The sequence below is a fragment of the Zalophus californianus genome, chromosome 1 (genome assembly GCF_009762305.2).
Source record: "Zalophus californianus isolate mZalCal1 chromosome 1, mZalCal1.pri.v2, whole genome shotgun sequence".
NCBI classification, from domain to species: domain Eukaryota; kingdom Metazoa; phylum Chordata; class Mammalia; order Carnivora; family Otariidae; genus Zalophus; species Zalophus californianus.
Window position 1 is genome coordinate 8,791,936 of NC_045595.1, and position 71,730 is coordinate 8,863,665.

General features: G+C 42.2%; 2 protein-coding genes across 5 annotated transcripts; one reads left to right on the plus strand and one right to left on the minus strand.

Moving 5' to 3' along the window:
- Positions 1-3,271: 3,271 nt before the first annotated feature.
- On the minus strand, positions 3,272-19,318 carry LOC113918202 (zinc finger protein 709-like). Of its 2 annotated transcripts, none has more exons than XM_027586457.2 (4): positions 18,472-19,318; positions 7,341-7,467; positions 7,086-7,158; positions 3,272-6,479 (listed from the first exon to the last, which is right to left on the minus strand). In XM_027586457.2, the coding sequence occupies exons 1-4, from the start codon at positions 18,472-18,474 to the stop codon at positions 4,907-4,909; spliced, it is 1,776 nt and encodes a 591-aa protein (XP_027442258.1). In that variant the 5' UTR covers positions 18,475-19,318; the 3' UTR covers positions 3,272-4,906. The 2 variants fall into 2 exon arrangements, with proteins under 2 accessions (XP_027442258.1, XP_027442257.1); XM_027586456.2 differs by having other exon boundaries at positions 3,272-6,482.
- Positions 19,319-24,789: 5,471 nt separating this feature from the next.
- On the plus strand, positions 24,790-59,460 carry LOC113917657 (zinc finger protein 791-like). 3 transcript variants are annotated; one of them, XM_027585555.2, is made up of 5 exons: positions 24,790-25,346; positions 27,589-27,633; positions 56,207-56,333; positions 56,516-56,576; positions 56,969-59,460. In XM_027585555.2, the coding sequence occupies exons 2-5, from the start codon at positions 27,616-27,618 to the stop codon at positions 58,620-58,622; spliced, it is 1,860 nt and encodes a 619-aa protein (XP_027441356.1). In that variant the 5' UTR covers positions 24,790-25,346; positions 27,589-27,615; the 3' UTR covers positions 58,623-59,460. The 3 variants fall into 3 exon arrangements, with proteins under 3 accessions (XP_027441356.1, XP_027441358.1, XP_035578765.1); XM_027585557.1 differs by lacking the exon at positions 24,790-25,346 and having other exon boundaries at positions 56,153-56,333; XM_035722872.1 differs by lacking the exons at positions 24,790-25,346; positions 27,589-27,633 and adding an exon at positions 38,739-39,072.
- The last annotated feature ends 12,270 nt before the right edge of the window (positions 59,461-71,730 follow it).

Sequence of the window (71,730 nt, forward strand, 5' to 3'; positions counted from 1 at the left end):
AGGTGCTCCTATATGCCATGGGGGTATGTGAATGGCTTATTTGAATAATTCCATGGACAAACATGGTAATGATACCCATTATGCTACTAAGACTAAAATACTAGTTTGTAAAAGTATACACCATACCATATTGGATGATTTTATACTATATACAACATTATAATACAGTACACAAATACTTCCTTTTAATGTACATGAAAAAAAGCAACAACAAAATACTAGTAAACTGATTCCAGCAATATATAAAATGACCTAAACATCATGACTACTTGGGATTCAAACCATGGAAGCAATGTTGGTTTTACAACTGAAAATGAATTAATGCAACGAACCATTAATAGAATAAATGTCAAGAACTACAGAATCATCTCGACTAACACAAACAAGCATCTGACAGAGTTCAACCTACCTTCACAAGGAAAACACTCAATAGACTGTGATAAACTACCTCAAAAAGCTACGTCAGCATGAAATAGGTAATCAATGAAAAACCCAGAGCTAACAAATACTTGATAGTGAAAAAATAAGTTTTCTAAGATCAGAAAAAAGACAAAAAAGTTTGCTTTCACCAGTTCATTTCAATGTGGTAATTGAGGTGTTACAAGGGCAATTAGGCAAGAATAAAAAAATGAAAGCATTCCAGGTTCCAGAGTACATGCATACCTTCCCAGGCTGACGTATGGAATCACAGACTGTCGTGGCACATTTGTGTGGACACACACAGACACCCAAATTCACGGACCCCGAGAGATAATGGCCCAGAGACACCCAGCCCAGGCCCTCTGCACTCCTCTGAAGCTTTCTCTCCCTCCTTTGGACTAAGCATCACCTGATACATTACATATCTTACTTGTATGTCTTGTTTCTGGTCTCCTAGAAGGTCAGCCTCAAGGGGACAAGGATATTTGCTTCCTATCATTCACTGAAGCACCTACTAAGAGCCTGTTACACTGGAGATCGACCCTTATTGACTAACTGGCCTCAAAGACACTCACACACCCCAACCTCATCACAGGAACCATGTCTGCTTGGCTTGATCGTAGCAGAGTGAATTGTTCTCATCTCCTTCCCATGTGACAGAGAGGTGTTACCTGGCCCCCAAACAAACCCCCAAAGGAGGATCCATGTGCCCCTCGTGATGGCCCAGTGACTTCACACTTCCTGAGCAGAAACCATACAAGGCCATCTCTAAAAGAACACAACTCAGGAGCCTCAGGAGGTGAGTTGGGGCCCATGACAGCTGGAGCCACCATGTGCCAGCCCCTCATGCTGCTATAATTGCATCCAGAAACACATCCCTCATGACATTACATGTCCTCATTTTGCCTTTTTTTTTTTAAGATTCATTTATTTATGTAAGGGTGGGAGGGGCAGAGGGAGAGAGAATCTCAAGCGGATTCCCTGCTGAGCACAGAGCCCCACGCCAGTCATGATCCTATGAGATCATGCCCTGAGCTGAAACCAAGAGTCAGACGCTTAACCAACTAAGCCCACCCAGGTGTCCCGCATTTTGCTTTTCTATGGAGGATTCACTGAGGGGAGCACAGATAGGTATCTCCTCCCTCAGCTGCCATGTCCTCTGCTGAGTTTTCCTCAGTATGGTATCCATGCCTGCCTGAGGTTTCACCTGTGTGCAGACCTCACTCTGGTCAGCCATGTGGGCCTGTCCTCACCGAAGCCATGATGTCTATCCTACTTAACATCTGCTGGTGGGGAGCGTGGCAGCCTCAGGACCTAGACCCCAGGTCTCACAGCCACAGAGAGGTCACTTTGTGAACTCAGGAAAGCACTGGATGCTGTTGCAAGACCACGTCAAGACGTTCCACAATGCATTTCTGCCTCTTCAAGCATCAGGTGGTGTGGCCTCTGACAAAGGAGGGCACCACCTCCTGCGCCTGGGCGCTTTTGGGAAGAAGGGAAACCCCCATGTTCTGCCACTTTTTTAACGTTGGACCCCATTGCATTCTGGGGGCTATGTTTAAAAAGGGAAACTCAGGGCTATGGAGGGTCTGTCAGGGACCTCCATTTCCCACAGACCACCAGCCAGAACTCTGTAGAGTGAGTCCTATTCCAGAAAAGGGTAGGCCTGGGCCTTGGGGGGGGTTGGTTCCAAACTCACTCTGGAGGGAGGCTCTGAGGTGAGGGAAGCTGGGCTTAGTCAGCATATGGGCAGCTGAAACCTCAAGGTGGCCTGTGCCACAGAACTCAGGGAGGGAGGTTTAGGGACAGCAGGGCACCTGATGTCCTCCTGGGACTAGAACAAAGCAGGGTTTTCTTTTTTGACATCACTGGAGGTTTTGAGACTATTGTGAAACTGTGCTTGTTGGTGCATAGCTGATGTTTATGGGGCAGCAGGGATTATTATGCTTGAGGGGCCTGTGCCTCCTGACCTGTGTTCTGGGTTCTTCCACAGCTTCACTTCACAGTCACCTGGGATTGTAACCAAGAACATTTCCAGAGTAGTATAGGTGTTGCATTAAACTTAAACTTGGCCGGGCACCTGGGTGGCTCAGTCGGTTAAAATCCAACTCTTGATTTTGGCTCGGGTCATAGTCTCAGGGTTGTGAGATCCAGCCCAAAGTGGTGCTCTCTTCTGGGCATGGAGCCTGCTTAAGAGTCTCTCTCTACCTCTGTCCCTCCCACCGACCCTTATATATGACTTCAACTTGTTTCTCAGCAACCTGGCACAGAGAAGACAAGAAGGTAAGAGATGGGAAACTTAACATCTGGAACTGGCCTCAAGACCGGCTCTCGGAGGACTTGATGCTGATAACCAAAGCTTTGATTAGGATAAACCCAGGCAGCTCCCACCAGCATCTCTGTTAGATGCACCTTTGTTTCAGGAAACAGCATTCTCAAGATACGATCTCAGAATCCTGTTAAAGGTGGCACCAAGAGAGCCTTATCACCTACCAGTTATATGTATGACATGAGGGTAAGTGTAGGCCTGTAGGGTGTTTTCTAACTTTAGGCTGGGTTCCAAGACAGGTCTATAGTGGCCTATGTCCTTCTTCCCCACTTCTTAGACTACTTCCTAAGAAGGACCCCATGCTGGAGGATGTTATTGCACACAAGAAATCAGAGTTAGGGTTTTAAAATTTTCCTAGCATGCGAAAACATTTTTACTATTTTTTATTAATTGCTTTTAGTAAATATACACATATAATTTAAGAGTAGTTATGTATTTTCTTTTCTTTTAAGATTTTATTTATTTGACAGAGAGCAAGAGCAGGAACACAAGCAGGGGGAGAAGGAGAGGGAGAAACAGGCTTCCCGCCAAGCAGGGAGCCTGATGTGGGGCTCGATCCCAGGACCCTGGGATCATGACCTGAGCGGAAGGCAGACGCTTAACAACTGAGCCACCCAGGCGCCCCATGCATTTTCACAAATGTATAATTATAACACTCTCAAGATAGAGAACACTCCATCATCCCAAAAGAACACAGCCAATAGTGGTATTAACAGAAAAATATGTTTACTATACAAATTAGACTTTATATGAATAAAATCCAGAAAAGGGGAGTAGCACTTCAGAGAACATTGTCAACCATAACAATCTACATCTGTGGATACCTGAGGGCTTGCAGGAAAATTTAAACCCATGGTGGATCTTTGATGTAGAACTCTGGAGACAAGTGTGAAGCCTACTGCTCAGATCAAATGGAAATGAAGCAGTTGGTGGTGATTTTCAGATTATTCTTGATTGCCAGGGGAAAAAATGAGGAAAACAGGCTGGGAGCACGTGTCTGTGAAGGTGTATGCTTCTACCTACCTCTCTACAGGTGGCTGAGAAATGTGCCTAATCCTATTTCACTTCTGTATCACAAGTTTCATATAAATTAGGCCTTGGTGAATTCTAACATGAAACCATAAATGCAACAGATTCTAGGAACAGTAGTTCTCATTACTGACTTCGACATTAACAACACCAAGGAGGGTCATCTCCAACTCTAGATTTATTGTTCTATCTCACACAGGCCTCTGTTCTTAATGTAACTCTATACTCCAAATCCCAGCCATAACCAATGACAAAGAACAAAGGACAAAAGAAGAAAATAATAATTCACATGAGAATATACTGTATGATGAACTTTGCATACTCACAACTATATGGCAACTATTTAGGAAAACAGAATAGGGCTCTTCAGGCCAATGAGAAGGGAACTTTCTGATAATAAAGAAATGCAAAATATAGCTAAAGCATATTGAGTACTTGCCCCACAGGAGGACACCAGGGAAAGGAAAATATGAAACTATTACTTTTCAACAGTCCTTATAGAATTTTAAATACAAAAATTAAACTTACTTGCATATTAGAAATACACTTCAATCACCCATGGATCCAACAGACTTCAAAATAAGAATACAAAAATATTACTAAGGAAAAATTTACTTTCTAAACTTAGGAACTCTCACTTTAAAAGTACCTACATAATTATCTCACTTCAATATCTGCTTGCAAAAGTAAGTGGAAGTCCACGGTACAGAGAATTACTTTAAGAATGAATACGTGATAAAGACCATATAACATTTATTACATTTCTTTAATGTTGTGGATTTTCAGAAGCATTCTACATGAATTCATGTTCACAAAGCTTACCCATATTACTTATTTCTTTCCCATATAATTTTCACACTACCTTGAAAATATCTGTAAAATTATAGAGTTTTTATTTTTTAGTTCTATAGTATGAATTCAGTGAATAATCTAACCTGGTTTTTCCACGATGTGGGACAAATGGAAGATTACCTACATTGTTTACGACCAATGGAATTCTCTCCACTGACTTTTTTGGTAAGTTCTGAAGAAAACAGGCTTTCCTACATTCCGTACATTTCTGCAATTTCTCTCCAGCATGCATGAAAGACTATACAACAAATGACAGCTTTCTTACATTCCTTATTTTCACAGACTTTCTTTCACATGAGTTCTTTCATGATTTCGTAAAGAATTAACAAGACTGAAGGCTTTGCAACAAGTTTTACATTGATAAGGTTTCTCTCCAGTGTGAGTTCTTTCATGCGTTCGTAACGAACTGGGAGAAATAAATGCTTTCTTACATTTCTTACATTTATAAGGTCCATCTCCAGTGTGGATTACCATGTGTGATCGAACACCTGAGCGAAAAATGAAGCCTTTCCCACATTCCTTACATTCATAAGGCTTTTCTCCAGTGTGAGTTCTTTCATGTTTTTGAACATAATAGTGACTGCTGAAGGCCTTACCACATAGTTTACATTCATAGCGTTTGTCATCAGTATGAGATCTCTCATGTTTGCGTAAGTTACTTGAATATCTGAAGACTTTACCACATTTTGTACATTCATAGGGTTTTTCTGCACTATGTGTCTTTTCGTGTATTCTAAAGGACTGGGGACAACTGAAAGCTTTTCCACATTGCTTACATTCATATGGTTTGACTCCGGTGTGAGTTCTTTCATGAATTCGAAAGTAATTGGGACAACTGAAAGCTTTCCCACATTCCTTACACTTATAAGGTTTCTCCCCAGTATGAGTTCTTTCATGATTTCGAAGGGAACTGGGATAACGGAAAGCTTTACCACATTCCTTACATGCATGAGGCTTCCTTGCAGTATGAATTCTTCTGTGTTTTCCAAGGGACCTAAGAGAACTGAAAGCTTTACCACATTCCTTACATTCATAGGGCTTTACTCCACTGTGTGTCATTTCATGACTACGACAGTTTTTGGGACACCTGAAGGCTTTCCCACACTCTTTACATTTATAAAGTCCATCTCCACTTTGCTTGATCATGTATCTTCGAAATTTGGTAAGAGAATGCAAGGCTTTCCCACCTTCCTTACATTCATAGGGTTTCTCCCCATTATGACTTCTCTCATGTTTACGTAAATTACTTGAATAACTGAAGGTTTTACCACATTTTGTACATTCCTTAGGCTTTTTGGCACTGTGTATCCTTTCGTGTATTCGAAAGGACCTGAGACAACTGAAAGTTTTACCGCATTGCTTACATTCACTAGGTTTCTCTCCAATATGAGTCCTTTCGTGTTTACGTAAGTTGCTTGAATAACTAAAGGTTTTACTACATTTTGTACACTTGTAGGGCTTTTCCCCACTGTGTGCCCTTTCATGAATTTGAAAGTAATTGTGACAAATGAAAGCTTTCCCACAGTGTTTACATTCATAGGGCCTCTGTCCAGTGTGTGTCCTTTCATGCATTCGAATGGATTGGCGATGCTTGAAGGATTTCCCACATTCCTTACATTTATAAGGCTTCTCTTCACATTCCTGATATTCATATGGTTTGTGGCCAGTGTGAGATCTCATGTGCTTGTTAAAGGATGAATGATACATGAAGACTTGTCCACATAAAGTACATTTACGTAGTTTTATTCCAGTAGGACTTTTCTTCTTCTGATTATGATATGGAATCTGGCTGAAGATTTCTTCATACTGACTACATTCTTTACTTTTACAGAGTCTTTCTACCATTTGACTGCTGTAAAAAATGGGAAGCATATTAATAGCTTTATTATTAATGATCTTATATTTATTAATTATGACAGTGACTTTTTTACCATCTTCAAGGAAATTTAGGTTTTCTGCATATTTTGATTGAAAATGAACATACTGACAGCTTTGCAACAGGGCTCCATCTTAGCTATTATCAAAATAGTAATATTCATAAATGCTATTTCTACATGCAGTTTCCAGATATAGTTTTTCAGAAACTGTACATCTCAGTCACATGTGAGAAAAAATTTTTGGTGAAAATATCCTAAGGATCAATGAATTTAAAGCTGGGCTGATTTATTTGCTTGTTTTTTTTTTTTAAGATTTTTTAAAAATTTATTTGACAGAGACAGTGACAGTGAGAGAGGGAACACAAGCAGGGGGAGTGGGAGAGGGAGAAGCAGGCATCCCGCCGAGCAGGGAGCCCGACATGGGGCTCGATCCCAGGATCCTGGGATCATGACCCGAGCTGAAGGCAGACGCCTAATGACTGAGCCACCCAGGTGCCCCTATATGCTTGTTTTTAAAATTTCGTGACATCTCTAGATTCTCTAATGAAACCTTGTTTTCTTATGTGAATGCTACTCACCTTAGATCTGTCCCATGATTTTCATTCTGATCTTCCCTGTCATGGATTTCCCATTTTTCTTCTGAAATACACACTAGGAAAAAGCAGTATAAATTATAAAAATTTATAGAAAAATTGTTAGAATTCTAGGTTCATGAGTTGTGACCATGGCAGGTTTATTAATGAAAATATTCCCTTTCCATTTTTTTCTCTTGAAATAGCAAGTTACACTGGATCTCTAATTGATTTAGTAAGTAAGAATGTCGTCATCCCTACCTATTGAGGCCAGGTTCCTGAAGGTTTCCTGCATCACATCTCTGTAGAGTTTCTTCTGGGATGGATCCAGGAGAGCCCACTCCTCCATGGTGAACTTTACAGTCACATCCTCAAAGGCCACTGAGTCCTAAATAATCCCATATATGTACATAGGATGGGTGAGATGGACCACTGAAGATCTATACTCAATTTTTAAGTAGTTCACATACGATTTCCAGAGCTTAAGTAACCTAGGTGGACAAAGGTATTTCTTTCCTTCCTGTTCCAAAGGTGGGGCATTGTAAGGATGATAGGGTTTTCTCACTCCTGACACCAAATATGTGGTATTTGTTCCAAAGCCACTTCTCCAATTCTGTGTCACCAAAAAGGTGTCCAACAGTTCAATTCTAACATAAGCTACCCAGAATTTAAGTCAGATTCATAGTTTAAGAAGTCAGTCCCAACACTGCCCCTATTTGTGATACCATCTACAAATGGGGAGCCAAGTTTACTATTTCGACAGCCAACTACCAATTCAGATTCCCTCCACACTCTGTCTTGTTTGTTAATTTACTGAAATGATTTTGAGAAACTTAGCAAAATGCTGTATTTACCATTACCAGTTTACTGTAAAGCATACAACGCAGGAACAGAGAAAAGTTGCAATGCATAGGACAAGTTAAGTTAGTGGTATGGGTAAGGGTAATAGAGAAGGGGGTGTGCAGAGCTCCTACCTCACTATGGACACACCAACCTCCCAGCACCTGGATGGATTCACCAATGCACAAACTGTCAGAATCCTGTCTTTAAGAATTCTGATGGAGGTTTCATTACATGGACACAATTTATTAAATCATTGGCCATTGGTGATTAACTCAGTTTCCAGCCCCTGTCCTATACCCAGAAGCTGGGAGCTGCAGCTCAACATTCTAAACATTTAATCAAAGCTTGCTATTTCAGGGGGCACCTGGGTGGCTCAGTTGGTTAAGCGTCTGCGTTTGGCTCAGGTCATGATCCCAGGGTCCTGGGATCTAGCCCCACTCAGGCTCCCTGCTCAGTGGGGAGTCTGCTTCTCCCTCTCCCTCTGCGCCTCCCCCTGCTCCTCCTCTCTCTCTCTCCCTCTCAAATAAATAAATAAATAAATAAATCTTAAAAAAAAAACAAAAAAACTTGCTATTTCAGGTATCCAAAACCCCATCATAAAAGCTACCTAGTAAGTGGCCAAGAGTTGCCTCATTAAACAAAACACACTCTTTCACCATTAACACTCAAGTAATCTCAAGAATTCAAAAGGATTTTGCTAGGAACTGAGGACACTTACCATATATCTTTCTCATCATATCACAGTAGGTCAAGCCCAGGGACAAGGGCCCACTAAAAGATTGAGAGCAAATCACTGAGGTAAGAGAATACCTCCCCACTGACCCCACGTACCTCTACATCAACTGGGATGTTATTTAATATAAGTGCACTATTCTGAAAAAACTACATGCTTTCTGGTAACCTTAGGATGAAGGCAAGAATGTCCCCTTTTACTACACTTAGATGACATTATACTGGAATTCTTAGCTAATGCATTCAGACAAGGGGAATAAAAGGTAAATAATGAAAAATCAAAGGTATACATTTGGGGAAGCAAGAAATAAAACTGTCTTTGGGGGCGCCTGGGTGGCTCAGTCATTAAGCATCTGCCTTCAGCTCAGGTCATGATCCCAGGATCCTGGGATCGAGCCCTGCATCAGGATCCCTGCTTAGCAGGAAGCCTGCTTCTCCCTCTCCCACTCCCCCTGCTTGCGTTCCTGCTCTCAGTGTGTCCGTCTTTGTCAAATAAATAAATTCTTTAAAAAAAAATAAAAAAATAAAACTGTCTTTGTATCATGACAAGACTGTCAATTGAGAAAATGTCAAAAAAATCCCAAATAACAAAGAAAACCCCATGAACCAAGAGGTAAAAAAAAAAAAAAGATAAAAAGCTAGGGGAGCCTGGGTGGCTCAGTTGGCTGAGTGTCCATCCAACTCTTGGTTTCGGCTCAGGTTGTGATCACAGGGTCATGGGATCAGGCCCGTGGGGCTCCACTCTCAGCAGGGAGCCTGCTTTTCTCCCTCTACCCCTTCTCTCCCCTTGCTTGCACTCTCTCTCTCTCTAAAATAAATAAATCTTTCTAAAAAATAAATTTAAAAAGTTAAGGGGCACCTGGGTGGCTCAGTCAGTTAGGTGTCCGGCTTCAGCTCGGGTCATGATCCCAGGGTCCTGGGATCAAGCCCCACATCAGGTCCCCCGCTCAGCAGGAAGTCAGCTTCTCCTTTTCCCTCTGCCCTTCCCCCTACTTGTGCTCTCTCATGTGTGCATTCTCTCTCTCAAATAAATAATAAAATATTTTCTAAAAAAAGTTAATATTGGGGTGCCTGGCTGGCTCAGTTAGTAGAGTGTGCAACACTTGATCTTAGGGTAGTGAGTTCAAGCCCCACATTGGGCATGGGGCCTACTTCAAAAAGTTAAAAATAAATATGTAAAAAGTTGGGGCGCCTGGGTGGCTCAGTTGGTTAAATGTCTGCCTTTGGCTCAGGTCATGATCCCAGGGTCCTGGGATGAAGCCCCGCATCAGGCTCCTTGCTCACTGGAGAGCCTGCTTCTCCCTCTCCCTCTGCCTGCCGCTCCCCCTGTGCTCTCTCTCTCTCTCTGTCAAATGGATAAATAAAATCTTTAAAAAAAAATATATATATATATATAAAGTTAATACTGAAAAGGCAATTGCTTTCCTACAGATCTACACAAATATAGTGAACTCATCTTTGACAAAGAACCAAAGGTAACTCAATGGAAACAGTCTTTTCAACAAATAATGTCAAAAAGCTGGACATTCACATGCAAAAAAAGTTTTAAATCTACAGACTTTACACCCTTCACAAAAATTAACTCAAATTTGATCACAGATCTTAGTGTAGACTGTATAATTTCAACACTCCTAAAAGATAAAATAGGAGAAAATCCTTGTGATATGGTATTTGATGATTAATTTCTTTAAAAAACGAAAAAAGTTTTCATTACAATGAAAAACTACTCAGTGAAACAGAAGTGAACAGAATGAAAACACAAGCCATAGTCTGGCAGAAAATCTTTTGAAATCACTTATCTGATAAAGGACTGGTATTGAACACAAGCAAAATACTCTTAAAATGCAACAAAAAGAAACAATCCAAATAAAGATGGGAAAATATCTGAAAGCATACCTCATCAGTGATATAGACAGTAAATAAGCACATGAAAACAATTTCAAAATCATATCTCATTAGGAAATTGCACATAAAAAGAACAATGAGATGTCACCAGTTGCTTATTAGAATGGCTAAACGTCATGAGAACATCAAACCTTCATTGCTGGTGGAAACGGAAAATGGTATACCTACTTTGGAAGAAAGGCAGTTTCTTAACACTAAGGCTACATTTACCACACTATGCAATTATGTGTTTCAAATGTACACAAATGAATTTTAAACTTATGTTCATAAAAATCCTACATGTGAATGTTTATAGGAGCTTTATGCACACTTGTCATGACTTACATGGAACCAAGATAGTTTCAATAGGCAAAATGATAAAAAAAAAAAATCACTGGTATATCCACTGGATGAAATATTCTACAGTGATGAAAGAAATGAGGTTATCAAGGGAAAAGACATGAGAACATTTTAAAATCATATTCTTTTTTTTAAAAGATTTTAGTTATTTAATTGACAGAGAGAGAGAGAGAGACAGCGTGAAAAGGAACACAAGCAGGGGGAGTGGGAGAGGGAGAAGCAGGCTTCCAGCCGAGCAGGGAGTCCAATGCGGGGCTCAATCCCAGGACCCCGGGATCATGACCTGAGCCGAAGGCAGTCGCTTAACCAACTGAGCCACCCAGGTGCCCCTTTAAAATCACATTCTAGGGCGCCTGGATGGCTCAGTCGGTTAAGCGACTGCCTTCGGCTCAGGTCATGATCCTGGAGTCCCGGGATCGAGTCCCACATCGGACTCCCTGCTCAGCAGGGAGTCTGCTTCTCCCTCTGATCCTCTTCCCTCTCGTGCTCTCTATCTCTCATTCTCTCTCTCTAAGTAAATAAAATCTTTAAAAAAAAATTTATAAAAAATAAAATAAAATAAAATCATATTCTAAGTGAAAGAAGACAATATAACAAGTCTACACACTATGATTCCAAGCATAGGGCATTTCCCAGAAAAGAGAAAATTAAAAAGTATCAAAAGATCTTTGGTTACCTGGGCTTTGGGTGGGAGGGAGGGGTGAATGACTAGGTAGAGAACAGGAGATTTGTATTCCATAGGATACAAAAATGATGGAGACAAGTCATTTCACATTAGCTGAGGACCTGAGATTATATAACAGAGTCAACCTTAATGTATGCATGACTTTCATGCATCAAAGTTGGTTCAACAAATGTAACAAATGTATTACAATACAAGATATAAAATACAGAACTGTGTCCAGGTAGAGGGGTTATGTGGGAAGTCTCTATACTTTCTGATTAAGTTTCCTGTAAACCTAACTGCTCTTAAAAAAAAAGTCTACTAGGAAAAGAAAAAGACAGACGCATTAATATTCACACCTGATAACTGACCCATGACAGGCATAGACCATCTTTCAATGTATTCCAACTTATTTCAGTAAGCCATTATGGTGCTTTATGACTTCTGCACCCTGAGACTTGGAAGAGAGGAGAAACTTCCATTGAATGCCTTGTTAGAGTGTCCAGCACACTGTATTTTGAGAAGTGAGTTTGAAATGAGTGCCTTTGTTACTATCAGTACCATCCGGACTCAGACATCGATTATATGTGTCCTGGCAAGGCCTTGTATTCTGGCCTTAATATATATACAGACAAGTGTTACTGTGATTTATATTGGGGGTAATGGAGACACAGGATTCCGTTCTTTCCACCCCAGTGTGGCAACTCAGAGAATCACTCAAGACTAGTAAACAGGTGAAGATGGTGTCAATTGTCACCTCGTCTAAGATGACCAATTGATGTATGGTAAGTTGTGATGACCCTCTGGTCTGATCCTAATTCAGACATAAGAAGCAGCAGTTCTGCCTAAACTCCATTATGTACGAATGTGGTGATGTCATATCTAAAGTCTATGAACTCCCATTGCTTTTCACTCAGGTACTCCTATGGAGCTCCCCAGAGAACCCAGGGGGCTGGGAAAAGGGGGACTTCCTCCAGCACCATGGCATCTTACAAGAGACTGAGGAGAGAGTGGGCCATGCCCTCCTGTATGTGGCTATCCCAAAGTTCCAAGGTTTGCCCCATGTCTCAAGCTGGTCAAAGAGCAGCCTTCTTCAAGGCCATCATGGGTAACTCCAGGAGGCAAGAAAAGAGGTCAATGAAGCATCCAAGTGAAGAAGTCTGTGGGCACTACCAGTGCCAGTTGAAGGCAGTTTCAAGAATCTCCAGCCTTTTAAGGTATGGATACCATTTGTAATTAACAGCATAAATGGGTTCAAGTAAAATTTGTAAACAAGTATGTTACCTCTGGAACATAGCAGATGTTGTGGGTGCTGATAGAGAGAACAGCTTTTTCCTCATAATGTTAGAGAGGGAGTGGGTGTCAGATGATCAATTTCCAGTAAAATAACAAGGTTGACCAGGCGTCACATTTTATGCATGACAATGCCCTATCCACATTTTGCTAGCTCCTTTTCTCAACGTTTGCTTCTCTAGTATGTCCTCAGAGGAAGAGATCATTAATGTAATGTGGCATCTGTGTTCTCGGAGAAACCAGGATGCAGTTCAGATCTTTGCGTTCAGTGACTCTGTGGGAGGGCAAAACTGCTGAAGATCCATGAGGATAACCCAGGATAGGTGTATTGTGTCCCTTCAAGATGAAGGCCACTGCAGCTGTAAGGCTGTTGAGATAAGCATCGAACAGAATAGACCCCACCCAATCTGTGACCGCAGGATATTTACCCAGTTGTTGATTGGTTGAGTCAATAATTTCCATAAAGTTGGGGACTGGGTATAGAGGTCCATTGGGTGTGACCACAGTTACAGTTACACAGTCATAATCCACTGTAATCCACAGTTGTAATCCACTGTGAGGTGTCATTCATTTGTTCAAGGTAAAGAATAAGTCAAATTTGGCTGTTCGAAGGAGAAGCACTGGGAATAATCAACCCTTCACTAAACAGGTTTTGTATATGGCTTCAATCCTTCAAGGGCCTATGCAGTTTACATTGGGCCATATGAACCACTCTACTTAGAGGGTACAGTCCAAGAGGTCTTATTTTGTGAAGACAATTTGTAAGTGGCAAGGGCCTTATTTAATTTTAATTTATGAATCATTGGTTCAGAGCCTCCTAGATCACTATGGGTTATTTTAGGACAGTGCTGTGACCATGGAGAATTTCAGGACCATAGTTCTGACGGTCAAGAAGAAACAGCTGTGCTGTTTGCCCCCTATATCCTATTCAGTGACCCGTGAGACCATCAGGGGTACCGTGCTTAAATGTAGTGGGATCCTAGGTATAACTATAATTTGAGACCTAGTATTGACTAATTGTTTAATGGTTTCTGAGTTAACGAATTACATCAGATAGCAAAATTAATCCAGAACTTATGATCTATAGGCTGAAAGCTGAGCAATGCATTCTTATCTGTTGTATAAATTCTTTTTGTTGTATAAGTTCTTTTTGTACATTTTGGATTTCCAATTCGGTTAAATTGTGGTCCTTTGTTTCAGTATTTTATCTATTAGTTCCATCCTTGAGTATCCCTCTTTTCTCTGTCCCTGGATATACTTTGGGAGGGGGGTGCCTCTCTACCCTGGTATTTATAAAGGGTTTCCTCCTAAGAGTCTCAAATCAGTGCCATCAGGGTTAGGAGCCTTCCCCGTGATAACTGGTTGTTTTAATGGGTTTAAGGACAAGGAGCTTAAGTCAGCTTTGAACTAATCCCTTTGTTGTGCCACAGGGAGCCATGGATGTTGGCCCCAAAAATCCACAGAGTCAGGATACTTCTTGCGAAAGAGGCAGGGGCAGGAGCAGCAGAGATACTCAAAGGTCCCATTCAACTATCTGGTGTTTAGAGTGTGGACTCAGCCCACCACTTATGGGCTGCCTTTCACTCTCTCTTTCTTCTTTCTCTTTTCAAATGTCTGCTCTCCCAGGAGTGACCTTTGAATGAGGCCAACTGTTTCCACAGGGTGTACAGGGGCCAACCCAGCCTCTGTCGCAGCTTCACTCTAACACAGGGAGAGAAACCAGCAAAGACACGGATGCAAGACTACTTTAAGGAGGGCCCCAATCCACCAGTCCTGCTCCCGAAAGCCTAGAAATTCTCACAACTGCCAACTTTGGTTGGCTCCATCTAAAACTGAGGCTTGCTAGGTCACCAATGCAACACAGGACAGCACAGGGCACAGCACGAGCTCCCAGCCCCCAGCAGTCCATGCCACCATCAGGCAGCGGAGCAGGTGAGCAACTTAAAGCGAGAGAAAATAGATCCATGGAAGGGTGGTCGCATGTGTACATGCTACTCATAACTACTGTTATGGCCACCTGCTGAGAATTGGTTCAGAAGTCAAGGGGGATGGCTCTGTAGCCCCCAACGACACACACAGTCACCTAGACAGTAGGAAAAGGTTTAGGACTCATATAACAGAGGTCTCAGAGCAAGGCTGCCTCTCAGGCAGTTCTGAAATGGCTTCAAAAGAATGAAGAGACTGGCTGGGTAAGGAGTTCATTGGGGTTAGGGAGTGGGGCAGGGGCAAGAGTTCTGCACACAGGCAGGGGCTTTTCTGGTTGGAATCTCCTGCCTGCTCTAGAGGAGAGACCACCCAGGCTTTCTCATCGGCTTATCTAGCTGGGAACACAAGGGGTGGGGGGCAGGGGGGAGGCGAGGCTTTATCTGTCAGCACTCAAACATCCAAAAATGCAAAGTCTGACTGCTCGTTACAAGGACAAACATCAGCAAGAATAATATGCACTCACAATTGCTTGTTGGAATAGGAGGCTCAAGAAATTATCAAAACTGTGTAATTGGTGGTGGCTGGGCTTAACAGTGCTGGAAGGAACTAGGATATGTTCACGGTGATTTTCTTAAGTTACACTCCCTATCTTACAAATTTATTTTAAAAATATATATAAATTTGGGGTGCCTGGGTGGCTCAGTCAGTTAAGTGTCCAACTCTTGGTTTTGGCTCAGGTTTGATCTCAGGGTCCTGGGATCTAAGCACGCATCAGGCTCTGCGCTCAGCGTGGAGTCTGCTTGTCTCTTTCCCTCTGCTCCTTCCCTCTCTCTCTCTCTGGAATAAATAAAATCTTTAAAATATATATATATGTACATATATATATATACACACACACATATATACACACACATATATATACAAATTTATGTACATTAAAGTAATTAACAATCTTGATTTCATTTTAACTTTGTACACAGGAAACCATTTTAAGATATAATTCCTTTAAACACTATCTGGTGTTTACCACACCAAAAGTGTAAACCATTTGTATGATTTATGAAAATTTTCAAATGTCTAACTAGCAGGACATGGGGCATCACATTTTTTCCTCCCCTATAACACACGCAGGGTATTTTCCAGGAATAAGTAGCCTATTACCTACATTAGGTGTTTGAGTTTAGCTCCTTACATGTACTGGATTTTCATATATTTACATAAGCTTTGGGCAGTTTTCCTCATATCACTTAAAACAGGAATTCAATTGCTTTAGCCTGTTGAATGTCAGCATTCTCTAGGGGCATGGACATGCACTAATTGATCCAAAAATAAAAAATGACCTTAAGAAAACTTAATTGAGTGCCTCTCACGTCTTGAGGTTCTCCTGCCTAAAGAGAACACAACTACTTAGTTCCACAATTTTCTTGCTTTCCTCCCATTGTATCTCTCAATCAACTCAAAATTTCAGAGCCCAAGTACTAAAAGAAACTAGAAGGGTGCCTGGGTGGCTCAGTTGGTTAAGCGACTGCCTTCGGCTCAGGTCATGATCCTGGAGTCCCGGGATTGAGTCCCGCATCGGGCTCCCTCCTCAGCAGGGAGTCTGCCTCTCCCTCTGACCTTCTTCCCTCTCATGCTCTCTCTCTACCATTCTCTCTCTCTCTCTCAATAAATAAATAAAAATCTTAAAAAAAAAAATAAAAGAAACTAGAGCCAAAGGGCTCAGTAACAGAACCCAAAATAAAGAAATATTAGAAGCAGCACGTATGAGCAGCCTGCTTCCCACAGGACAGAAGGAAAGCCACATTCAGAAAGTTCCACATTCGCAGGCACCTGGGTGGCTCAGTTGGTTGAATGACTGCCTTCAGCTCAGGTCATGATCCCGGAGTCCTGGGATCGAGTCCCGCATCGGGCTCCTGGCTCAGCGGGGAGCCTGCGTCTCCCTCTGACCCTCTCCCCTCTCATGCTGTTTCTCTCTCTCTCAAATAAATAAAATCTTTTTTAAAAAAAAGAAAGTTCCACATTCTAGGGGCATCTGGCTGGCTCAGTGGGTAGAGCATGTGACTCCCGATCTTGGGGTCATGAGCTCAAGCCCTACCTTCTAGACACTCCTGGTGGAGATAGAAGCCTTGGAGTGGGTCAGTACATGGAAAGAATGATACGGACACCTGAGCAGCCAGAGGAATGAGCACACACCTGTAGGGGAGCCTATCCAGGAAGAAAAACTGGGCATTATATACTTCCCCTTGAAGGCTCAAAGGGGCCAGAGTTTAGAGACACATCCTGAGGCCTCTGCCTGCCACTGACATCGCTTTGCACCACCAGTGATACCTTAAATGACATAAACCCAATGTTTGAACAATCCAGCAAACCACTCAAACCCAGTGTTTATGTGAAAAGGAAGGAAAAAAATTGTAAGGCACTTTACTGGCTCAACAAGAAACCTCACAAGTATGGACTGCATTCACAAAAATAAATAAACAATAAGGTGTTAATTATTGACAGGAGAACAAACTGTCTTATAAACTACTAATCATAGTTGAACACTACGGGGTCTGCAAGTCTAAGCCTTGGAAATCCATCTGAACTCATCCCCAATTAACGAACAGACCTCAGAATATCAGTAACACACTCAAGGGAGGAAAAAAGTAAAAAATAATACCTGCAGGGTAATACTAGAATTTTTTTTTTTCCTGAACTCACCCCTTTCTTGACTCTTTGGAAATATTTTACTGTTTTTCACGATGTGTGGATTAAATAAATTTTTATTCATTGAAAAATTTGGACTAAAGTTAATTGAATAAATCGTTTAAAGGTGACAAACTGAGGCAGGGGCAGTGCTGACAGGAGAGATCACCCAGAAGTTTCCAAAGATGCACCTCCACCCAAAGGATTTCCCATAGGATGTCTGTGCCCAGGAAAGATCCTGGGAGGAGGGGCACAAGGATTTCATACAACGTTGTTCCAGAGGATTATTCGCTACTTTTCTCTTCCGTAAAATATCCAGGAACAAAAACTAAACCCGTTTAAAAACACCATCCATTGACAGCGGGAAAAAAAAAAGATAAATAATTGAAATACTGGGTCTTTCTGAAATGCACCATGAAGGACGAATAGTTCCTAGTGACGCTGTGAACTCTACGGAGATGGGAAGTGGGCCAGGAGGGATCTGGAAATTTACGCAACGACTGCCAGTCCTAGGGAGAGCTGGGCGCGGGGTGGACGGGGGCGAGGGTGCCGCGACAGGATCGTGGATTTCACTTAATTTCCCACAATTTTGGAAAACTCAGGAGAAAATGGGTCCCCTCGCACGAGAAAGGAGGGAATGGAGACCCCGCAGACCATGGCACCTCCCGCGCACGAACTCCAGAGAGCCAGTCACGATCGTCCCCTGTCACCGGGGGTCACCGCACAATCTGGGGAGACGCGGAGCTGCGGGCGCAGAGCTGTCCACGGACTCGAGGGCCGAAGCTGCCGCGCGCAGGGACGGGACAGGACGCCGGGGTCCCGGCTGCCGGCCCAGCCCCCACGCCGCGCGCCGGAGGGGACTGAGGTCGGAGCGGCGCCACCGACGGACTCGAGTCACAGACTCCGAGTTGTCCGCGGGGAGGCCAGCTCGCGCCACGGCCATCTCCGGCCGGTTCCAACCAGCACTCCGCCTCCCTCTCTGGGAGGCCGGGCCTGCACACTCACCATTTCTAGCTTTCCTGGGTCTCCCGACGTTCTACCTACGATTTCGGGGAAGGGACAGGTCTAAGCAAGACAGAATCCCCGGCAGAGCGAGGTGGAAGTTTCAAGCGCAGGGAAGCTGCGATCCCAACAATGGCGAGAGCCAGAAGCCTCCTGCTGAGTGCCTGCGGAGCGTCGCCCCACCCACCTGCCCTGACGTCTCCCCTGATTGGACAGGTTGCGAGACCCACCCTCCCTCCCTCGGGAGTGACAGCTGGCCAGAGGCGAGGTGTCTGTGGAACACCAATTTATTAAACTCGTTCTCTCCAGGGATTTTTACATTGGAGGGTAATGCTGAGGGGCCACTCGTGGAACTGCGACCCTTCTTTACAAATACAGACCTTTAAGAGTCACCTGGTTCCATTTTGATCTTTGACTATTGACAGCGTTGGGTGTCCTATTGCCTTCCAAGCATTTGGCTGTGGTGGAAAGTTGGAACCCCAGTCCCAGCTGGGTGCAGGGATTTTTCTAAAACTAACCACAAGTTGTAAAATGTATTGACTAAATTCCCAGGTATACGTTTTACACTGAAAGGAAATTTATTTCAGATCACTGTTTGAATGTATCCTTAGAGAACCGTGCTAGATAAAAGGTTATAAAACCTGTAATTTGATTACTGTTCGGAATGATATAACCAGAAACAAGAAAAGGTTATATAAATATGGGATGTTCTTGGAAAGTATTAATGTGCTTAAGAGATTGGATTGTAAAGCTTTTTTTAAATTTTATTTTATTATGTTATGTTAATCACCATACATCATTAGTTTTTGATGTAGTGTTCCATGATTGTTTGCGTATAACACCCAGTGCTCCACGCAGAATGTGCCCTCTTTAATACCCATCACCCGGCTAACCCATCCCCCCCACCCCCCTTGGATTGCAAAACTCTTAATGCATTTTCCACTTATTTGAACAATTTTGGAGGGAGCATTTTTTTAAATCATTTTACTTTGTTATTTTTTTCATCATGATAAATGTACTCTTTTATCCCCATCCCCTATTTCCCCAATGCCCTTACCCATCTTCCCTCTGGTAACCATCAATTTGTTCTTAATACTGAAGAGTTTGTTTCTTGGTTTGTCTTTCTCTCTTTTTTTCCTTTGCTTGTTTGTTTTGTTTATTAAATTCCACATATAAATGAAATAATATGGTATTTGTCTTTCTCTGACTGACTTATTTCACTTGGCATCATATTCTCTAGCTTCATCTATGTTGTTGCAAATGGCAAGATTTCATTCCTTTTTATGGCTGAGTAATAGTCCATTATATATATACCACTTCGTCTTTATCAATTCGTTTATTGATGGACACTTGGACTTCTTCCAGAGTTTCACTATTGTAAATAATGCCATTTAAACATAGAGGTGCATGTACTCCTTTGAATTAGTGTTTTTGTATTTTTGGGTAAATACCCAGTAGTGTGATTCCTGCATTGTAGGGTAGTTCTCTTTTTAATTTTTGAGGAACTCCATACTGTTTTCCAGAGTGTGTGCAAGTGATGAGGGGGGCAGAAGAAAAGGGAAAGAGAGAATCCCAAGCAGACTCTGTGCTGAGTGTAGAGCCTGACATGGGGCTCGATCGCATGACCCTGAGACCATGACCTGAGCTGTAATCAAGAGGTAGATGCTCAATGAACTGAGCCACCCAGGTGTCCCTCTATATTCTCGATACAAGTACTTTTCAGTTATATTATTTGCAAAATTTTCTTTCATTCTGTGGGTTGTGTGTTCATTCTCTTAAACTTTTTACTTTTAAGGGTGGTAATATACACATTCTATAAAATCTTATCCATTTTTAAGTATAGAGTTCAGTAGTGTGAACACACTGTGAAACTAGTCTCCAGAACTGTTTTCATCTTGCAAAACTGAAACTCTATACATATTAAACAACAAATCCCTATTGCCCTGTGCCCCTAACCCCTGAGAACCACCATTCTTCTCTCTGTCTCTATGAATTTGATTACTCTAGGCACCTCAAAAAATGGAATCATACAGTTTTTGTCCTTTTTTGACTGGCTTGTTTCACTTAGCATAATGTCCTCAAGGTTCACCCATGGTGTAGCATGTATCAGAATTTCATTTCTTTTTTTTTTAAAGATTTTTATTTATTTATTCATGAGAGACAGAGAGAGAGAGAGGCAGAGGGAGAAGCAGGCTCCCAAGGAGCAGGGAGCCCAATGCGGGACTCAATCCCAGGACTCTGGGATCATGACCTGAGCCGAAGGCAGATGCTTAACCATCTGAGCTACCCAGGTGCCCAGAATTTCATTTCTTTTTAAAGCTGAGTAATATTTTGCTGTATGCGTATACCATATTTTGTTTATCCATTCATCTTTGATGGACACCAGGTTGCTTCCACCTTATGGCTACTGTAAATAATGCTCTTGCAAACACAAGTGAACAAATATCTATTTGAGTCCATATTTTGAGTTCTTCTGGGTATATACTCAGAAGTGGAATTGCTGGATCACATAACACTCTGTAAATTAAAAAACAAACAAACAAACACCTGCCATACTATTTTCCACAACGGCAGCATGAGGTTACATTCCTACCAGAAGTGTATAAGTAGAAACAAGTGAGAATGGGGAGAATACTTCACACTCATTTTGTGAACCCACAAACCTGATCCAGCAATACATAAAATTCTACACCATGACTAAGTAGGATACATTCCAGGGATGAAAGCTTGGGTTAATAACTCAAAGTCCATTAATGTGATAATGAAGGATATTGATAGAGTAAAAAACAAAATAGCAAGATCTCAGTAACCTCAGAGAAAATAAGTGACAAAATGCAATATGCTTTTATGATTAAAGCACTCAGCATACTAGGAATAAAAGGAAATTAACTAACCTCATTAAGACCATCTATGGAAAACCCAAACTAATATTATTTTTAGTTGTGAAAGACTGGATGTATTCCCCTGAAGTAAGGAACAAAGCAAAGATATCTGCTCTTGCCATTTATATTCCAGATGTACTGGATATTTTAGCTAAAACTATTATGCAGGGAAAAGAAACAAATGCATTAAGGTTGGTTAGGATGGAAAACTATACCTACTCCCCACTGAGGTATCTTGTTTCTAGAAAACTCTAAAAAATCCACTAACAACAACAACAAAAAAACCTCTTAAAGCTGATAATTGAGGGGTGCCTGGCTGGCTGAGTTGGTAGAGCATGGGACTTTTGATCTTGGGGTTATAAATTCAAGCCCCATATTGGGTGTAGAGATTACTTAAAAATAAAATCTTTTTTTTTAAAGATTTTATTTATTTATTTGAGAGAGAGAATGAGAGACAGAGAGCATGAGAGGGAGGAGGGTGAGAAGGAGAAGCAGACTCTCTGCTGAGCAGGGAGCCCGATGTGGGACTCGATCCCGGGACTCCAGGATCATGACCTGAGCCGAAGGCAGTCGCTTAACCAACTGAGCCACCCAGGCGCCCAAAAATAAAATCTTTTTAAAAAAACCCTGATAATCGAGTTCAGCAAATTGGTTGGATCCAAGATCAATATATAAAATAAAAAAAAAATTTTTTTTTTGAGAGAGAGAGAGCAGAGGGGAGGGGCAGAGGGAGAGAGAATCCCATTCAGGCTCCATGCCCAGTGCAGAGCCCGACTCGGGGCTTAATCCAAGGACCCTGAGATCATGACCTGAGTGGAAATCAAGAGTCAGACGCTTAACTGACTGAGCCACCCAGGCGCCCCTCAATTGTATTTTTATATACTTGTAAGGAATAGTCTGGGAGCACCTAGGTGGCTCAGTCAGTTGAGCGTCTGCCTTCAGCTTAGGTCATGATCCCAGGGTCCTGGGATCGAGCCCGCGTCAGCTCCCTCCTGCTCATTGGGGAGCCTGCTTCTCCCTCTTCCTCTGACACTCCCCCTGCTTGTGCTCTCTCTCTTGCTCTCTCTTTCTCTCAAATAAAATCTTTTTTAAAAAGGGAACAGTCTGATAATGAAATTAAGAAATGCATTTACAATGAAATCAAAAGGAATAAAATACTTAGGGATAATTTAGCAAAAGATGTACAAAATACTCAGAAAATTATAAAACGTGAGCGAAAGAAATTAATAAATGTGTAAATAAATGGGAAAATGGATCAAAAGACTTAACATTGTTGAAGTGGCACCAGCCCCTAAATGATCTAGAGATTCAACACAGTATCTATCATGATCTTAGCTTACTTCCTCTTATACAAACTGTCAAAATGTTTTTTTAAATTATATGGAATTGCAAGGGAACCAGAATATCCAAAGCACTCTTGAAAAAGAAAAACAAAGTGGTAGGACTAACATTTCCTGATTTCACAACTTTGCAATATGCAGTAGTAATCAAAAGAGTGTGGTACTGGGGCACCTGGGTGGCACAGTCAGTTAAACGTTTGCCTTCAGCTCAGGTCATGATCCCGGGATCCTTGGATTAAGCCCCACATCAGGCTCTCTCCTGGGTGGGGAACCTGCTTCTCCCTCTCCCTCTGCCTGCTGTTCTCCCTGCTTGTGCACTCTCTGTCAAATAAGTAAATAAAATCTTTTAAAAGAGAGAGAGAGAAAGAGTGGTATTACTGGTAGATTAAGATTTGAAAAATAGGGGCACCTGGGTGGCTTAGTTGGTTAAGCTTCTGCCTTTGGCTCAGTTCCTGATCTCAGGGTCCTGGGATCAAGCCCCACATCAGCCTCCCTGCTCAGTGGGGCTTCTCTCTCTCCTCTGCCTCTCCACCCCCCCCCCATGTTCTCTCTCAAATAAATTAATAAAATCTTTTTTAAAAAAAGATTTGAGAAGTAAACCCATACATCTATAGTCAACTGATTTTTGAGGGGAAAAAAAGCCAAGAATAGGGCAAGAATATTCTTTTCAGGGGTGCCTGGTGGCTCAGTCAACTTAGCATCTGACTCTTGATTTTGGCTCACGTCATGATCTCAGGGTTATGAGATCGGCCTCATGTTGGGCTCCATGCTGGGCATGGAGCCTGATTAAGATTCTCTCTCTCCTCCCTCTGCCCCTCCTCCCTGCCTCTCCCGCTCTAAAACAGAACAAAAAAGAATATTCTCTTCATAAATTTGGCTAGGTCAACTGGATAGCTATATGCAAAGGAAAGAGGTTTTATCCTTATGGGACACCACATACAATAATTTAACAGAAAGGATAAAGACCTAAACGTAAGAGTAAATTATAACACACTTACATAAAACATAGGAAACAATTCTTGACTTGTATTGGCAAAGAATTGGTAGCTTAGACACCAAGAGCAAGAATGGGAAAGAAATAGGCTTCATCATCATCAAATTAATGATTTTTGTTCTTAAAGGACACTATCAGGAAAATGAAAATACTCTTTGGAACGCTTGTTGCACTATTGCTGAGAATATAAAATTATGTTGATGGTATGAAAAACAACATAACAATTCCCCAAAAACTACAGACCGAGTTATCCTCTAAGCTAGCAATTCTCTCTTAGGAATTGAAAGCAGTGATTCGAACAGCCTTACTTGGGTCATTGACCACAGGGGTCTATGCCCCACTGAGTTGCTTGGGACCACCATTATATTTTAAACAACACAAACCAAGTGTTTGAACAAAATCACTCAAACTCAGTGTTTATGTGGAAAGGAGGAAAGAAACTGTAATGCACATTTACTAGTTCAACCAGAAAACCCCAAATATCTATTCCTCTTGGGGAAAGAAAGATACCAGTTAATTATTTTTCATGGCAAGACATTGTTTTGCAGATATTAGTCCTGCTTGAATACTTCCACTCTGCAGGTCTAATCAGATTTGAAATCACCCAGAATTAAAGAATAGGCCTCAGAAACTTACAACACACTCTCAGGACAAGGAAAAGTGAAATCGAAATCCTTAACAAATGGAGTGTAATATTAGAATATTTCATTTTTTTTCTGAAATTCACCACTTTCTTACCTCTTTGGAAATATCTCATACTTTCTTTCAAGCTCTACTAATTAAATAAATTTTATCCCTATTGGAAAAGGAGAAATAAATTAGTACATCTTTTCAAAGTGACAAACCCAGGGTGGGCAGTGCGAACAGGACAGATCACCCAGAAAAGTTTCAAAGAGGAAACTCCACCAAAAGACTTCCCATAGGATGTTTGTGCCCAGGAAATACACTTAAGGAGGAGTCACATGGATTTCATACAGGATATTGAATGTTGTCCTGTGCAATTGAAACATTGAGTCTGTTCGAAATACACCATGGAGGACAAATAGTTGATAATATCGATCAGAGAAGAAAGTGACATTTGGTAACGCAGAAGTGATCTCAAAATTTAGGCATTTATTCCAGTTCTGACATTGATTTCCCAGCCGTCATGCCAACCCCAGAACACCCTCTAGTTCCTGTCTGGCCTGGCATGGTCTGGGCAGGCGCCCCTCTTGCTCTGAACAAGGGCGTCGCTCCACTGGAACGGACTCTGGGACTCCCTGCGCACACCCGTGTCCCCACGTTTAGAGGGAGCTGCAGGAAGACGCCACTGTCCCTCTAGGGCCTGGACCAAGTTTTGTCCAAAAGTAAAAGTCCAAGGAAGGAACTGGTTCCCGACCACCCGCAGAGACGGTGCGCCTCAGCGATCTGACCTCCCGCCCTGTTGTCACTCAGGAGCAGAGGGGCGGGTCCTTGCGAGCTTTCCAATCAGGGGCGCAGCAGGGGCAGGTGGGTGTGGCGACGCTCCGCAGCCGCGTGGACGCTTGCGGTCCTGCTCGCGGCCAAGTCTCACCTGCGCTTAACGGTCCCAGGTGGCTCTGCTGCCGCGTCGATCGCGCGGTGACCTGCACCGGCTGCGGGAGCCGTAGGGACGACGCCGGCGGACCGAGAAGCCGGGAAATGGTGAGCGTGCGGGGCCGGGTGTGCCAGGACGGGGCGGAGGGGCTGGCAACGGGCCGCGGCGAGACCCGACCTCCCGCGGGAGCCCCGGAGTCTGCGGAGCCGAGTCCCCGGTGACGCCGCTCGGACCTCAGTCCCCTCCGGCGCGCGGCGTGCGGGCTGGGCGGGCAGCCGGGACCCCGGCGTCCTGTCCCGTCCCTGCGCGCGGCCGCGTCTCCCCCGATCGTGCGGTGACCACGGGGAGGGTTGTCGGGGGACAGTCCTGACTCGTCCGGGGTTCGTGCGAGAGAGGTGCTGTGGTCCGGGGGCCTCAATCCCTCCTTTCTCCCGGGGGGCATCCGTTTTCTCCTGAGTGTTCCCGATGTTTGGGCAGCAGAGGGTCAAATCCACGACCGTGTCCCTCCCTCAGCCTTTCCTTTCCTTGGACTGGCAATAAATGCTTGTTTCCAAATCCCGCCCCGCCTCCCCGGACGCCAACTTCCTGTCTTCAGTTCATAGCATCGGTACCAACTGTTTGTCCTCCGCGGTGTAATTCAAACAGACGCAGTATTTTAATTGTTTATCGTTTTCACACTGTCAATGGATAGCTCCTTTTAAACGTTTACATTTTTTGTCCGGATATTTTACATGAGAGGCAAGCAGAGAATAACCACCTGGAACTACGTTTTTATGAAATCCTGTGCCTCTCCTCCCAGGATCTTTTCCTGGGCGCAGACATCCAATGGGAAGTCCTTTTGGGGAGGTTCCTCTTTTGAAAGTTTCCTGGGTGATCTGTCCTGCCAACACTGCCCATGCCTAGGTTTGTCACCTTGATAAAATTTATTCACTTTTAGTTTCCAGCTTTCAGGTAAATGTAAAATGTATTTCATCGATAGATTGAGAAAGACAGTATTAAGTATTTCCAAAGAAGGAAGAGAAAGGTGAATTTCAGAAAAAAAAAAACTAATAATATCACATCGCATGTGTTAAAATTTCTTGTTTCTCATTTTTCTTACCCTGAGAAGATGTAGTAATAGTCTGAGGTCTGTTCTTTTTGTGAGTGAGTGTGTGTGTGTGCGAGGGGGAAGGGGAGCAATTTCCAATATAATCCCAGCAATTATAGTATTCGGTGATTGATTATAAGACAATTTCTTGCCATGGAAATAATTATTTACTATCATTGTTTCTGAAAGTAATAAATACTTGTGGATTTTCTTGTTGAACTAGAAAAAGGCCTTAACAATTTTCTTCCATCTTTTCTACATAAACATTTGGTTTGTGTGATTTTCCTAGATTCTTCATATACTGTGTTTGTGTCATTAAAAATATAAATATAGTCCAAAGGTATGTGACTGGGAGCAGAAGGCTATGATTAGTGACCCAAGTTAGACTCCCCACCCCCTTCCTCATTGAGCCTGCAATGGGAAATACCTTCAAGACCCTGGCTGGTTCTTCCTGAGGAGCCTTTGCAGGTGTCCTACCTGCTTATACCCACCACTAAGGAGCCTTTATATGAAGAGAAGCTACAGAGCCTGGAAAGCTGGGGATGCATGTGCACAAAGGGGTAGGGAGGTTACCCCTTCCAAGGTAACTGTGGTACCTGGTGCCTGTGTCTAGACATAGTTTGGAGCTTTGCATCCCCGTTCAGGTGCACTCAGTGTAATTTGTTTGTATTGAGAAAGTCTGTGGAAGTCAGGAGTTCTGTATCTGGGTTCAGGTTCATGAATTTGGGAGTTCATTTAGGTAACAACCTAAAACTGAATCCAGCTGAGGGTTTCTTCACTTGTGAGAATGGAAGGCTTAGGGAGAGAGGGGTTCCATTATGCCCCAGGGAGGGGAGGGCGTACAGGGCTCCCAGGGTTCAGTCCTGTGGCTGCTGAGGTGTCCCTTTCTCCCCCCCGCCAAACTGCCACTTTCCCAGGGATCTACCAACACCAGGGCTTTGGTCTCCACTGGGAGAGTCTAGAGTGTGTTTAACTCTCTGAATGTGGCCTTCCTGATGTCCTATGAGAAGCAGGCTGCTCATCCGTGCTGAATCCAATATTTATGTTTCTTTTCTCTGGATTCCTTTATGGATTGAGTATTGCAGCCCTTTGATTCTTGTTTCCCTTAGTACTTTGTTATTTATTTACTTACTTAAGGGGGGGGGAGGTGCAGAGGGAGAGAGACTCCCAAGCAGGCTCTTGGGAATCATCTCTGATTGAGAGAGATGATGGCAGTAAGGCAAGAAAACTATGGAACTAAAAAGAATTTTTGTTCCTTTTAGGGAAAAGAACTTCAAGATTTGAGATGAATGTGCTTAAGTTTTCAGGTACATGTTTTCATTTTTACATCAGTGCTTGTATGTGCATGTCTCTAGAGGACTCTGACATTTAAAAGGGTAAAGAAAGTGAATTCTTTTTTTTTAAGATTTTATTTATTTGTTTGACACAGAGAGAGAGATAGCGAGAGAGGGAACACAAGCAGGGGGTCTGTGAGCAGGAGAAGCAGGCTTCCCGCTCAACAGGGCACCTGATACGGGGCTTGGTCCCAGGACCCTGGGATCATGACCTGAGCCGAAGGCAGGTGCCTAACAACTGAGCCACCCAGGCACCCCAAGAAAGTGAATTCCTATTTTAATTGACATGAGGAAAGCTACTCGTAGCTTACTAAGTCTTTGAAAATCCAGTACATTTAAGGAATTAAGCTCAAACCCCTGTTGCATTAGAAGATGCTACTGATTTCTGAAAATAGCCCCAGGCTGAACTAGGGGAAGGACAAATTATGACACCACATGTCCTTCTAGTTAGAAAAAGATTTGAAAATATACACTTTCTATGGTTTTCATTTTTGTAACTGTTAGTGTTTAAAGGAATTAATTCTGGGACACCTGGCTGGCTCGATCGGTGGAGCACGGGACTCTTGATCTCAAGGTTGTGGGTCCGAGCCCCCACACTGGGTGTAGAAATTACTTAGAAATAAAATCTTAAAAAAAAGAAAAAGGAATTAAATCCGAGAATGGTTTCCTATGTACAAAAGTTAAAATTAAATAAAGATTGCTAAATAGTAAAATGTGGTGTATACAAACTTCTGTTTATTTGAAGTAAATCAAATCCATGAGATAAAGTCTAACTTAAGAAAACTCACTGCCCAGACATCCCGCTCACTTCCAGTGCTAAAATTCCAGCCATCTTCAAATACACAGTGTTGATAATTTCGTAAGCTTTGTGCCAACACTTAGTGTTTCTTTATATAGAAACCAAACCATTTCAAATGCATATTTTTCTTACCCATGTGTGTCCTTGTAATGAACAACCAGACTCCACATCTTTTGATGTTTGCTGACAGCTTACTCCTCACCCCTCCCTCTTTCCCTTATCTCCACACTTGGACAAACAGACAAGAAAGTCTGGAGACTCCCTTATATGGCACTGGCTTCAGATTCCAAGCACACAAGCCCCTGTGTGCAGAATTCTTGCCCTGGCCCCACCCCCGACAAAGATTCTTTGCTTGACCAAACTTGAGTCAGGCTCCTGAACCTTCTCGTTAAGTCTGTCGGGGTAGCTCCTTGCTAAATCCAGTTTTAGCAAGAACCCTGCTAAGTTAGTTGAACCAGAATCATCCCCATTCCCACCCCCTCCATATCTGATTACCCTTGATATATGACCAAGTTCCTCCCCCCATCATCCCCCAGATGAATGGGATCACCCTAGCCTATCTTCAGTAAGAATCCTGTTAGGTCATTTTAGCCAGAACCCGCATACCCCTGATTTTTCTCTTAGTAATTTTCCGTCCACTGACCTCCACCCTGTTCTCTGGCCATAAACTCCCACTTGCCCATGCTATATTCTGAGTTGAGCCCCAACTCATTTCTCACCCATTGTGAGATCCCATTGCCATTGTCTCTATACCTGGTACAGTGGTTCTGAATAAAATCTGCTCTACTATCTTTGACAAGTGTCATTGCATATTTTTTCTTTAACCCCCAGGCACAGTGAAAACCCATGCTGGGCTCCTTTCCTTGCTTTCTGAAGCCATTTTAGAGCTATTTGAGAGGCTGACTTCTCCTCCTCTGGATCTCCTTTTCCTATCCTCTTGGTGTGGGTGTAGGGGTGGGGGGGGGCGGGGCATCGGTCTTAACACAGAAACCACAAATCTGCAGGTGGCCATTAACACTTGGCTGTGAACAGCATTTCCAGACGAAGCCACTGCGCATGGGTCTGTCTTCTCTTACTCTGACTCGCTCACCTGCTCTGCCTGACAGTGGCGTGCACTATCGGCCGCTTAGTCCTCGGGAGCTCATGTTGTGTGCTGTGCTGCCCTGTTTTGGTGACCCTACCAAGCCTAAGTTCTAGAATCAACTGGCCAGAAGTGGTAGTTCTAGGATTCCTAGGCCTTTCAGAGCAGGAGTATGGGATTGGGGCCCTCCTTACAGTGGTCCTGGGTTGATGTGTTTGCAGGGATTTATCTGTGTGTTAGAATGAAACTAAGATAAAGGCTGGGACTATACAAGAGGAGGGCATATCAAGGGGTCACCCCTGAAACAGCTGTCATTTAAAAAGAGAGGAGAAAGACAGTCATTAGAATGCAGGCTGAGTCCCGACCCCAAATACCAAAGGACTCATCAGGATCCTTAAATACCTCTGCGGCTGCTGCCCTGCCTCCACCGCAGCGATGATTCTGACCTTCAGGGTTCTAGAGGCCAACACACAAGGCCTCCCTGTGGCACAGCAAAGGTATTTGTTTAAACTGACGTCATTCCAGGATCTTCAAATCCTATAAAGCAACCTGTTGTCACAGGGGAGTCTCCTGTTCCCGATGGCATGGATTTGAGGCGCTCTGGAGGAAAAAATATATAAATATCAAGGTAGAGAGGACACTTCCTTCCCTGAAGTTCATCCAGTGACCAAAAAAAGAAAAAAAAAATAGGGAAGGACAGGAGGGAAAGAAGAAAAGAGAAAAACACTGAAAGAAAGGTTCACAACTTCACCCAATTGGAAATCCAAAATATACTAAAGGAATCTACACAACAAAAAAAAGATTACAGGGCACTGTTTAGACCTTTTAAAAAATAGGGGCGCCTGGGTGGCTCAGTCGGGTAAATCTTTACCTTCGGCTCAGGTCATGATCCCAAGGTCCTGAGGTCGAGCCCTGCTTCTCCCTCTCCCTCTGCCTACTGCTCCCCTTGATTGTGCTCTCTCTCAAATGAATAAAATCTTTTTTAAAAAATAAAATAAAATAAACCCGTTAAAAGACAAAGGGTTTGGGGGCTTCTACAACAGAGATTCTGAATTTTGCCATCAGCTTCAATGCACTAATTCAGAAACCTTCATGCAAGTAATACTAGGGTTCAAATTATAATTATTTTGGGATTCCAGAAAATTTCAGCAAGTTACCCCTGATAACATAGGGAGTTAATGAATGTAAAATAGGGGACAAGTAGGTATGTCTCACCTTAATGCTCTCCTCAGTTCCTTGCTGGGTGCCATCATTCTGCAAGAAGTCACTTTTCTGCATTCAGTATGTTAGCTGTGCATTTGTCATATATGGCTTTTATTGTATTGAGGTACATTCTTTCTATACCTAATTTGTTTCATTTCATTATTAAAGGATGTTGAATTTTGTCAAATGCCTCTTCTGCATCTGTTGAAATGATCATATGACTTTTATCTTTAATTTTGTTAATTTGGTGTAACACATTTACTGATTTGCATATGTTGAACCATCTTTGCATCCCAGGGATGAAGCTAACTTGATCATGTTGTCTAAGCCTTGTAATGGTGATGTTGAATTTGATGTCCTAATATCTTGTAAAAGATTTTCGCATCTATGTTCCCAAAGGGATATTGGCTTGTAATTTTCTTTTCTTGGAGTGTCCTTGTCTGACTTTGTTATCATTATAATGCTGGCCTTGTAAAATGATTTTGCAAGTGTTCCTTTCTCTCTGTTGCAAGAGTTTGAGAAGCATTGGTATGAATTTTCTTTTTAAGTGTGTGGTAGAATTCACCAGTGAATCCATCTGGTCCTGGACTTTTCTTTGTTGGGAGTTTTTTGATTACTGATACAATTTCCTTACTCATTACTGAGCTTTTGATTTCCTATTTCATGATTCAGTCTTGGTAGGTTATAGGTTTATAAGAATTTATCCAATACTTGAAGATTATCAAATTTGTTGACATGTACTTATTCATAGTAATCTCTTATGATCCTTTGTATTTCTGTGCTATCAGTTATAATTTCTCCCTTTTAATTTCTGATTTTATTAATTTAATCTTTTCTCTCTCTCTTTTTAAAGATTTTACTTATTTATTTTTTCAGAGAGAGAGCTAGAGGGGGAGTGAGAGGGAGAGAGAGCGAGAGTACAAGCAGGGGGAGCAGCAGGCAGAGGGAGAAGCAGACTGCTGAGAAAGGAGCCTGATGCGGAACTCGATCCCAGGACCCTGAGATCATGACCTGAGCTGAAGGCAGATGCTCAACCAACTGAGCCACCCAGGCATCCCTAATCTTTTTCTCTTTTTTCTTAGTCTAGTTAAAGGTTTGCCAGTTTTGTTTATCTTTTCAAACAACCAACTCTTAGTTTCTTTGACCAGATAGTTTATGCTTTCATATGTTTTCATGTTACTAATTAGTATCCTTCCATTTCAGCTTAATAAAATTCCTATAGTATTTCTTTCCTTTTTTTTAAAGATTTTATTTATTTGAGAGCAAGAGAGTGCACAAGGGGAGATAGGGGCAGAGGGAGAGAGAGAAGTAGACTCCCCACTGAGCAGGGAGCACAACATGGGGATCCATCCCAGGACCCTGGGATCATGACCTGAGCCGAAGGCAGATGGTTAACTGACTGAGCCGCCCAGGCGCCCCCTATAGCATTTTTAAAAAGATTTTATTTATTTATTTGCAGAGAGATAGAGAGAGAGCACAAGTAGGCTGAGTGGCAGGCAGAGGGAGAGTGAGAAGCAGGCTCTCCCCCAGCATATCTTGTAAGAAAGATCTAGTGGTGATGAAATTCCCTTAGTTTTGTTTATCAGGGAAAGTTTTTCTCTTTCCTTCCTTTCTGAAGGATAGCTTTGCCAAGTAAAGCATTCTTTGTTGGCAGTTTCCTTTTTTCAGCACCTAGCATAAATCATTTCACTGTCTCATGTCCTCAAGGTTTCTGTTGAGAAATCAGCTAATAGTCTAATTGGGATTTCTTTGTATGTGATATTTTGCTTTCCTCTTGCTACTTTCAAAATTTTCTTTGATTTTTGATAAACTGCTTTTAATGCATCTTTGTGAGGTCTTTAGGTTCAACCTATTTAGGGGTCTTTGAGTTTCGTGTACGTGGGTATCCACATCTCTCCCAAGATTTGGGACGTTTCCAGCCATTATTTGTTTATTATTATTTTTAAAGATTTTATTTTTTTGTCAGAGAGCAAGAGAGCGAGAGAAAGAGCACAAGCAGGGAGAGCGGCAGGCAGAGGGAGAAGCAGGCTCTCCACTGAGCAAGGAGCCCGATATGGGACTTGATACCAGGACCCTGGGATCACAACTTGAACAGAAGGCAGATGCTTAACTGACTGGGCCACCCAGGCATCCCTGTTTATTTTTTTTAAAGATTTATTAATTTATTTTTGAGAGAGCATGAGAGGGAGGGGCAGAGGAAGAGGAAGAGAGAATCTCAAGCAGACTCCATGCTGAGCATGGAGCATGATGGGGGCTCAATCCCACAACCCCAAGAACGGAGTCGAAACCAAGAGTCAGATGCTTAACCCACTGCACCACCCAGGCACCCCCAGCCATTATATCTTTTTTTTTTAAAAGATTTTATTTATTTATTTGAGAGAGCGAGAATGAGAGAGAGAGAGAGAGAGCACATGAGAGGGGGGAGGGTCAGAGGGAGAAGCAGACTCCCTGCTGAGCAGGGAGGCCGATGTGGGACTCGATCCTGGGACTCCAGGATCATGACCTGAGCGGAAGGCAGTCGCTTAACCAACTGAGCCACCCAGGCACCCCAGCCATTATATCTTTAAATAAGCTTTCTTTCTCTGTTTTTTTGAAATTTCTATAATGTGCATATTATTTATTTTACTGGTGTCCTCTAAAATTCATAAGCTTTCTTCATTCCTTTTCATTCATTTTTCTTTTTTCCTCCTTCATCTGTATAATTTCATCTGTAAAATTTCAAATGACTGATCTTCAAGTTCACGGATTCTTTCATTGTGAGGAATTTCACAATTCCTCCCTCTCTGTCCCTTGTAACATTGTGGTCATTCATTTTGTTTATCTATAAGCTATAATTACTGAAAACATTGCTATTATGACTTTGAACAGAATGTCGTCAGATTAAATAAAAATAGCAAAAACGAATCATTGTATTTTACCTTCATTGATTCCTTCTCTGACACCCTCCCCTTCTTTATTATTACCTCCTTCCTGATGAGTTTCTTTTAACATTTCTTGGGAAGCAGGTTTTACTGGTGACAAATTCCCTCAAGTTTTGTTTGTCTCAGAAAGTCTTTTTTTCCCTCTCTTTTGGAGGATTATTTTGTTTGATACAAAATTGTAGTTGGGTTTTCTCTTTCAACACTTTATTTAACAAAACTTTCTTCCTGCTTGCATGGTTTCTGAAAAGAAGTCTGACTTAATTCTTTTCTTTCTTTCTATATAACTAAGTTTTCTCCCCCTAGTTTCTTCAAGATTTTCTTTTGTCTTTTTTCCTCAACTTTGAATATGACATTTCTAGGGGTGCATTTTTAGGCTTTTGTCTTCTTTGGTGATCTCTGAGCTTCCTGCATCTGTAGTTTGGTGTCTAACATTAATTTGGGAATATCTTAGTCATTATTGTTTCACTTATATCTCCTGTTCCTTTCTGTTTTTCTTCTCCTTCATGTTGTCCAATTATGTTATGATACACTTTATGTAATTGTCCCAAATTTCTTAGATTTGTTTTGCCTTTTTGTTTATTCTCTTTGCATTTTAGTTTTGGAAGGTTCTGTTTACCTTTCCTCAAGCTCACTGAATCTTTCATCACATTTTCACTGTATTGATGAGGCCCCCAAAGGAATTCTTCATTTTTCTTCTATTGTTTTGTTTTTTCATTTTTTGCATATTTCTTTTTGTTCTTAGTTTCCATCTCTGAGTAAAGTACCTACCTCTCTGTTTTTGCACGTTATCCACTATTTCCATTAAAGTACTTAGCATATTAATCATGGTTGCTTTACATCTCTTGTCTAATAATTGCAACATATTTGCTACATCTGAATCAAGTGCTTTTACTTGTATTATTTCTTTAAACTGTGTATTTTAATATTTTTGTTGTTGGTGTTGAATGCCAGTCATAATGTACTGTGAAAAAAGAACTGAGGTAAATAGGTCCTTAGCTTTAGGGTTCATGTTTATCTGATTAGGGTTTAGGCTATGTTTACTATCTGCAGCTGTCAAAGGCTAAAATACCCTCAGGCGTCCTTGCTTTTGTCATCCATGTCATTTTGGGGTGTACTATAGAGACTTCTCAAAATAAGTATGAAATGTATATTTCTTTCAATTTATTGCACTGTTATTAAATGGGGGTCATCCTGATGTAATGGAATGTTGTGGATGGAGAGGAAGTGTTCTATAGTCTTGATTTAGTCTCAGTATTTTAATGAGCATGTGTCTCTGAGCTGTGACCTTTGATATAATAAGAAAAAGGTCTGTTTTTTAAAAAAAATTTTTAAGTAGGCTCCATACCCAACGTGGGGCTTGAACTCACAGCCCCAAGATCAAGAGTTGCGTGCTCCACCAACTGAGTCAGCCAGGCACTCCCCACAAATGTCTGTTTTTTGTCCATAGTTCCTAGTAAAGACCACCTAAGTCCTTGGACTTTTTTTTTTTTAAGATTTTATTTATTTATTTGACAGAGACAGAGCACAAGCAGGGGGAGCAGCAAGCAGAGGGAGAGGGAGAAACAGGCTCCCCATTGAGCAGAGAGCCTGATGTGGGGCTCGATTCTAGGACCCTGGGATCATGACCTGAGCCAAAGGCAGATGCTTAACTGACTGAGCCACCCAGGTGCCCCTCCTTGGACTTTTTGAATGAGAAAGGTGATAGAAGCATCTTATATTCAAAGAGGTGACTTTTTCTAAGCCCCTAGATAGCTTCAGGATTGGGGTTGGTCACCAGGAAGACCAAGATTTGATTAGAGGCTTAGAACTTTCACCCCAGCCCCCAACCTCTGGGGAGTGGGAAGGAGCTAGAGATTGAGTTATTCACCAACCACCAATGATTTCATCAGTCATGCCTGTCTATGTAAGGAAACTCCATCAAAATTCCTAAACCTCAGGATTCAGAGAGATTCTAAATTGGTGAAGACCTCAGTGTGGCAGGAGGGTGTTGTATCTGGTGAAGGCATGGAGGTTCCCTACCTCCCCCACCTACTTTATCTTATATGCCCCTTCCATTTGGCTGTTTCTGACTTATACCTTTTATAATAAATCAATAATAATAAGTAAAGGGCTTTTATTAGTTCTAATAGTGTTTCTACTGAATTAACAAACATGGGACTGTTTCTAGGGAACCTCCAAGGCCTGGGCTTCCCATTTGCAGCTGGCATCTGACATGGGGGTGCCATTTTGTGGGATTGTGCCCTTAAACTGTAGAGTCTGGTGTTAACTCTGGTTAGTGTTAGAATTGAACTGTAGGCCACCCAGTTGGTGTTGGAGAGTTGGAGAAATGGTTTTGGAAAACACAACACATTGACTCTGAGCAGTGAAAAATGACCTGTGAATCTCACAAGTGTATCTAAGTTCCCCCACACCCTCAACTTAGGTCAGGCAGAAATGCTGGAGGGGCTCAAGTTGGCTATTTCCCTCCCTGCCCCCATGCGATTCTTGAGAAACAATCTTTTGAGGACAGGTCTTGTTAAGAAGAACAGAATATTGTAGGAATATTTCAAATTGGCTATTATTCTATGTCTCCAATTTTGGAGACAGCAATTTGTACTGTGACCTCAATTCTTTTATAGATTTAAGAAGAATCATTGATTTAAGTTTGCTTGCTTTTTCTGGTAAGGATAGAAATGTCACCTTCTAAACTCCTTCCATGCCAGGGAAGAAACCAGAAGTCTCTGACTCCGTTTTTAAATATTTGACTGTTGATATGTCAAGAAAATCCAATATTATTCCTGAGTAGAGAAAACCCAGTTCTTTTCTCCTATATATCTCCTTTATATTCACCCAGAACACTTTACTTCTGACAGTTCTGGTCACCAAATGTGTGAGGGTTTTTCCCCCACAATTGTGACACCAGCAGGGTGTCCTATAATTTAACTCAGTCCTAACACTATCTACCTGTAGATAGTGTAGATCCCACAGGTTAAGGGCTCAGTCCCACAAGACCCCTCCTACCCCACTTCAGATGCCAATCACGTGTAGTAGGTGCCAACAAGGTTACTCACAACTTCTGTTTGACTTGCTACAAATCAGAGATTCCCACAATCCCTTCCTTAGGTTCGATTAATTTGTTAGAACAGGTTTCAGAACTCAGGGAAACACTTACTTACAGTTACCAGTTTATTGAAGGATATGATAAGGGATACAGATGAACAGCCAGATGAAAACATGTAGAGAGAGTTCTTGGAGGGCCCCTATGGAGTTGGGGTATGCCACCCTCCTGGTACATGGATGTGTTCCCCAACCTGCAAAGTCTCCAAAGCACATACTATTGGGATTTTACGGAGGCTTAGTAATGTAGACATCATTTTTTTAAAAGATTGGCTTAATTTATTTTAGAAAGAGAGAAGCGAGGGAGGGGCAGAGGGAGAGAGAATCCTCAAGCAGACTCCCTGCTGAGCATGGAGCCCAATCAGGGCTTGATCCCAGGACCCTGAGATTATGACCTGAGCTGAAATCAAGAGTCAGATGTTTAACCAACTGAGCCACCGGCACCCCTCCCTAGACATGATCAATTATTAACTCCATTCCTAGCTCCTCCCCCTCTGTGGAAAATGGGCGGATGAGCTAAAAATTCCAAGTTTCTAAGCATGGCTTGGCCTTTCTGATGACCAGCCCCCATCCAGGAGCCCACCCAGAGTCACCTCATTAGAACAAAAGATGCTTCTAGTCCTTTTATTACCTAGGAATTTACATGGTTTCAGGAACCCCATGTCAGGGATGGAGTCAAAGACCAAATATTAGAACAAGACTGGCTCCTAGTGCTCTTAACTCTAGGAATTTACAAGTGCCAGGAATTTGGGACAGAGAGAAGTGTGTGTATATATTTTCTATTATCTGACAGCTGACTACTTTAAAGTCTTATCTCTCCCTCTTCCCTTTGTGCTCCACATCTGTACAAGGTGATAAGAAAGGCTGGGTGCTCAGCTTTGACCCTGGCAAGAGAGTCAATCACAGAAGTCCCTACCCATGTGCACAAACTCTCACCCTAGCCACCCTCCAACCAACCTCAATAAAAATACACATCAGTCTCCTATCCTTGCTTTGTCAAGGCATTCCCACCTGCTTGAGAGGTCTGCCTTGTCCTCCCCAGAAACGTCCATTGTGAAAGTAATCAACACTTTCATATATTCCTAGTAGGTATGTTTTAGTCTCCACTACTCAACCAAACCTTGGGGGGAGGGATGGTGGGGAACCACCTATCTCTACAGATTACAGAAAAGGTAACATGGTGTATATATATTGCAATATACTTATTTGCTCTATTGATAAATGCTCCAGATCTTTTCATATCAATACCTTTGGTTTTTTTTTTTAAGCACATATGATGATGAGTTTATGTAACTCATTCTTTCTAAAGACAGTTATCTTGTTACCAGTTTTTTTCTGCCAAAGCTGAGAATGAAAACTCACATTGCCACATTACAGAAGAAACAAACTTATGAATTCTATTCTTTTTCAACCTTAATTACTTCTTAAAATTGTTTATCATTAAATATATTTAGGAAAGAATGTAGAAAATGTTTTGCAGTAGGATCTGCTAATAATATAAACGTCCTTGAAGTCATCATCAAGATTCCTAACTGTGGGCAGTAGGGAGAGTCTCATGTTCTCCTCCCTGGCTCACCTCTGTCCTGCCCCATAGATGACCACTGTCCTGATGCTTTGTTTATCCTCGATACCTTTACCATCTATTATTCACTAAGCAGAGTTCTTTCAGCTTTCTTCCTTCCGCTTTTGAACAGATAAGTATCAATGGAATTACACTGTAAGGTTTTCCAGTGATTTTTGCCTCTGTATGTTTCTCACATGCGAGCACCTGAGGCTTCTGGCCTGGTCTAGGACCGCGGGCTTCAAACCTCCCACCAAGCTGAGTGGCCCGAGGCTTCGAGATTCTTTAGATACAAATGAGTGGGGTTGGGGGGGCGTGGTGGGCAGACGACTCCCTGCTGGAAGATGGTCAAAGATCAAAATGGACCCAGACTCATCATTACCCTCGGTGAGGTCACTTTTGTCCGTGTTTGTGAAGAAGGGTCACGGACCTCGGAGAGAACAGGTCGCAGCCCACTGCCCAAGCAAGGTCGGCTCAAAGACGTGACCTCCGGCCTGCTGTCACTCAGGCGGGCGGGGGCGGGGCCGTGCGAACTGTCCAATCAGGGGAGTCGCCGGAACCGTGCGTGCGGGCGACGCGCTGTGGACGGCGGGGACTGTGTGCCGTCGCTGCTGTCCGGCCGAAGCTCGCGTCCCCTCTTGCTGTCCTGAGAGCCTTCGGGAGCTTCCGCCACATCCTCTGTGGCCGTGACGTCCGCCGGCCGCGGCAGTCGTATGGTGGTTCGACCGGCTACCCCAGAAAGCGAGCAATGGTGAGTGTGGGGGGCCCGGGAGTCGGGAAAGGGGGGCGGTGGGACCGGCTGGAACCGGCCGTGGCGGGACCTGGCCTCCCCGCCGTGAACTCTGGGGTCTGCGGACCCGAGGCCGCCGGTGGCGCGGCACGCAGCGCGGGGCCGGGCCGGCTGCCGGGACCGCCGGCGTCCTGTCCCGTCCCTGCGCGGCTGCGTCTCCCTTAGATTGGGCGACGACCACGGGGAGGGTCATCAGGGGACGGTCATGCCTCGGTCTCCCGGGGTCGTGCGCGGGAGGTGCTGTGGTCTGTGGGGTCCCCATCCCTCTCTCCCTGGGGTACCCGCTTTCCCCTCACTTTTCCAAACGTTTGGGGAGTAGGGTCTCAAAGCCGCGACCCTGTGCCCCCTGCCTAGCTCTTCATAGGACTGGCAATAAATGCCTCAATTTCCAGATCTTTCCCTGCATTCTGAAACGCCATCTTTCCTCTCCAGTTCATAACATCATTATTAACTGTTTGTTCTCCATGATGCATTTCAAATTACGCAGTGTTTTATCATTTATCCACAGAGCCATGAATGGCTCTTTTTAAAGATTTATTTTTTGGCCTGTGGATATTTTACATAAGGGGAGAGCCAAGAATAACTTACCTGGAGTATGTCGCATGAAATCCCTTTGCCTCTCCTCCCAGGGTCTTCCCTGGGCACCGACATCCTATGGAAAGTCCTTTGGGTGGCGGTTCCTCTTTGGAGACTTCCCCGAGTGTTGTCTCCTGTCAGTATTGCCCCTACCTGAGTTTGTGACTTTATTCAACTTCTTTTAAGCCTGCGTTTTTCAGTTAAAATGTATTTAACCAGTAGATCTCCAAAGTATAAAATTTTACAAAGAGGCAAGAAAGGGGTGAATTTCAGGGGGAAAAATTGCATTATTACATTTATTAAAAATTTTGTTTCCTTTTTTTCTTCCCATGAGTGGATGTAGTAACGTCCACAGATTTGTCCTTTTAGGTGATTTGGAAATGCAGTATCAGGACTTAGACTTGCAATACCTAGAAGTGTGTTCTTTTTTTTTTTTTTAAAGATTTTTTAAATTTACTTGAGAGACAGCGAGAGAGGGAACACAAGCAGGGGGAGTGGGGAGAGGGAGAAGCAGGCTTCCCGTTGAGCAGGGAGCCCGATGCAGGACTCGATCCCAGGACCCTGGGACCATGACCTGAGCCGAAGGCAGACGCTTAACAACTGAGCCACCCAGGTGCCCCTAGGAGTGTGTTCAATTATGATTGTTTCCAAACATTTCTTGGCATGGAAATAATAATTAACTGACATTTTTATTTTTTTAGGATTTTATTTACTTGACAGAGACATAGCGAGAGAGGGAACACAAGCATGGGGAGAAGGAGAGGGAGATGCAGGCTTCCCCCCAAGCGAGAGCCCGATACAGGGTTCGATCCCAGAGCTCTGGGATCATGATCTGAGCTGAAGGCAAACCCTTAACGACTGAGCCACCCAGGCGCCCCTAACTGACATATTTTTTGAAAGGAGTAGATATTTGTGTGTTTTTTTGTTGAATTAGAAGAATCTTTACAATTTTCTTTCCTCCCTTACACATAAACACTGGTTTTGGTGATTTTGTCCAAACACTGGGCTTATCATTTTTAAAATATTAGTGGTGTTTCAGAGCAACTTGGTAGGAAGCAGAAGCCTGAGGTCAGTGTTTCTAAGGTAAGGCCCCCACCTTGAGCCTGTGAAGGGAAGTTACTTGAAGGCCCACTTGGTTCTTCCTGGAGAGTCTCCCTCTGCAGGTGTCCTAGGGGCTCAGACACCACAGAAGGAGCTGAGAGAAACTACAGAGCCAAGGAAAGCTGGGGATGCTTGTGTACATGGGGGACAGGATTAGAAGACAGGGCAGTGCTGCTCTTTCTGAGGTGGTAATTGTGGTTTTCTTGGGCCTGTTTCTAGACATAGGCTTGAGCTTTTCATCTACAGTGTAGGTGCACTCAGAGTAATTTTTGTACATTGAGAAAGTCTGTGAAGGTCTGGGGGTAGGTCTTCTGGACAAAAAGTTTGTGAACTGGGGAGTTATTTTGAGTCAGATCCTTACATTGAATCTGGCCAAAAGTTTCCTAACTTGTGAGAATTGAACCCTGAGAGAGGAATGTTTCCATTATGCCCCAAGAGTGGTGTGTACGAAGCTTCTAGACTTCATTCCTTTGGCTGTTCAAGTGTCTCTCCCCCACCCCCAAACCTCTGCCCTGACTCAGGGGTTGTATCCCAACAGGTGCAGTCTGGACCACAAGCTGGGAATATGAGTTTTCCTTCTGAACTGTGGGGAGGCATGCTGCTTATCTCACCTGATTCCAATATTTGCATTTCTTTCCTTGTATATGTTTGTGTATTGTATATTGCAGCTCTTAACTTAGGTAGCTTTGCTTAGCCATTTGTGATTCTGTTTTCTTTGTAAGAGCATGAAATTTTTAGTTCTCAGACTTTGAAAATATAGGTCGATTTAAAGATACAATGGAAGTAATGCAAAGAGTCATGGAACCAAACAATATTTGTTTCCTTTAGGCAAAAGATTCTCAAGATGTGAGATGGGGTTATTTGAGGTTCTCAGGTAGATTTTACATTTTAGGTCGGGTTTTTTTGTGTAGAGAGAGCTTTGGAAATTTGAATGCTATAATGTTAAAGTTTAAGGCAAATTAATTCCTCTTTTAATTGATATAAGGAAAAATACTAAAAACTTGCATAAATCTTTGATAATTCTAATACATTTAATGGATGAAGGCCAAATCCCTAATGTATTATAATATGCTACTTAATCTAAAACCCCAGTAAGAGGTAATAAGGAGAAACTATGCTGCCTTTTGTTATGCAAAAAGATTTGAAATTTTTTGGTTTGTATGGCTTAAACTTTTAAAAGTGTTCTTTTTATTTATTCATTTTATTATTATTTTTTTAAGATTTTATTTATTTGACAGAGAGAGACACAGCTAAAGAGGGAACACAAGCAGGGGGAGTGGAAGAGGGAGAAGCAGGCTTCTCGTGGGGCAGGGAGCCCGATGCAGGGCTTGATCCCAGGACCCTGGGATCATGACCTGAGCCGAAGGCAGACGCTTAACTGAGCCACCCAGGCGCCCCTTAATTAATTTATTTTAGAGAGAGCACACACACGAGCAGAGGGAGGGACAGTGGGAGAGAGAGAAAGAGATAGAGAAAATCTCAAACAGACTCCCTGCTGAGGATGGAGCCCAACACAGGGCTCAGTCCCACAACCTGGAGTTCATGACTTGAGCCGAAATCAAGAGCTGGACACTCAACCGACCGAGCCACCCACGTATCCCATAAGTGTTCATGTTTCGAGGATGAAATCTTAGAACGGTTTCCTATGTAGAAAAAAATTTTTTCATTAAATCTTAAAAAGCAAAATAAGGTCATTCAAATAAAGGCTATTAAAAAGAAGAAATGTGGTTTATATATATTAATTACTATTTACCTTAAATAATAATGTATGCAAGGGTTAGCAAAAATATGTAAAATACAGTCTAAAGAAACTCAGTGTCAGAACAGCCTGGTCTACTCCAGAACTCTTGCTTCAGGCACCCCCAAAAATGAGTATTGGTCATTTCTTGAGCATCCTGTTAGTGTTTCTTTATATGAAAACAAGCACTTGCAAATGCATGTTTTGCTTAACCACGATTTTCTCCTTGTATGAGCAATCGGGTCCATATTTTAGATGTTTGCTCACAGTTTAAGCCTCCTCCCTCCCTCTTTCTCTTATGCCTCCCACTTGGTCAAGCTGATGAGAAAGTCTGATTGGTATCTCCTCTAGAGGTGGCAAGAAATTAAGATCACACAGGCCCCTGCCCCTGGGCAAGAATTCTTGCCCCAGGCCCATCCCCCAGCCACAATGAACCCCAGACCAGGCTCTTTTCATTGCTTTCTGAAGCCTGATCAAAGCTGCTTGAGGGTCCAGCCCTGCCCTCCCCAGAGACCTTCATTATGTGATTTGTAAGCCTTTTCCTACCATCTTGATATGTGTATGTGTGTCCCTGTGCCACACTGACCTCAGTCTCAACATGGGCACCACATCACCACATATGGGTGACCATAATTACTGGCACTGTGAGCCACATCCAGACATGACTGCTGGTGCTGTGTGGGTCTGCTTCTCTTGCTCTGACTTGCTCAGCTGCTCTGATGCTTGATGGCATCATGTTCCGCGGGCGCTCGGGGCTGGGGAGCTCATGCTGTGACCTGTGCTGCCCCGTGTCGCATGCATGACCCTCCCAAGCCTCAGTTCTGTGTTCGGCTGACCAGAGTCCTCAGTTTACAGAAGCCCTAGGCATGTGGGAGCAGGAGTGTTAGATCGAGGCCCTCCGCCAGGTGGTCCCGGGCTGATGTGTTTGCTGGTTTATATCTGTGTTAGGGTGACGCTGTCACAGAGGGTGAGGTGGCAGGACTGTATCCTGTGCAAGAGGGGGGCCTACTGGGTGGTCACTCATGAAATAGCAGTCACTGAGTTAGAGAAAAAGAAGATAGTGAAGGGCAGCCAGTAGCTGATGGGCTGAGTCCACACTCCTAACCCCAGGGACCCTTCAGGCCCTCTGCTGCCATCCCTGCCTTTACTGCAGCAAAGAGCCAGAGCCTCGAGTTTAGGGGGCAACACTCATGGTCCCCCTGTGGCACAGCAAAGGGATTAGTTCAAACTTGACTTAAGTCCAGGGTTCCAAAACCCCATAAACCAGCCAGTTGTCATGCGGGAGGCTCCTAACCCTACCAGTGCCGCTTTGAGGCTCTCTGGAGGAAAAAATGTATAAATACCCAGGTAGAGGACACCCGCTCCCCTGAAGTGTATCCAGTGAGGGGAAAAAAACAAAACTGGAGAGGAAGCAAAAGAAAAAAATGTTGAAACTGATGCAGAGAGGCCGGCTCTGAAGACCCAGAGGGGGTCCTACAGGACCAGCCAAGAGGGTCCTTGGCTATGCACAGGATAGAAATCAAATGTAAGCCCGCAGGAAGTGAGAGCAGAATTTACTGAAGATACAGAGAGATAGCAGATTCAGATGGAGCGTCTGGGAGACTCAGAAAGGAAAAGGAGAATGAGTCTCATCTTTGTTTGAGGTCTGGAGGTTTTAAAGAGCATTTTTTTTTAGACTTTATTTATTTGACACAGAGAGAGAGAGAAAGCACAAGCAGGGGTAGGGGCAGAGGGAGAGGGAGAAGCAGGGGCTCCATCCCAGGACCCTGGGACCATGACCTGAGCCGAAGACAGATGCTTAACCAACTGAGCCACCCAGGGTGCCCCTTGGGTCTGCAGTTTTTATTGAGAATGGTGGTTTGGTGTACATGTCCTCTCAGGTGTCTGGGAACTGGTATCCTCCATACCTCACTTATGCCCTGGAGCCAGGTATTTTGGCGGCAAGGTATCTGGAGTCAGTGGTCTTGGAAAAGATATATGATGACCCCTCCAGGTCACTCCTTAGATGTTATCTATTGTGCTGGAAAACTCCAAAGAAATCAGTAACTCCTTGATCTTTACAAGGAGGACATACATTAAGGCATGTGTAAGGGGGCGACTGGGTGGCTGAATCAGTTAAGCCTTTGACTCTTGATCTCACAGCTGGATCTCAGGGTCATGAGTTCAGGCCCTGTGTTGGAACCTACTTAAAAAAAAAAAAAGGCATGTGTAAGGCAGCGGTGCAGCTACTAGCAAGAATAGAAGCAGGGAAAGGAGCAAAGAAAAAAAAAGCCTTTTTCTCATGAGGTCCCTTCAGTTTTCCTCTCTCAAAACCAAGGTCTGCAATTTGACCAATTGAAAATTCAATATATACTAAAAGAATTTACACAGCAAAAAAGATAAAAGTACACTCCTTGGTGCTTTGGGCCCCTACAACATGGGTTCTGAATTAATCTTGCCATCTGCTATAATGCACTAATTTAGGAACCTTTATGCAAATAGTCAGTACTAAGGTTCAACTTGCAGTTAAAGCTGGGGACCCCACTATACTTAAGCAGGGCACCCCTGATAATCTTAAGGGAGTTGCTGAATATAATGCAGAGGACAAATAAGCATGTCTCACTTGAACCATGAGAACCGTGGTCTTCCTAAAAATCCCTCATGGTCTTAGCGCTGCTTGTCTTTATTTTTTTTTATTATTTTATTTTAAAGATTTTTATTTGACAGAGAGAGAGACAGCGAGAGAGGGAACACAAGCAGGGGGAGTGGGAGAGGGAGAAGCAGGCTTCCCGCAGAGCAGGGAGCCCGATGCGGGGCTCGATCCCAGGACCCTGGGACCATGACCTGAGCCAAAGGCAGATGCTTAATGACCTAGCCAGGTGCCCCTTTATTTTTTTTTATTTTAAAGATTTTATTTATTTATTTGAGAGAGAGAATGCACAGAGGGAGAGGGAGAAGCAGATTCCCCACTGAGCCGAGAGCCCGATGTGGGGCTTGACCCCATGAACCTGAAATCATGACCTGAGCTGAAGACAGACACTTAACCGACTAAGACACTCAGGCACCCCACACCCATTTTCTTTAAATATCCTATACTGAACAGAGAAAGGCTGAACCCAGTGTGTCATAAATTTCTCCCTTTCCTCCCCTCTCATGCTCTCTGTCGCTATCTCTGTCTCACAAATAAATAAAATCTTTTAAAAAACCTTTAACAAATTTTCAAATTTTGTTTTTGGCACTTCCAAATTATACTAACAAAATGGGACCCCACCGACCTTACTGCACCACCCCCAGTTAAATTACTTAATCGGACCCAATGTAATTTAAACATTTGAAGGAATCAAAACCATTGATTGAAAACCCCCTTTTTAATGAAGAAGTGGTTATTCCCTCTGGTTCTCCTTTTAACAGCCATATTTGTCCTATTCTTTAAATCTGGAAAGAATGAGTGACACCTCAGTGGATTCCTGCAACCTTGAGGCTGTGGCTGCACCACATAAATCCCTATTCTCAGCTCCCACCATTATGGAAATTCCTGACTCCATCCATTCAGCAACAGATAAATATCCTGCCGTCACAGATTTGACCAAGTCGGTTTCGTTCAGTGCCTGTTTCAGCAGCCTGTCAGGTTCAGTTGGCCTTTACCTCTCAGGTGATATGATCCACCTTTACCTGGTTCCCTGCAGGACGTCTCCACACCACAGCCAGTGCACACAGCCTCTGCAGGTGGGGTCTGAACTGCATCCACCGTGCTCCAGCAGCACAGGTGTGACATCACACTAATGACATCCTCCACTGAGGATATTTGGGACATAAAAATTATGATAAAAAGAGCTCATAAAGGAGCGCCTAGGTGGCTCAGTTGGTTGGTCTCCAGGTCCTGGAATCAAGCCCTGCATCAGGCTCCCAGCTCAAAGGGGAGCCTGCTTCTCCCTCTCCCCCTGCTCATGCTCTCTCTGTCCCTCCCTCTCTCTCAAATGAATAAATAAAAATTAAAAAAAAACTTATATAAAGGGGATAGGCCACTGCCATATATAAGCCAGCCCCTGGCGCCTTGTTTAAATTCTTAAAAATTGAGGCACCTGGGTGGCTCTGTTGGTTAAGTGTCTGACTTCAGCTCAGGTCATGATCTCGGGGTCCTGGGACCGAGCTCTGCATCAGGTTCCCTGCTCAGTGGGAAGTCTGCTTGTCCTTCTCCCTCTGCCTTTGCCCCTCCCCCTGCTTGTGCGCTCTCTCTCTCTCTCTCAAAGAAAATCTTTAAAAAAAAAATTCTGGGGTGCCTGGGTGGTTCAGTCGTTAAGCTTCTGCCTTTGGCTCAGATCATGATCTCAGGGTCCTGGGATAAATAAAAATAAATAAGTAAAAATAAAAAAATCTTTAAAAAATAAATTTAAAAATTAAAAAAAATTTTTAAGATTTTATTTATTTATTCGACAGAGAGAGACACAGCGAGAGAGGGAACACAAGCAGGGGGAGTGGGAGAGGGAGAAGCAGGCTTCCCGCCGAGCAGGGAGCCCGATGTGGGGCTCGATCCCAGGACACTGGGATCATGACCTGAGCCGAAGGCAGACACTAAATGACTGAGCCACCCAGGCGCCCCTAAAAAAAAATTCTTAAAAATTATTTGGTAATCTGGAGCCCGTTTCCTCCTTGACAAGGTGAAGAGGTAACTATTGTCCCTCTCAGCAGCTACAACACTGTCTAGATTGTTTTGGTGTTGTGGAGGCAACATACTCCTTTCTTAAAGTTTTACTTGAGCCCATTGATGCTGTTACTTGTAAAATGACCCACTCTGAATAGGAACCCTATTCAACAACAAAACAGGAAGGCTCTGGACTCTGGTCAAATTGCCACACAGCAGGCACACCTGTGAGTGCCCTCTGACACTGTTTCACAATAGAGGCTTCAGTGATCTCCTCTCATGCCTCCTAGGGTTGCCCGTGATGGCCTTAGGTTGTCCTTAGGCGTCTGATGCAAGAAATGGCCCTAGACCCCAAACTGTATGCCATTAGTCAGTCATCTTAGCACTGACCAGCAACGGCCTCAGCTATGTTTATAGACTCTTGGGCAGTTGTCTTTGAGATGCTCCTTCACAGTAAAAGAAATCTGGGACTCTCTGGCCTCACAGATATCTCCAGCATATAAATCAAGGTAACATTTGTCTCCACATGTACTAAGGTCTCAGTGTAAGTCCTTGCCTGGACGCTCCGTATCCACTTCAGAGTCCCAGACACTACTGAGAGTGATGAAGGCACTCATTTCACTTCTCAGGACATACAGTGGTGGACTCTCAAGAGACATTCAGTGGAAATTTCTGCTCTCCCACGTCTCAGGGTTTAGACCTCATAGGGTGCCATAATAGGTTATTGAATAAATTCAAATCAATTGAATGAACAATGGCCTTTTTCAGTTGTCATCAGGGATGAATGTTAATGCATCTGTCTTCATTTTTTTTTCTGATGAACTTTTTTTTTTTAAGATTTTATTTATTTATTTGAGAGAGAGAGAGAGAATGAGAGATAGCACGGGAGGGAAGAGGGTCAGAGGGAGAAGCAAACTCCCTGCCGAGCAGGGAGCCCGATGTGGGACTCGATCCCGGGACTCCAGGATCATGACCTGAGCTGAAGGCAGTCGCTTAACCAACTGAGCCACCCAGGCGCCCAGACTTCTTTACAGCAGTTTTAGGTTTACAGAAAACTTAATCACAAAGTACAGAGAGGGGGTGCCTGGGTGGCTCAGTCAGTTCAGCATCTGCCTTCAGCTCAGGTCATGATCCCAGGGTCCTGGGATTGAGCCCCACATGGAACTCCCTGCTCAGCTGACCCTATTCTCCCTCTCCCTCTGCCCCTCCCCCCACTTGTGTGCACAGGTATGTGCACGTTCCCTCCCTCTCTCAAGTGAATAAATCTTTAAAAAAAAATACAGAGTTCCCGTATAACCCCCCCCACCTTCATATAGTTTGCCCTATGTTTTATATTTTGCATCACTGTGGTACAGTTATATTCGATGAGCCAATATTGATGCAATAAAGTCCTTAGTTTACAATAGCCAGACTCTGTGTTATACAGTCTCTGAGCTTTGGCAACATAAAATGATGTGTGTCTATCATTTCCGTATCATGTAGTTTACTTTCACTTCCCTAAACATTCCCTGTTGTCCCATCTATTTTCGTTCCTCCTTCCCACCCCCAAATCTCTGTCAACTGTAGCTCATTTACTCTCTCATAGTTTTGTGCTTTCCAGAACTATGCTTGGAATCATATAGTGTGTAGCTTTGTCATAGTCTCTGCTTTCACTTAACAATATGATTTTGAGGTTATTCCATGTCTTTTTGGCTTGATACCTCATTTCCTGTTATCACTGAATAATATTTCATTGTATGGAGGTTCCAGTGATTATTTTTCCATTCACCTGTTGGAGGATATCTTGGTTACCTGTAAATCTTGGCAATCATGAATAAAGCTCTTATAAACATTCGTGTGCGGGTTTCTTTACGAAGACTCTTTATGAGTTTACAAGTCATTTGGGGTAATAGGAAGGATGGTGATTGTTGGATAGTATGGTTAAAAAATAGGTTTAGTTTAAGAAACTGCCTATCTTGACCAAGGTCGGCATAAATTTTCCATTCCCATCAGCAATGAATGAGGGCTCCTGTTGCCCCACATCTTCACTATTATGTGTTATTTTTTTCTCAATGTCTTGTATTTTAGCCATTGTAATAAATGTCTGCCTATATCTCATTCTGTTATTTGCAATCCCTACTATCTCTTCCATTGGACTGTTCCTAAGTTGTACCTCTTGTCATAAGCCAGTAATTGTTAAGTCAAGTGCTTTCTTGAGTTCTCAGAGTTGTTTTAACAAATTATCAAACCTCAGGGGGTTTCAAAGGCATCTATGGATTTGTAGGCAGCTGGGTGGAAATGTCAGTAGACAAGGCGCCCCCTTTATGGCTGGCATCTGAAGTGGGGCAGTTTTGTTGTAGTGAATGCTTGATCTGTGAATGATGCTGAGTCTGGATAGTTGTTAGTACTGAGCTGAACGACCAGACACACAATGGATGAGTCAGAGTCAGAGCAGGTGGCGTTAGATGAACCGCCACGTGCTGTATGTCAGGAAGGGAAAATCCTGTCACTGTCCCAAGTATTTCTCTGTCCACCTCCTCGGGTCAGTCAGACTCCAAGAAAATCCCAGTCAGTCATGCTCTCGTAAAACAGATTTTGAAAGGACAGGCCTTGTTAAGAACAGAATATTCTGGACATATTTTTAAATGGCTACTTTTTTGGGGCGCCTGGGTGGCTCAGACATTAAGCGTCTGCCTTCGGCTCAGGCCATGATCCCAGGGCCCTGGGATCAAGCCCCACATCGGGCTCCCTGATCAGCTGGAAGCCTGCTTCTCCCTTTCCCGCTCCCCCTGCTTGTGTTCCCTCTCTCGCTGTGTCTCTCTCTGTCAAATAAATAAAATCTTAAAATAAATAAATAAATAAATGGCTACTTTTTTGTCTCTCTGACTTTGGAGATAGTAGTTTCCCTGTGACCTCAGTTCTCTCATGGATCTAAGAAGAGTTGTTGATTTTAGTGTGTTGGTTATTTTCTTTCTTATGAGGACAGGAATACCAGCATCTAAACTCCTTACATGTCTGACCAGAAACCAGGAGTCTCTGACGTTGTTTGAGGTTTGTCTGCTGACAGCTTTCAACCTTCAGCCCTCCTTTCCTCCCCTCGCGCTCCACCTCTGTACAAGACAGCCTGGCTCGTCACTGCTTTGGCGCTGGCAAGATATTCAGTTCACTGAAGGCCCTGCCCCTGTACGCGAAGTCTCACCCTAGCCCACCCCCAAGTCCCAATAAAAACCCAACCAGGCTCCTTTCCTTGCTCTCTCAGGGCATTTCTCACCTGCTTGAGAGGACTGCCCTGCCCTGCCCTCTTGCATTATGGAAGAAACCTTTTCATGCCCTGTTGGCATGTGTGTGTTGTCAGTCTGGACATCTGAATCAAATCTTAGGTGGGAGTCCACCTTCCTCTGCAGGTGACTGTTAGAGTTACAGAAAAGGTAACCTGGTGTATATATTGCAATGCATTTTACTTAATTATTCTATTGATAAACCCTTCACATCTTCCCATACCAGTACGTGTCACCCTTTGTTTATAAGAGGTCTGTAACCAATTCTTTCAAAATAAACACTTGTTACCAGTTTTTGCTGCCAAAATCTGTGAACTAGAATTCAGATTTCTACATTACAGGGCAAAAAATAAAAAATAAAAATTGCATACTTCTTCAAACTTGATTCTTATATTTTTATCATCAAGTATATTCAGAAAATGATATGCATAATGCTTTTTGAGAAGACTTTGTAGTAATAACAACATAAACATCTTTGTAATCATCAAGATTTATAAGTGGGCAGTGGGCAATTGTTTGTCTCCTGAGGTTCCTGACCTGACTTCTCTCCATCCTGCTCCATATTATATGACCTCTGTCTTAATTCTTTATTCTTCATAACCTTTACTTTTTTTTCCCACTAAATGGTATTCTTTTAGTTTTATCTTTAAATAAATGAGTATGGGGCGCCTGGGTGGCTCAGGTGGTTGGGCATCTGCCTTCGCCTTGGGCCATGGTCCCAGGGTCCTGGGATCAAGACCCACATTGGGCTCCCTGCTTGGCAGGGAGCCTGCTTCTTCTTCTCCCTCTACTGTTCCCCCTGCTTGTGCTCTCTCGCTCCGTCTAAATAAATACATATTAATGAAATTACATTCAAAATGTGTTTTGGTTGGTTCTTTGCAATGGTATGTTTCATAAATGTTTGTACCTTGAGGCTGTAGGCCATCCAAATTACTTATCCATTGCTATGGTTATGGTATTTGGGCTTTTTCAAATTTAATTTTTACTCTCATTAAAAATACAGCTCCTGGGCGCCTGGGTGGCTCAGTCAGTTGGACGTCTGCCTTCGGCTCAGGTCATGATCCCGGGGTCCTGGGATCGAGCCCCGCATCAGGCTCCTTGCTCTGCAGGGAGCCTGCTTCTCCCTCTCCTCACCACTTGTGCTCTCTCTCACTATCTCTGTCTCTTTCTCTCTCTCAAATAAATAAAATCTTAAAAAAAAATACAGCTCCTTTCATTCTTGTATCAGACTCCAAGTGCAAATACACAATAAATTCTCTGGACACTGGAGAAAAATTGTAGATTGTGATCAAGTTCAAATTGACAAGAAATGGCAGTGGAGTATACCAGTTAACCTTTCCTCTGTTCGTGCATGATTTATGTATTTGTTGACTGGTCATCAGCACACGGCATTATTAAATTGACTAATTTTTGTCCTAATCAGTGTGAAATGTAATGTGCTTGGTCTTTTTTTTTTTCTTATTACTTAGCAGATGGACTTTTTTTTTTTTAAGATTTTTTTTATTTTAGAGAGAGATGGCACAAGCTGGAGGGGCAGAGGGAGAGGGAGAGAGAATACCAACCAGACTCTGCACTGAGCGTGGAGCCCTCAGATGGACATTTTTTCATATGTGGTCTTCCATCTTCTGTTAAATATGTTTTGATTAGGGGCTCCTGGGTGCCTAGCAGTCGTTAAGCGTCTGCCTTCGGTTCAGGTTATGATCCCAGGGTCCTGGGATCCAGCCCTGCATCGGGCTCCCTGCTCCACAGGAAGCCCGCTTCTCCCTCTCCCACTCCCCCAGCTTGTGCTCCCTCTCTCTATCAAATAAATAAGTAAAATTTTGGGGCACCTGGGTGGCTCAGTCGTTAAGCATCTGCCTTCAGCTCAGGTCATGATCCCAGGGTCCTGGGATCGAGCTCCGCGTCGGGCTCCCTGCTCTGCAGGAAGCCTGCTTCTCCCTCTCTGCTTGCTGCTCTACCTATCTGTGCTCTCTCTCTCTCTACATCTCGTCAAATAAATAAAATCTTAAAAAAAAATAAGTAAAATTTTTAAAAATATATGTTTTGATTATTTTCTAATTTTTAAACTATGTTCATCTTACTCTGCACACTTTTTTTAAAGTTTTTTTTTTAAGATTTTATTTATCCATCTGACAGAGAGAGAGAGAGCATGGCGGGGGAGTGGCAGGCAGAGGGAGGAGCATACTCCCTGCTGAGCAAGGAGCCTGACTCAGGGCTCTATCCCAGGACCCTGGGATCATGACCTGAGCCGAAGGCAGACGCCCAACCAACTGAGCCACTCAGGCACTCCCTAATTCTTTAATATTGCATGTTAATACAGATATTTTCTTCTACCTTGTTTTTTAATTTCCTTAGTTTGATTATGAATTGTTCAGTCTCTTGTTTCAGGTCTTACTTTTTCCCTTATCTGAGAAAATTCTCCCCATTTTTGGATCAATGAAGCATTTATCTATGACTTCTACATGTGTCCTAGTTTTATCTTTCACATTTAAATCTACAATGAATTGGCTATATTACATGGAATAGAAGTGAATACAGTGCATTTTTCCAGTTAGATAACAGTTTGTTTTTGCCCCACGTATTAAAAGGGTTTCTGATGTCTGCCACTGCTCTACGATGCCTGATCTGTCCTTGACCATCTTTCAGTATTTAATGCTGGCCCAGGGAAGATACTTTTCCTTTCTCTTGGTCTGTTTTTCTCTGTGCTAATAGTATGCTGTCTGGAATCCTATAGTTTGAAAATCTTTGATGTATATTAGGCAAGCCGCCCGTTTGTCCTTTAGAAGACCTTGACCATTTTTTTTGACATTTGTTCCTCATATTAGGTTTGGAGGAGTAGTTTTTGTTGAGCCCCAAAAAAGTCTGTTTTGGGGATTGATGGGATTTTATAAAAATACATTTTGGGAGAGGAAACATCTTGGGAAATTGAGTTATTTCTAAGAACATGTACCATATTTTCACTTTTTTTCATTCTCCTTTGATACGCAATAAAAATTTAAATCTTGGGACGCTTGGGTGGCTTAGTCGGTCCAGCAGCTGCCTTCGGCTCGGGTCCTGATCCCAGGGTCCTGGGATCGAGTCCTGCATAGGGCTCCTTGCTTGGCAGGGAGCCTGCTTCTCCCTCTGCCTGCCTCTTCCCCTGCTTGTGCTCTCTGTCTCTCTCTCTCTCTCTCTCTCTCTGACAAATAAATAAAATCTTTAAAAAAAAATTTTTTTTTTTAATCTTTTTGGGTGCCTGGGTGGCTCAGTCAGTTAAGCGGCTGCCTTCGGCTCAGGTCATGATCCCGGGGCCCTGGGATCAAGACCCACACATCAGGCTCCCTGCTCAGCGGGCAGCCTGCTTTTCCCTTTCCCTTTGCCTCCTGATCCCTGTGTTTGTGCTCACTCTCTCTCTGTCAAATAAATACATAAAATCTTTTAAAATTTTAAATCTTTTTCTATTAGAATAATTAAATATCATTCATTAGTCTTGCTTAGTATTTAATTAAATTTGTTGGGCGGGGGCGGGGGCGCCTGGCTGGCTCAGTTGGAAGAGAATGTGCCTCTTGATCCCAGGTCGTGAGTTTGAGCCCCACATTGGATATAGAGATTACTTAAAAATAAATAAACTTTAAAAATATATATAAGTAGGGGCGCCTGGTGTCTCAGTCGTTAAGCTTCTGCCTTCGGCTCAGGTCATGATCCCGGGGTCCTGGGATAAAGCCCTACATCAGGCTCTCTGCTCTGCGGGAAGCCTGCTTCTCCCTCTCCCACTCCCCCTGCTTGTGTTCCCTCTCTCACTGTGTCTCTCTCTGTCAAATAAATAAATAAAATCTTTAAATATATGTAAATTTGTTCTGGAGGAAACCAGATGCAAGCTTCAAGGAGATGTTATCTCCTATTGTAATCCATAGGATGGGTTCAATTCCCCAAGCAACAAGTTGTGACAACACATGTAAAATATTGTTTTCCCGGGAAGCTCATTAGAGACTCAGTGCCTCGGTCACATAGGCACCCTATGCTGTGCGTAATGAAAGTTCAGACTCTCAGAAGGAAACTAGAGTTTGGGATACATCATATTCTTTGCATAAACAGTTTAGGCACACTGAGTCACTCTCATCAGATTGGTGGGGCCCCTTCTACATCCTGGCTCCCAGATACCAGTGAAGGACAAATACTGTGAGTAGGCATTTGTAAGGATCAGCAGTCTCAAGCCTGCTAGTAATGTTCACTCTCTTATGCACACTAGGTAGTAGGACACTGTTATGAGCAAGTGCTGCAGGTCCACTATAGAAAGAGTCTTTAGAGCCAACCCAAGGAGCTCATTGGATCTCTGAGAAGTGTGGGTTTCCTATTCTGTTTTCTTAACCAAATGGGCAAATTCTGCCATCCAAATTACTGTGTAGGAGCCTTTTCTCTATCACCTGCATGTAGACATCAGTGGGTTAATGATCTTTTCAGAGACCAGCATTTGGGAGAATGAATTAGCTGAGGAGTATCTGTGCCCAGAGGTTAGGAAGTCATACTCCTGTGCCCCACATGAGGACACAGAAGTGAGAGAAATGGAAGGGCAGCCTCTAGGGCAGCTGGTGGAAAATCACTGCCTCCCGAAATTGGAGAAGGGAAGTTTTTATGTTCTTTTAGAGGAAAACACTGCTGAACCCTTTGTTTTATAACAATGGGTGCATTCACCATCAAACCATTGTGGCTTTCAAATGAACCTCTTTGCAAATTGCAACTTCTTTCCAGTTCCTCAAGCTCAGCAAGGCCTGAGGTACACTGTTAATGGTTCTGTCAGGAAAAGCTCTTCTAGCATCTTATCCCAGTAGATGTGCATATATATGCTAAAAACTGGTGAGAAGCAGCTCTGAGGCCCATGAGTATAGGGATTTTGTGGAGTTCTAAGTTCATTTTCAAACAATTCAGACAGGACAGAAAAACCTACCCTTTCCCTATTTGTAAATGGTAACAATGTAATTCTAGTATTTACTGATAGATAGGAAATTACAAATCAGTAATACCCTTCTGGGTTTTTTTGCAGAAGTCATATGGTAGAGAGGCTCTGTCAAAGTAAAGAAGGTAGTCAATGCGGAGGAAACTTCAGCCCTATTCCAAATCTTTTTTATACCTGAGCTGTAACTTCTGAGTAACTTTGGAAATGGGACAAATAGAAAGGAGTAACTGAATCTCTGAAATATCTTTATAGACAAGTTAAAATTAATGCTCTCTACCAGATATTTTCATTCAGCCAGACGTATCTGACTACTACTAATGGCCTGGAATACTTCAGGACAATAGGGCTAGCTGGTCCTAGTTATGAATTGGATTCCCACGGGAATAGAAGGAAAAGTGGAATAGTGGAAAATAGTGGAAATAGAAGGAAAAGCTCCCAATGTTTCGCTATGTTTTTATTCATTAAAACTTCATGAAGATGTGACCCTGTGCTTCATGTGCTGTGTGATAATGGTGTGTAATAAGGAAGGAGCTGAGTTTTTTTTCTCACAAGGAATTGATGGTCTTAAAATGGAAATGTTTCTTTCCTTCGTATATCATTTATTTCATTCTCTAATGTGCTTGGGACTCTACCATTAGAGAGCAATGAGACTTGAAGTGAAACTAGTAAAAAAGTAGAAATAATTTATGTGTGTTCATGATGCTCCTAAATTTATGAGGAAATGATTACATATCGAGAGTGAGAATTCTGATGACCAAGTCATGGAATATTTTGAGATTACAGAATCATGTGAACTTCTTATGAATTGACTATAGATTTCTAGTGCTGTCTCATTCATCCTCCTCTACACATAATGTGGGACGTTTTAGGACCCAGTGGCCTTTGAGGATGTGGCTGTAAACTTTACCCTGGAGGAATGGGCTCTGCTGGATCCTTCACAGAAGAAACTCTACAGAGATGTGATGCGGGAAACCTTGAGAAACCTGGCCTCAATAGGTAAGGATGACACCTTACTTTCACCTTGTCAATCAGAGGACGAGTGTTTCTTGCCCATCAGTGTTCTTTGATTTGGAATGGAGAAAAGGAATACTTTGGTAAATCAGGCATGGTCAGAACTCATCATGGACTTGTAATAATTCTTCTATAATTTATTGTTTTTTTCTGGGTTTTCATTGTAGGGAAAAAATGGAAAGACCATAACATTGAAGATCAGTACAAAAACCAGGGAAGAAAACTAAGGTGAGTTGCATTCATGATGGAAAGGAGTGTCCCGGGGAATCTTTTGTATGTTACAAAAATTTAAAAGCAAGCAGTCACGAGACAGCCCAGCTTCAAATGTATTTTTTCCTAGAAAGTTTTCACCAAAAGCATTTTCTTAAATGTGACAAATCTTCGGTATTTGCAAAATAGTTCATTTGGAAATAATATTGAGAAACTCCATATATAACTCTCACTGTTTTCATATAATAGTTACAGTTGAGTCCTCTTACAGAATATTCATTTTCAAACAATTCAGACAGGACAGAAAAACCTACCCTTTCCCTATTTGTAAATGGTAACAATGTAATTCTAGTATTTACTGATAGATAGGAAATTACAAATCAGTAATACCCTTCTGGGTTTTTTTGCAGAAGTCATATGGTAGAGAGGCTCTGTCAAAGTAAAGAAGGTAGTCAATGTGGAGGAAACTTCAGCCCTATTCCAAATCTTAATCTGAACAAGAAAACTCCTATTGAAGTAAAACCATGGGAGTGCAGTGTTTGTGGAAAAGTCTTCATGCGCCATTCATCCCTTAATAGGCATAAGAGATCTCACACTTCACCTAAACCATACAAGTATCAGGAATACGGAAAAAAGCCTTATAAATGTAAAGAATGTGGAAAGGCTTTCAGCTATCTCCAACCTTTTCAAAAACATGAAAGAAATCACAGTGTAGAGAAATCTTACAAATGTAAGGAATGTGGGAAATCCTTTAGATATCGCCAATCTGTTCGAAAACATGAAAGGACTCACACTGGAGAGAAACCCTATCAATGTAAACAATGTGGGAAAGCCTTTAGATATCATCAAACCTTTCAGACACATGAAAGGACTCACACTGGAGAGAAGCCCTATCAATGTCAGCAATGTGGTAAAGCCCTCAGTTGTCCCAGTTCCTTTCGAAGTCATGAAAGAACTCACACAGGGGAGAAACCCTATGAATGTAAAAAGTGTGGTAAAGCTTTCAGTTGTCCCAGTTCTCTTCGAAAACATGAAAGAACTCACACTGGAGAGAAACCCTATGACTGTAAGGAATGTGGGAAAGCCTTCATTTCTCTTGGAAGCTTTCAAAGACATATGATAACGCATACTGGAGTTGGACCTTATAAATGTAAGGAATGTGGGAAAGCATTCAGTTGTCCCAGTTCATATCGAATACATGAAAGATCTCACACTGGAGAAAAACCCTATGAATGTAAACAATGTGGTAGAGCCTTTAGTTGTTCTAGTTCCTTTCGAACACATGAAAGGACTCACACTGGAGAGAAACCTTATCAATGTAAAGAATGTGGAAAAGCCTTCCATTGGCTGACCACTTTCCAAGTGCATGTGAGAACTCACACTGGAGAAAAACCCTATATATGTAAGCAATGTGGTAAAGCCCTCAGTTGTCCCACTTCCTTTCGAAGACATGAAAGGACTCACACTGCAGAGAAACCCTATGAATGTAAACAATGTGGGAAAACCTTCAGTTCTCCTCTAGGTTTGCAAATACATGGAAGAACTCACACTGGAGAGAAACCCTATAAATGTGAGGAATGTGGGAAAGCATTTGTTTCTCTCACAAGTTTTCGAAGACACATGATGACACACACTGGAGATGGACCTTACAAATGTAAGGAATGTGGGAAAGCCTTCAATTGTCCCAGTTCATTTCGAATACATGAAAGGACTCACACAGGAGAGAAACCCTATGAATGTAAAATATGTGGTAAAGCCTTTAGTTGTTCAAGTTATGTTCAAGTACATGAAAGAACTCACACTGGAGAGAAGCCCTATGAATGTAAGGAATGTGGGAAAGCTTTTATTTATCGTACAACCTTTCGAGGACACATGAGAGTGCACACTGGAGAGAAACCCTATAAATGTAAAGAATGTGGGAAAGCCTTCAGTCGACCCAGTTCATTTAGAAGCCATGAAAGAATTCACACTGGAGAGAAACTCCTTGAATGTAAACATTGTGGGAAAGCCTTCAACTGGCCCACATCCTTACATAAACATGTGATGAGAATGCACAGTAGATAGGTAAATTATAACTGAAAAATACAGGAGCATTTTCAGTCTTAACAAATACAAAGTCATGTAAAAACACCACTGGAGAGAAATGCTATAAATGTAAGTAATAGGGGAAAGTCTGATACAAATTAAATCAAGCATAATACTCCAGAGAATTCACTACATGAAAGAAATGCTTCAAAAGTTAAAAATAATGAATTTCATTCTGAAACTCAGTCTCTGGACTATGGCTTCCAGTTGTTCCTTTTCAACTGAACATTGAGTTGAGACAATTCTGTAAGCACTGTTTAAGCAATAGTACATAAGCTTAGTAGATAGTGTTTTTCCTTGAATCAGCTTATAAAATGTTATCTTTCCATTTTGAAGTCTGTTGGATCTATGGGTGAGTTAAAGTGTATTTCTAATATATAAGGAGGGTTAATTTTATATAATTTTTTAACTGTTCAGTAAGTGAAGGGGCCATGGAATAATGACATTTTGGTATTTGTTGGGATTTTCCTATTGACCTCATGTCACAGGTACTGGATATTCCTTAGCTGTTAAAAGTATTCCTCCTTTCATATGAGAAAAGATTTCTTTTACTTTCATCAAAAGAGCCTTATTTTCCTGGCTAATAAATAGTTGGCATAAATTTGTAAGTATGCAGAGTTTATCATAGAGTATTATCTCATTAGAATTGCTATTTACATATTTTCCCTTTACTCTTTGTCATTTCTTCTGTGATTTGGATTATTACACTTTAAGAGACCTGTGATCAGACAAAAAAAATGTAGAATTGGAGATGGCTCTCCTGGAATGTGTTCGGTCAACATGGGTAATGTTTTGACCTAATTTTCTAGAATCTGTTTTCTTTATAGTTTCATATTAGAATTCACTAATAGCCTCACTTGCATGAGGTTTGAAAGGCAGAAGGGAAGAAGGCCTTCGTTTTTGGAGTCACAGTACAGGCAGTGATAAGACCAGAGGAGTTTTGCATACATCGTCCAGCCCATTTTGCTGATTCTTTGTCCTGCCAGTCAAGAGTATCTTCAATACCACCACCAACTACTTGACTTCCATTTTCTCAGAGCTGTAGGTTTCCACAGATGCCTCCACAAGTTCCACAGCAGAGTTTGATGCCATTTGGATTTTCCTGCAAGCCATCATGTGTCCACCAGGCAACACATTTAGACTATCATTGTTGAGAATGTTCTTTAAAGTGCTGAATTCCCTCTTCTCTGGATTGTATTTGTATAAGGTCTCATACATGTAGTAAGGATCTTGTTCTCCTAAACTCCTAATGACTGTGGGTTCCCCATTCCACCAACACGGCTACAGTGATGCAGTCAAAAGGAACCATGTGGTAGTTTGTTTCTCTACTGCATTGTACAGTGACTTCTGTGACCCAGTCCTTTCTTGTGAGAATAAGCACCTTCCACTTACAGGCAGATTGTGGGTGTTTCTAACTACTCACAACTGAACCTAACTCTTCAGTACATTTTCAGTTATGTTTTTATGTGATTTACAATTTTTTTTTTTTATCAAACCAGTGTTTCTGTACATGTTCCTTCAAGGTGTCTTATTAACTTGTATAGTAACAAATATTTTCTCCATTTCCTGATAGGATATATTAAAACATGCCACTGCAATTGTGGATTTTCAAGTCAACTTGTAATTTTGTCATTATTATACATTCTGAGTCTATATCATCATGTGCATACAAGTTATTTTTTCAATTTTTTTTATTCTGTAGTTAATTTTTGTAATTAAATGTCTCATCATTCTTAATTCCAAAAACTTACATCATGGTTTTGTCAGTGCCTTCTTTCCAAAGACTACCAGAATGACATCTGTAGTCAAAAAGAGAGAGGTGGAATGCATTGTAGTAATTAAAGATGACCACAAACCATAAATAACAATGGATATCGGGCCCCCGGCTGGCTCAGTTGTTGGATCATGTGATTCTTGATCTCGGGGTTGTGAGCTTAAGCCCCACATTGGGTGTAGAGATTACTTTTTTAAAAAGATTTATTTTATTTTAGAGAGAGAGCGAGAGAGAGCACACGTATGAGTGGGGAGAGGGACAGAGGGAGAGAATCTTCAAGCAGACTCCCAGGTGAACGTGGAGCCAGACCCGGGTTTCAAACCCATGACCCATAAGATCATGACCTGAGCCAAAACCAAGTCGGATGCTTAACCGAGTCACCCAAGTGCCCCCAAAATAAGTAAAATTTTTTAAGAAATGGATTGTATCAGTGTGAATTTGCTCAAATGGTCTAGGATTTGGACTTGTGAGACTCCTACAGAAATTAATACATTTAAAAGCAGACATGTAAAAATTTTTAAAAAATAAAAGAGCATGTATACAAGGGAATTGGGGGGGAAAGCACACCCACAGACCGAGGGGAGACCCAAGCCCAGAAAAGGCCCAAGAATGCCTTAAGTCTTCATGCTAGGCTGGTAGTGGAAGTCTTCATGTGCATGGAGCCATTCTGCAAGGAATTCAAATGCCGAAGTTTCAACATAAGATCACATGGCATAGAGAGATACTTGAAAACATGGCCCACTCCAAAACAAGTTAAATCATAAATCTCCAGAAACCAACCCTAACGAAGTACAGACTTCAGACTTAGTAGACAAAGTATTTAAAATAATACTCTTGGGGCACCTGGGTGGCTCAGTTGGTTAAGCATCCAACTCTTGATTTGGGCTCAGGTCATGATCTCAGGGTTGTGAGATCAAGCCCCATGTCAAGCTCCATGCTGGGCATGGAGCCTGCTTAAGATTCTCTCTCACTCTGCACCTCCTCCCACTGGAGCGTGTGCACAACACTAAAAAAAAAAAAAAATACATACACACACACACAGATATACATACACACACACATATATACACACAGACACTCTTAAAGGGTTTAAGAGGAAAATAAAGTCAGGAGAAGAATAGATGAAGAAATTGAGAACATTAAAGAGAAATTTTTTAAAAAAAGATTTTATTTTATTGATTTATTTGGCAGAGAAAGCAGGAGAGCACAAGCAGTGGGAGCAGCAGAGGGAGAGGGAGAAACAGGCCCCCTGTCGAGCAAGGGAGCCCAATGCGGGGCTTGATCCCAGGACCCTGGGATCATGACCTGAGCTGAAGTCAGTCACTTAACCAACTGAGCCACCCAGGCGCCTGAGAAATTTTTAAACTGAATTGAAAAAAGTCACTAGAAGGATCAAAAGCAGATTTGGAACATGCAGAAGAAACAATCTGTGAACCTGAAAACAGGTCATTTGAAATGATAAGTCTGAGGAGCAGAGAAAAAAAGAATAAAGGAAAGTAAGCCAAGGAACTTCTGGGATACCATTAAACCGACCAATATTCACGTTATGGGAGTCCCAGAAGGAGAAAAGGGAGAGGAAGGGGCAGAGAATTCATTTGAACCAGCAGTGGTGGAATATCCTCCTTTCTATGTCTTCTCAGTCTGCTATTTCCATTATGCATATGTTTTTGTACTTAGTGTTCCACATTTTCCAAGGACTCTCTTCATTTTTCTTCATTCTTATCTGTTCTTTAGATTGCATAATCTCTCTCCATCAGTAACTTCTTGTTGATATACTGTAATGTGACATCATTATCATATCCTCCTTTACTTCTTTAAATATGGTTTCCCTTAGTTCTTTGAGCATATTTATAATGGGTGCCCTGAAGTCTGTGTTAAATCTATCATCTAGATCATCTCAGGCAGTTGTCTGCCTTTTTTCTGTTTTAAGCCAATCATTTCCATTTACTTGCATGTATTACACATTTTCAGTTGAAAATTGGACATTCTAGATCATGTACTTTTCAGGACTGCTTGTTTTATTGGTTTTGTGATTAGCTGACTTTTTGGTGACATCTGTTTTTTCCAATGTGAGCCTCAGATGTTGCTTTCCAGAGGGCACAGCCCTGGTCTTGCTTACAGTCTCAATGGGATGACTGGTTTTGACAGGGCTCTCTCCCTCTCTCTCTCTTTTTTTTTAAAGATTTTATTTATTTGAGAGAGAGAATTAGATAGAGAGCATGAGGGGGGTAGGGTCCGACGGAGAAGCAGACTCCCTGCTGAGCAGGGAGCCCGATGTGGAACTCGATCCCGGGACTCCAGGATCATTACCTGAGCCGAAGGCAGTCGCTTAACTAACTGAGCCACCCAGGCGCCCCTCTCTCATTGACTCTTTTCCCTTATCACACTGTTATGGCAGACTGGTTGCTTTATTGTTTTTAACAGTACCCTGGGGCATAAATTGCTCCAGAGCCTGATCCAATTTCATTCCTGCCCCTTTGTAGAAGTAGTTTTTGAGGCCAGGGTTTGAGGTTTGTTCTAATCCCAAGAGGGCTTTCCTTATCTGTCTTTCTCTGGTTCTCTAGTAAACTAACTGGCTGGCTTGTTTCATATAGTGATCTTGTGAAGCTACTAGCTTCCACTTCATGGCTTGCCCTCAAAACCTTCATTGTCTTCAAGAGCACCCTTAGTCATGAAATTCCACCCATTTGTTTCAAATAAACTTAACCCTTTTGGAGAGAGCTTCGGAGCTATCTGCTCTTAGGAACTGTCTCTGCCTATGAACAAAATCCTTGCACCACAACTCTGGAATAATGGGTGGGGATATTGGTCTGCTTTTCTCTGAATAACCCTCCCCCTTTTGGAAAGATTTTATTTGAGAGAGAGCACAAGCAGGGGGAGGGTCAGAGGGACAAGCAGACTCCATACTGAGTGCAGGAGCCCAACGCAGGGCTCGATCCCAGGACCCCGAGATCATGACCTGAGCCAAAGTCAGATGCATAACCAACTGAGCCCCTGAATAACCCCATTTTAGGAGAAAGACACTAGGTGTGGGTGGCAGCCTCTTCTTGACCTGCGTCTTGGCATAGAACTTCTGCCCTATAAATGAGCTAGGGAGAGGGCAGTTGGGGCTCCAGTGTTCTTAACATGCCACATCTGAAGTGGGGTCTCCACTCCTATCAGTGGCAGCCAGATGGAAATGATCCTCTGCAATATGTAGCTGGGAGGGAATGACAAATGCTGGTTCCTGCCCCTACCAGGAAGATAGATCCCTGGACTGAGAGCAGGATTGGGGGAAGTCTTGTGTTCTTGGCTGCCCCTGCCTGGAGTGGTGTTTGCATCATTGACATGAGAGGGACAGAAAGCACATTGTGGTTTCAGTGCCACAGACTCTCACTCCCCTTACTCTTACTTAGGTTTTATTGAATTCATGTTTATTTGTTATATGCCATTATGACACTTTCCAGAGCCTTACGATAATTGGATTTTTATTTTAATTTTTTTAAGATTTTATTTATTTATTTGAGAGAGAGAGAGAATGAGAGATAGAGAGCATGAGAGGGAAGAGGGTCAGAGGGAGAAGCAGACTCCCTGCTGAGCAGGGAGCCCGATGTGGGACTCGATCCTGGGACTCCAGGATCATGACCTGAGCCGAAGGCAGTCGCTTAACCAACTGAGCCACCCAGGCGCCCGTCGATAATTGGATTTTTAAAGTGACTTACCATTTATATTTGTTTTGCTGGGGAGGGGGTCCACAGAGCTAGCTCCTCATGCTGCCATTCCAGAATAGTATTTTTTTTTCTTTTGATACTATGGTGAATGGAATTTTCTTACTTTCAGGTTTGGATTTTTCATTACTAGTCTATAGCAATACAGTTGATTCTTAGGTCTTCGATCCTATGACCTTGCTATTCTAAGACTTCTTTTTCCCCTTAGATTCAATAGTTATTTTTACAAACAAGATTATGTCATCCGCAAATAAGAGTTTTGCTTCTTTCTTTCTAATCTTTGTTCCTTTAAGTTTTCTGCCTTCTTGCCTCAGCTATGTGTTCCAGAAAAATTTTGAATAGAAGTAGTGAGGGGGAATGCATTCAGTCTTACACATCTAAGTAGGATTTTACCTGTAGGCTTTTCATATGTTTCATCAGATTGAAGTTTCTTTCTAGATAGCATTTGGTGAGAATTAAATCCACTCTTGCCTTCTTGGACAAACTCCACTTTGTCAGTGTATAAACCTTTATACGTCTTGCCATATGTCATTTGCCAATATTTTAAGAGGTTTTATGTTTGTGGAGGTCATTCATCTGATTTTTTGGGTTTTTTCCTTTCCTTTTTTCAGTCTACCCAAACCCACTTCTGTTTCAGTGTCCTTTTTTTCCCCTCCAGCTTTATTGAGGTATAATTGACAATTAAAATATACTTAAAATGTTCATCATAGTGATTTGACACAAGAGCACCGTGTGAAAGGGTTCCTGCCATTTTTTTTCTTGTAATATCTTTGTCTAGATTTGATGAAATGATTTATTATGTAGTTGCTCCTCTTTTATTAGTGTGGTCCTGGTATTTCTTCATTAAAGTTTGTTAGAATTCCAACAGTGAGGCTATCTGGTCCATGGCTCTTTGTGTGAAGATTTTTTTTTAAGAGTTCCTTCCCATCAACCAGTAATATTTTTTTTTGAGATTTTATTTATTTATTTGACAGACACAGCAAGAGAGGGAACACAAGCAGGGGAAGTGAGAGAGGGAGAAGCAGGCTTCTGGCGGAGCAGGGAACCCAATGTGGGGCTCAATCCCAGGACCCTGGGGTCATGACCTGAGCTGAAGGCAGACACTTACCCGACTGAGCCACCCAGGCATCCCTGTGTGAAGATTTTTAACTACTACTTCAACTTCTTAATTTGATAGAGACCTATTCAGATTTTCTATCTCTATTTTTTCCTGAGTTGATTTTGTAGGTGTGACTATGGCTAGGAACTGTCCATTTCAAATAAATTAATCTTTTGGCATAAAATAGTTCATGATTCCTTTATAGCTTTAAAAATCTCAGGTATGTTTGTAGGTTTGTATGGGTTTTGTGGGTTTTGTTGGGGGTTGGAGAGGGTATACTTGTTTCCTTGTTTTTATATTTTTGTAATTCGTGTCTTTTTTTTCTTGATTGGTGCTGCTTTGATTTTATCAATTTTCTTGATCTTGTCAGAGAACCAATTGTTTGTTTTATTGATTTTCTCTATTGGTATTCTGGTGTGTTTCATTGATTTCTGCTTCTAATGTTTTTCTGCTTAATATTTCCTTTTTTTAATTTTACTTTTGATATGCTTTTTCTCGTTTACTGCAATTGAAACTTGTTGATTTTTAGATCTTTATTCCTTCCTAATGTATTTAAAATTATAATTTTGACCCTAAAAATTTTGTGTGTGTTCCATAAATTTTGATATTCTATTTTCATATTCATTTACTTCAGGGTGTTTTTTCAATTTTTTTATTATTTGATTTTTAATTTTTTTTGTGGTTTGAATTATTTGATTTCTTCAAGGATCCAAAGCAATTTTTAAGGTTAAATTCTTTTATTTACATATAGTTAACATTTTTTCCATTAAAATGACTTATTATTTTATTTTTTAAAGATTTTATTTATTCATGAGAGAGAGAGGCAGAGGGAGAAGCAGGCTCCCAAGGAGCAGGGAGCCCGATGCGGGACTCGATCCCAGGACGCTGGGATCATGACCTGAGCCGAAGGCAGATGCTTAACCATCTGAGCCACCCAGGCGCCTGACTTAATATTTTAGTAGAAACTTCTGTCTTGCTTTCATCAATGCTACACAGCCAGAGATTACCAGGAACACAGTTATAGTAGAACATAGTTGAGTTACTGACTCATTGTAATGGTGGAGACCATACACCATGAAGAACCATGATGCATCTCAGTAGATGTAATAGGAAGGATGGACTTATTCTGTGATTTGGGCTTACATTAGTTGGTTGGCAGGGGGAGGGAGTTCAAGAAATTGGGACATTGATTAATGATATTAGGAGGTAAATGTAATTCTGTGATCGGGTATCTTAATCATTAGATCTAGAAATGGGGCTAAAAACCAAAGATGAAGAAGTAATTGTCAATCATGTGTGCCAGGATAATGAGACACTTGGTAATTTCTGTGGCTTGGACAATTTTGTTGTATAATCCAGTTACAGACAAGATAGAGGCCTCACGTTGGTCTTGTTCCATCACAGAGAACAAACCTGTGTGATTTGGGTTGTCTGCAAGAGAGTTTATGTTCAACATCAAAACAACATAGCCTTGTTTTTTGTTTTTGTTTTGTTTTTGCAATGTTTAGAACATTTTATTAAAGTAAAAAATGGTTGAAATTAAGTGAAATAGAAAAACATAGTAAATATTTACAAAAACATTGAAAACACCACTCAACTCACACACATGTAAAAATGCAGAAATATCTTTAAAAGTTTGTAAGTTGAAAATTATGGAGATTTCTCAAAATGGATATAACCGCTCACTGCTGAGTATGGATGGCATTGATATAAGATCTTTGAGTGAATGTTGTCCCCGACTTTTTTGCAATCCAATCCTCCCTAGAAATTTGTTCTTTGGGAGATTCGAACTTGGAGACAGCCCGAGGGGACAAGTCAAGAATTGAGATAGTCACAACACTAATTTCCTTCACCCTATTGACTGTGTTGAGGTTATACAGAGACAGTCAGGCTATTTTTCTTCAGCCTCTGCTAATATTCAAAAGGATATGAAGAATATGAGCAATTTCTCATTGCTTGAGCAAAAATTCAGCACATAAAAGACTGAGTGGGGAGTATTTGTACTAAAACTATAAAGTTCTATCTGGTGGAAAATTACCTATAAAACTAAGGTAAAACAATCATGCTCTATCTCTTATTTACTGAAAGTATGAAAAGAGGCAGAGTAGACATTTATAACAATTTTAGCTTAATGAGTCGTCAAGAAACTGTGTTATGCTGAAGTGACCTCACAACTATCTCCAGAGTCCAGAAGAACTTGAAATCAGATTCTAAAGACAAAAGACACTCCAAACATAGACAAAGCAGAGAAGAAAACCATGCCCACGGTGGTCACTACTTAGACAGTATTATAAAACGGTAATAGATATTTGGGCTCTACACACTTCACTTTGGTAGTTCTGGATTAAAACTACCTTCCCCAAACAAAATTCAGAGGGGAGGAAATTAAGGGACTCAGGTAACTCTAAAACCAGTCTTGGGCTCAATAAGACCATTACTTAAAATTATCACATTTTAGAACAGATCGTCTTCATCCGATTCTTTGAGGTACTTTATAGGTTTCTTTGCCCATCCAGATTTGGCCTGAGGAGCCACAGCTGAGTCTAAGTCCAGATGGAAGTCCTCACTCTCGCCCTCGGATTTCTTGTTTGTGACTGTTAGAAATCATTTTCTCAAAATTAGAGTCGGAATCAGAAGTGGATGGTTTCCTTTTGCGGCGAGTTTTGGTTTGGGGGGGATCAGGCTTTTGAGGTACATCAGAATTCAAGCCTGGATCCTTTTTGGTTCCTTTTGGTGCAGCCCTTTTTTTGGCACCTGTACTGGAGGTGGAAGACTGACTTTTTGCTGCCGTCTTCTTCACCACCACCTTCTTTTTAGAAACGGGGTTTAGGATTTCAGTGTCAGCTGAGAAATCAGCAGCAGGAGAACCTGGAGGAAGTGGTACACTGTCATCATCATCAAGGTCCATTACTGACGTGGCACTTTTCTGCGGCTTCAGTTCTTTGGTAGTATGTTTGGGGGAAGCTTTGGTCTTAAGTGGACTAACATCTGATGATGGGACAAAATCCTCATCTTGAGTTCTTTCATCAAAATCTGAGAAATCATCATCTGAATCCAAATCCACTGTGAATTTGGTTTTTGTTGCTGTTCTCCGTGGCTCTATCTCTCGTGGAGGGACATCAAAGTTACTTTCGTTACTGCTCATATCTGATTCTGAATCAGACCAGGGGTTTCTCTTCTTTCCTTTTTTGATTGGTTTAAATGACAACATAGCCTTGTTATAACAGGCCAGCAACTAGCAACACCAACGCTTATCTAATCCTATCTGCCCAGCCCCCACCTTGCAGAGTGTGCTGTCAGACAGCATTTCCATTGTTTTATGGAAATTACTCAGTACCCATAGATTAATACACTAAAACTGGAGCAAATTCTACAAAGTAGCTATATTTCCTTAAAGCAAGTGATTGCAATGAATTTTAGTCACAAAAGCTAGTAAATGATAAAAGATTGAATTCAGACCCATACCATTTGGCTCAGAGATTGTGCTCTTAATGCAGTTCTAATTTTGAAGCATCTCCTCTGTGCCAGGAGTTCTGAATCAGAAGCAGGTAAACTTTCTGCAAAAGAGCCAGATACTAGATTTGCTCATCTGAGCAATCCCTGTGATCTCTGTCACAACTACTCAGTTCTGCCATTGTCCTGCTTATAAACAGCCATGAATATTATGTGAACATACACGGTTAAAGTTGATTTACAAATACTGGTGGAGGGCCAGATTTGGCGTGTCGGCCACTGGATGCTGACCCTTGCTATAATCTATAAACTAATTATTTACACAACAAAAGTAATCAAAGTACTCTAAGCTTTTGGTGTAGAGGCATGAAAAGTGGTCTAAGGGGAGCTCCTGGGTGGCTCAGTTGTTAATCGTCTGCCTTCGGCTCAGGTCATGAGGATCGAGCCCCACATCAGGCTCCCTGCTCAGTGGGAAGCCTGCTTCTCCCTCTCCCACTCCCCCTGCTTGTGTTCCCTCTCTTGCTGTGTCTCTCTCTGTCAGATAAATAAATAAAATCTTTAAAAAAAAAAAAAGCAGCCTAAGGGAAGGTCTAAGTCCTCATGTCTTCCTCCTGCTTGAGATCTAATTCCTCCCTGCATTGTATGTCTCTGTGAATGGGACAGAGGACTAAGAGTAGCAAAATATTAAGAGTGATGTCAACAAAATGGTGGCTAGGAAGCTCGAAGCCCTTGCTCCCCCACAGAAACACTGAGGGGGGAAAAGCAGAAGCTGAACCACCTTTGCAGAACTCTGGAAAATAGGCAAAGCTTTACAGCAACCAAGTGAATACCCAATCAAGAAAAAGCCATCTTCACATGGGAGGAAAGTTTTGTGGCTTTTTTACTTGACGCTGCCTGACCCTCTTCCCAGCATGTAAGTGGCCCTGGTCTTGAAGCAGTAGCAGCTTGGTTCCCAGTTCTTCTGTTGAACCCAAGGGAGCAGAGCAGACCTCATCTGCAAATCATTGTGTATATGTGTTCTAACCTGTCTGGAGGAGCCTGAAGGATTGACACAGGTGCTTGTCTCTTTCACCTAACTAGAAACTCGGGTGGGAAAAGTGTCCTGAATGGTTCATAAAAGCTGCAAGGCGAATACAGACCTGCTGATGCCTGGTGCAAGAGAATATATCATCTGAGGCCTGAGGAGAAGATGGGCTGAAATTCTTTGGGAAGTTAGAACATTTAAAAGCAGCTGTGTAAAGGGGAAGTTACAAGGCCATATTCATGCCAAGGCAAGGTACATGCCCAGAAAAAAGCTAAAACATTAGCTTTTACCTCAGGCTGAGAGCAAGCCTAGGTAAGTGTTGAAAAGAGCGACAGAGCAAAGCCAGCCTGCAGGCTGGAAGTACTCCTGATATTCAAGAAACTCTCCAACATAAGCTAGGGTCACCTGGCTGGCTCAATCAGTAGATCATGTGACTCTTGATCTCCGGGGTTGTGAGTTCAAGCCCTACGTTGTGGGGAGAGATTGCTTAATAATAATAAAAGCAAAAAACAAAACCAGAAGCTAAACACAAGCTAAAGGAACAGAGACTTCAGTGATCACACAAGTAATAGGGTTTGCAAAAATAGTTTGGGAAAAAAACAGACTACAGCTTTCAACAATTAAAAGAAAAAACCCTGCAAACTCTAGGGAAGGGAAAGAATCTGATTTCCAGAGTTACCATATTAAGATAGTCAAATACCCAATTTTTAACAAAAATTCACAAAGAAACAGAAAAACATGGCCCATTCAAAGAAACAAATTGATAGAAACTGTCCCTAAAGAAACACAGACCTCAGGGACGCCTGGGTGGCTCAGTTGGTTAAGCGACTGCCTTGGGCTCGGGTCATGATCCTGGAGTCCCTGGATTGAGTCCCACATCGGGCTCCCTGCTCAGCAGGGAGTCTGCTTCTCCCTCTGACCCTCTTCCCTCTCGTGCTCTCTATCTCTCATTCTCTCTCTCTTAAATAAATAAAATCTTTAAAAAAAAAAAACCACAGACCTCAGATTTTACTAGGCAATGAGATTTTTAAAAAATAAAGAATAGAAAAACAATAGAGAACATTCAGTGACACAAAAGGTTGTTTCTTTGAAAAAATAAACTGACAAACATTCAGCTATATTGGCTAAGAAAAAAAGAAGATGCAAATTACTACAATAAATAAAAAGCAATGTTACCACCAAGTTTACAGATAAAAAGGATTATAAGAGAATACCATGAATAATTATACACAAATAAATTGGATAACCTAGATGAAATGGACAAATTCCTAGAAGTACACAATACATCAAAACTGAATCACGAAGAAATAGAAAATCCAAACAGACTTAATAACTAGTATGGAGAATGAATCATTAATCAGAAACCTTCCAACAAAGAAAAGACCAGGACCAGATGGCTTCACTGTGAATTCAAAGTCAGCAAAGACAGGACAACTACAGACCAATATCCCTGATGAATGTTGATGCAAAAATCTTTCAAAAATTAGTAAACCAGGGCGCCTGGGTGGCTCAGTCAGTAAAGCATCTGCCTTCAGCTCAGGTCGTGTTCTCAGGGTCCTGGGATGGAGCCCCCAGTCAGGCTCCCTGCTCCGCGGGGACTCTGCTTCTCCCTCTCCTGTTGCCCCTCCCCCTGCTCGTGCTTGCTCTCTCTCAAATAAAATCTTTAAAAAAAGAAAAATTAGTAAAACAAATTCAGCACATTAAAAGCTTTATACACTGTGACCAAGTGGATCATGAATGCACTTATCCATGAATGCAAGGACAGTTCAACATCTGAAAATCAGTGTAGTGCATACCACATTAGCAGAATGAAGGTTGGAAAAACCATAATCATCTCAATGCAGAAATGGCAGTTGACATGATTAAAAAAAAAAAAGGCCACAATCTTACATGTAAGAAACTAAAGATTCCACATGCAAAAAACCAACGATTTCAGCAAATTTGCAGGATACAAAGCAGACAAAAATCCGTTACATTTCTGTACACTAACAGTGAACAATCCAAAAGGGAAATGAAGAAAACAATTCCAT

Excerpts from the sequence above, each read along its gene's own strand:
- LOC113918202 (XM_027586456.2), bottom strand. Across the intron at positions 7,159-7,340 it reads CAGGAACCTGGCCTCAATAG|TGTGTATTTCAGAAGAAAAA; the intron begins GTAGGGATGACG and ends GCTTTTTCCTAG. Across the intron at positions 6,483-7,085 it reads AATCATGGGACAGATCTAAG|CAGTCAAATGGTAGAAAGAC; the intron begins GTGAGTAGCATT and ends CATTTTTTACAG.
- LOC113917657 (XM_027585555.2), top strand. Across the intron at positions 56,334-56,515 it reads GAGAAACCTGGCCTCAATAG|GGAAAAAATGGAAAGACCAT; the intron begins GTAAGGATGACA and ends TTTTCATTGTAG. Across the intron at positions 56,577-56,968 it reads AACCAGGGAAGAAAACTAAG|AAGTCATATGGTAGAGAGGC; the intron begins GTGAGTTGCATT and ends GTTTTTTTGCAG.